The sequence below is a fragment of the Pongo abelii genome, chromosome X (genome assembly GCF_028885655.2).
Source record: "Pongo abelii isolate AG06213 chromosome X, NHGRI_mPonAbe1-v2.0_pri, whole genome shotgun sequence".
Lineage (NCBI taxonomy): Eukaryota > Metazoa > Chordata > Mammalia > Primates > Hominidae > Pongo > Pongo abelii.
This window is the reverse complement of record NC_072008.2, coordinates 150,997,962-151,070,050: the sequence shown is the minus strand read 5'-3', so window position 1 is coordinate 151,070,050 and position 72,089 is coordinate 150,997,962. Positions and strand designations below refer to the sequence as shown.

General features: G+C 35.0%; 1 pseudogene; it reads right to left on the bottom strand.

Moving 5' to 3' along the window:
- Positions 1–32,089: 32,089 nt before the first annotated feature.
- On the bottom strand, positions 32,090–32,976 carry LOC100936729 (heterogeneous nuclear ribonucleoproteins C1/C2-like; annotated as a pseudogene).
- Positions 32,977–72,089: the final 39,113 nt, after the last annotated feature.

Genomic DNA, 72,089 nt, shown 5'->3' with positions numbered 1-72,089 from the left:
TAAGGACTGAGTATTTTCCAAAATTAATTATGGTACAAAACTACAAATCCAGAAAACTCAGAGAACACCAACCAGGATAAATAGCCTAACAATTTACACTTAGGGTTATGATTTTTAAGCTATAAAAAAATAAGAAATTCTTAAAAGAAGGTAGAGAGAAAGGGATGGAAGAAGGCATGGAGGAAGGGAGAGAGAGAGAGCCAGAAAGACAACCAGAGAGAGAGAGAGAGAGAGAGAGAGAGAGAGAGAGAGAGAGAGACAAAAACACCTAGACAGAAAAATATATAAAAATTCTAACAAAATTATCATCAGAAAACATAAATAGCAGATGAAGTAAAATATTTAAAATGTTGAAAAAATACCAGTCTAGAATTCTATATCTAATGAAATTACTCTTTAAAAGTGAAGGAAAATAAAGACATTTTTCAGACAAACAAAAATTGAGAAAATTGCCAGCAGAACTACCCTGCAAGCAATCTTCAGAGATTTTCTACAGGCAACACAAGAATATTATAAGTCAGAAACTTGGATCTACATAAAGAAATAAAGAGTATCAGAGAAGACATATATAAATATAAAATATTTTATTATTTTAATTGATTATAAGACAATTGTTTGAAGTAATAACTGTGAGATGTATTGGGTGATTTTTGCATATGGATAAATAAGTTACAGCAGCTTCATAATGGATGTTATAAGGTTCCCAGCCTACATGAGTCAGTTTAATGTTATTTGAAAATCAAATTAGATTAGTTAAAAATGTATACTTTAAACTCTGGAACAACTATTAAAATTTTAAAGATGTATAATTGACTTGCTAAAGAAAGTGATATAATCTTAAAAAGAAAGAAAAGGAGAAAAACTCTCAGGCAATAAAAAAGGTGTTACAAACATGACTAATAAATTCAAATATATCAATAATGACTTCAATGTGATAGTCCTAATACACTAATTAAAAGGCAGAGATTCTGCCATTGCCACTACTGTGGTATTGCCCTTGCTTCTGCAAACTGGGAAAGGAGCAAAGACCCTGAGTGCTTTAACCACACTTCCAGCAAGCTGCAGATGCCCTAAGGAGAAGAGGCCAGTGTGTCTCCCCCACGACCCACCTGCTCCCTCGGATTATTACAAGGCAGAGTTTCTCTGGCTTAGAACTACATCACAGCTGCCCAATCCTCGATAATTGCACTGACTGATAGCAGTGCTGTATTTCCCTGAGGTAGAGCCTCAGGAGACAAGTGAAAGGCCCTCTGCCCAACCACTCCTAAGGTTTCTTCCACTGCTGCCTCCAAATGGGGGAGGCAACAAAAAGCCTCAGCTAGTTCCAGAGCTGGAGTGTGTAGCCTAGGAATTCCAAGCCAAGATTTGAAGCCAGCATTCAAGTGGGAGAGGAGCCTATACTTTCAGAGCACTGAGAGGAAGTGTGGCTACAACCGTGAGGAAATACAGAAGAGCCACATGACTGAGCAAGAAGCTACCTACTGGCCATTACACTTACTTACCATCTAGTAGATCATAGCCTAAACTTCAACTCCAAAAGTACTTTGCTAATATAACCCCCTGTGAAACCAAGAAACAAAAATTTAGCCAGTAATAAAGACCCTGCAGAAAGCCTCAGCCTTCTGAAAACATCAAGAAAAGAAGTCTACTGGCTGTACGCAAATTACGCCACAGTTAAAGTAACATCAGCCCACACAGATGAGAAAGAACCAGCACAAGAAGTCTAAAAATCAAAAAGCCAGAGTGTCTTCTTTCTGCCTAACAACCACACTAGTTTCTCAGCAGGGCTTCTTATCTAGTCTGAAATGGCTGAAATGACAGAAATATAATTCAGAATATGGATAGGAATAAAGATTATTGGCATTCAGGAGAAAGCCAAACCCCAATTCAAGAAATCTAAAGATTACAATAAAATGATACAGGAGCTGAGATATAAAATGGCCATTATCTGAAAGAACCAAGCTGATCTGAGAGAGCTGAAAAACACACTACAAGAGATTCATAATGCAATTGCAAATATTAATAGCAGAATAGGTGGAGAGGAAAGACTCTCAGAGCTCAGAGACTGGTTCTCTGAACTAACTCAGTCAGACCAAAAAAAAAGAAAAAAGAGTTTAACAAAACCTCTGAGAAATATGGGATTATGTAAAGAGATCAAATGTATGACTCATTTGTTTCCCTGAAAAAGGTGGGAAGAAAGCAAGCAACTTGAAAACATATTTTAGGATCTCACCCATGAAAAATTCCCCAACCTCCCTAGAGAGGTCAACATTCAATCTCTGGAAATGCAGAGAACCCCTGTGAGATACTCTGCAATATGACCATTCCCAAGACACATAGTCATTAGATTGTTCAAAGTAAAAATTAAAGAAAAATTATTAAAGGCAGCTGGAGAGAAAAGGCAGGTCACCTACAAAGGGAACCCCATTAGGCTAACAGCAGACTTTTCAGCAGAAAACCTGCAAGCCAGAAAGTATTTACTATTATTAAAGAAAATAATTTTCAGCCAAGAATTTTATGTCCAGTCAAGCTAACCTTCATAAGTGAGGAGGAAATAAGGCCTTTTTTTCAGACAAGCTGAGGGAATTCATTACCACCAGACCTGCCTTACGAGAGGTCTTGAAAGGAGTGCTAAATATAGAAAGGAAAGATCATTACCAGCCACTACAAAAATACACTTAAGTACATAGACCAGTGACACTTTGAAGCAACTACACAAATGAGACTGAATAATAACCAGCTAACAACACAATGACAGGGTCAAATCCACACATATCAATATTAGCTATGAATTTAAACAGGATAAATGTCCCAATTAAAAGGGAGTTTGGCAAATTTGATAAAGAAGCAAGACTTATTTGTTTGCTGTCTTCAAGATACCCAGCTCACATGCAATGACACCCATAGGTTCACAAAAAAAGGGATGAAGAAAAATCCGCCAAACACAAAACAGACAAAAACAAGAGTTTGTATTCTAATTTTAGGCAAAACAGACTTTAAACCAACAAATATCAAAAACACAAAGAAGGGAATTACATAATGGTAAAGGATTCAATTCAACGTGAAGACCTAACTAACTATACGAAATATATGCAAACTCAACATACAAGCACCTAGATTCATAAAGCAAGTTCTTAGGGACCTATGAAGAGACTTGAAATCCCACACAATAAAAGTGAAAGACTTCAACATCTCACTGACAGTATTATACAGATAATTAAGGAAGAAAATTAAAGATATTTAGGAACTGAATTCATCACTTGAGTAAATGGACCTAATATACATCTACAGAATTCTCCATCCCCCCAAAAATAACATACATTCCTCTCATTAACACATGGCACGTACTCTAAACTCAACTACACAGTCATACAGAACAATTCTAAGCAAAGTAAAAGAACAGCAACAACAACAACAACAACAAACCCAAAAAACAAAATCATACCAAGGACACTCTTAGACCACAGTGCAATAAAAGTGGAAAGCAATGGCTATGAAAATCTCTCAAAACCATACAATTATGTAAAAATCAAACAACCTCTTCCTGAATGACTTTTGTAATAACACAATTAAGGCAGAAGTCAAGAAATTATTAGAAACTAATGAGAAAGAAGCAAGAGACCAGAATCTTTGGGATGTGGCTAAAGCAGTGTTGAGGGGGAGATTTATATAACTAATCACCCACATCAAAATATTACAAAGGTCTCAAGTTATAAACCTAACATCACAACTACAGGAGCTAGAGGACCAAGACCAGACGAACCCCAAAGCTAGAAGAAAAAAAGAAATAACAAAAAAACAGAGCTGAGATGAAGAAAGTGGAGATGAGAAAAACCATGCCAAAGGTCAACAAATACAGGGTTTGGATTTTTGAAGAAAATTAATAGGATAGAGAAACTGCTAGCTAGACTAACAAAGAAAAAAGGAGAGAATATCCATGTAAAGACAACCAGAAGTGATAAAGGGGACATTACCACTGACCTCACAGAAATACAGAAAACTCTCAGAGACTAAACACCTCTATACACACAAACTAGAAAACCTAGAAGAAACAGATACATTCCTGGATGCATGGAATCTCCCAAGACTGAACCAGAAAGAAATTCAGTCATGAACATAACAATAACAAGTTCTGAAATTGAATCAGTAATAAAAAGAAATGAACAACAATAAAAAAGCCCAGGAGAAATTAATTCAAACTAAATTCTACCAGATGTATAAAGAAGAGCTGATACTGTTCTTACTGAAGATATTGCAAAGAATTAAGGAGACAAGACTCTTCATGAGCTCATTCTATGGGGCCAGTATTATTCTGATACTAAAACTCGGCAGAAACACAAGAAAAGAGAAAACTTCAGGCTAATCCCCTTGATGAAGATACATGCAAATATATTCAACAAAATGCTGGCAAACTGAATCCAGCAGCACGTCAAAAAGCTTATCCACCACGATCAAGCAGGCTTTATCACTGAGATGCACGTTTGGTTAAACATACATGAATCAATAAATCTGATTCAACAGGAAGAAAACTAAAAACAAAAACCACATGACCATCTTAATAGATGCATAAGGGCTTTTGATAAAATTCAACATTCTTTTATATTAAAAATCCTCAATAAAATAGGCATTGAAGGAACATACTTCAAAATAACAAGAGCCGTTTACGAAAACCCACAGTCAACATCATGCTGAATTGGCAAAAGCCTAAAGCGTTCCCCTTGAAAACTCGTACAAGAAAGGGCTGCTGTCTCACACCATTTCTATTCAACACAGTATTGGATGTCCGGTCCGGAGCAATCAGGCAAGCGAAAGAAATAAAAAGCATCCAAGCAGGAAGAGAGGAAGTCAAACTATCCCTGTTTTCAGAAGACATAACTGTATACTTAGGAAACCTCATAGTCTCAGCCTGAGAGCTCCTTCAGGTGATAAACAACTGCAGCAATATTTTATAATGCAAAATCAACATACAAAAACACCAACATCCCTATACACCAATAGCCAAGCCAGGAGCCAAATCAGGAATGCAATTCAATTTATACTAGCTACAGTAAAAATAAAATACACAGGAATACAGCTAACCAGGGAGGTGAAAGATCTCTACAAGAACTATAAAACACTGCCCAAAAAACCGAGATGATACAAACAAATGGAAGAATATTCCATGCTTATGAATACAAAGAATCAATATTGTTAAAATGACCATAATTCTCAAAACAATTTACAGGTTCAATGCTATTTCTATCGAACTACCAAAGCCATTCTTCACAGAATTAGAAAAAGTCTTTAAAAGTTCATATGGAATCAAATGAGAGGCTGAATCGCCAAGGCAATCCTAAGGAAAAAGAAGAAAGCTGGAGGAATCACATTATGTGACTTTAAAGTACACTACAGGGCTACAGTAACCAAAAGAGAATGCTACTGGTACAAAAACAGACACACAGATCAATGGAACAAAATAGAGAGCCCAGAAATAATGGAGCATGCCTGTGTCATGCCTATGACCATTGAACCATTGACAAAGCAACAAACAAGCAATGGGGAAAGGTCTCCCAATTCCATAAATAGTGCTAGGATAACTAGCTAGCCATATGCGAAAGATTGAATTTGGACCCCTTTCCTACACCACATACAAAAGTCAATTCAAGATGGATTAATTACTTAAATGCAAAACCTAAAACTATTAAAAACCCTGGAAGATAATCTAGGAAATAGCCTTCTGGACATAGGACCTGGCAAAGATTTCATGACAAAGATGCCAAAAAAGCAATTTTAACAAAAAAGAAAATTGCACAATGGGACGTAATCATCTAAAGAGCTTTTGCACTGCAAAATGAACTATGAATAGCTCAAACAGACTTTGTACAGAATGAGAGAAAATGTTTGCAAACTATGCATCTGACAAAGGTCCAACATCCAGAAACTATAAGAAACTTAAATTTACAAGCAAAAAACAAAAACAAATAACTGCATTAAACAGTGTGCAATGACATGAACAGACGCTTTTTGAAAGAAGACATACATGCAGCCAACAAGCATATGAAAAAATCCTTAATGTCATTAATCATTAGAGAAATATAAATCAAAACCACGATAAGACACCATCTCACACCAGTCAGAATGGCTATCATTAAAGAGCCTAGAGATAGAGATAACAGATGATGGCAAGGTGGTGAAGAAAAGGGAACGCTTATACATTCCTGGTGGAAATGTAAATGAGTTTAGCCATTGGGAATGCAGTGTGGTGATTCCTGAAAGAACTTAAAAGAGACTTAACATTTTACCCAGCAATCTTATTTTTGGGTATAATACCCAAAGGAATATAAATCATTCTGCTATTAAGACATAGACACACTTTTTATTGAAGCATTGTGCATAATAGCAAATACATGGAATCAGAATAAATGCCCATCCATGGTAGACTGGATAAAAAAGGTGACACATATACGTAATGGAATTCTATGCAACCATAAAAAAGAATGAAATCACATTCTTTGCAGCAACATGGATGAAACTGGAGGCCATTATCCTATGCAAGTTAACACAGGAACAGAAAACCGAATACTGCATGTTCTCCATTATAAGTGGGAGCTAAACAACAAGAACACGTGGACACCAACAGGGGAAAAACAGACATCGATGCCTACTTGAGGGTGGAGTTTGGGAGAAAGGAGATGATACAAAACTACCTGTCAGGTACTATACTTATTACCTGGATAATGAAATAATCTTTACTCCAAACCCCCGTGACATGCAATTTACTTATATAAAAAAACTGCATTTATTTCTGAACTTCAAAAAAGGCAGAGATTGTCAGAATGGATAAAAAATGATTAAATCATATGCTTCCTACAATAAACCAATGTTAAATACAAAGACGTGGATGGATAGGTGAAAAATAAAGGAATGAATTAAGCTACACCATTTTAACCCTAATCAAAATAAAACGTGAGTAGCTATATACATTTCATACAAATAATATTTAAAACAAAAATTGTCAAGATAAAGACAGGCATTACTTAGTAATATAGGCATTAATTTTCTAAGAGATAAACACATTTGCATTCTAACTACTATTATATTTGGAAACTTTAGAATCCCCTGTCAATAATTTATAGATCAATCAGGCAAAAATCTAAGTATATAGTTAGATGACCTATACAGCACTAGCGCTCAACTTGATCTGATTGACATTTATATGGAGTATAAAATACTCCATTCAGCATCAGTTGAATACACATTCTTCTGAAGTCACACAGAATGTCCACCAAGGTGGAGCACATTGTAGACCACTCTCTTAGTCAGCTCAGGCTGCTCTAACAAAATACCATAAACTCGGTGGCTTAAACAGAAACTTATTATTCACAGTTCTGAAGCTTGGGAAGTCCAAAATCAAAGTGTTGGCCAAATCTATCCCTGAAGATAGCCTTCTTCTTGGTTTAAAGATAGACCCCTTCTTGCTTATCATCATATGGTGAAGTCTCTTTCTTTTATTGTAAGGACGTTACCCTCATCATGAGAGCCTCATCCTAATGACTTAATGTAACTCTAATCCTAATTAATCACCAAAGTCTTCATCTCCAAATACCCTCATATTAGGGGATAGGCTTTAACATATGAATTTTGGGGCAACACAAAAATTTATTTCATAGCCATAAAACACCCCTTTACAGATTTAAAGTAATATAAATTATACAAAGTATGTACACAAAACACAATGAAATTAAAATAGAAACCAATACATATATCTAAAAATTTTTTGTAAATACTCAGATTAAATAACACACTTTTAAATAATATGTAGATGAAAGAGGAAATCTCAAGTTTTTAAAAAAAAATCAAACTAAATGAATATGAAAATACAACTTATACAAACTTGTGGGATTCAGCAAATACAGTGGATAAAGGGAAATTTATAGCACTGAAATGCATGTATTACAAAGGAAGATACATCTAAATAAGTAATCTCATCTTTCACCTTAGGAATCTAAAGAAAAGCAATTTAAGTCTGAAGCAAACAGAAGAAAAGAAATAAAAATTAGAGAGGAACTCAATAACATTGAAAGCAGGAACAATAGAAAAAATCAGTGCAACAAAAAAAAAGTTATTTGAAAAGATGAATGAAACTGATATACTAGCTAGCCTCACCAAGAAAGAAAATATATAATTATCAATATTAGAAATTAAAGAGAGGTCATCACTACTGATCTCATGGTCATTAAAATGATGTCAAGGGAAAATTATGACAACTCTGTGTGTTTGATCACTGTGGTAAAATATGCCTATTCATTGAAAGACACAAACTCCCTAAACTCATACCAGAAGAAATAGATCACATGACTAGCCCAATATTTATTAAATAAATTGAAATAAAAATTAATAGCCTCCCAAAGAGAAAGCACCAGGCCAAGATAGATTCACTAGTGAATTCTATTAGGTTGGTGAAAAAGTAATTTAATGGCAAAAATAGCAATTACTTTTGCACCAACCTAGTAACAAGCTTTTAAGGAATAATTAATATTATTTACAATCTCTTTCAGAAAACAGAGGCAGACGTACTACATCCTAACTAATTCTGTAAGACCAGCACAGGTTTTATATTCATGTTATACTAATATAATATAAAAATGAGATAAAGATGTTGAAAGGAAGGAAAACTATTGATCAATGTTTTTCATAAATAGACCCAAAAACCTCCAACAAAATATTAATAAATCCAGTAATGTATAAGAGGATGATATACTGCAACTAAGTGTGATTTATTCCATCATGCCAGGCTGATTATGCAAATCATTCAGTGTAGTCCATCATATCAACAAAGTAAAGATACAAAATTATGTAATCATATAAATTGAGGCAGAAAAAATAATCTGACAAAATTTAATATACATGCATGGTAAAAACTGTTATCAAATTTCCTCAACTTGATAAAGAAAATAGAAAAACAGCTACAGCTAATGGAGAGATTGGATGCTTTTCCCGTAAGATCTGGAACAAGGCAAGGCAAGGAACATTGTACTAGAAGATCTCAGTAGTGAGATAAGAGAAGAAAAAAATGAAATAAAGGTACACATATTAGAAACGCATAAATAAACCTATCTCTATTTGCTTATGACATAACTATATGTGTCTAAAATTCCAATCAACAAAAAACTTCTGGAATTTATATAACAAAGCGACAAGATATAAAATTAATGCACAAAAGTCAGTTTATTTTATATCAGCAGCAAACAATTGGAATTTGAAATAAAAATATCATTTGTAATGGCACCACAAAATGAAATATTTAGGTATAAATATGATGGCATATTTGTGGGAACTACATGTGAAAAATTACACTGAGGAGAAAAATCAAAGAAAATTTGAATAAATAGAGAGATATTCTGTGTTCATGGATCCATAAAGTGGATATACTTATGTGCCAGTTCTAACAAGCATGAGCTGTAGATTCAATACAATTCCAGTAAAAATCCAAACAAGATTTTCAAAAATTTTGACAGCCTATTATGAGAGTTTATGTGAAAAAATAACACACCTAGCATAGCCAAAACAATAGTGAACAGGAAGAAGAAAGATCAAAGTTAGAGGACCCACATTATCCAATGTAAAGACTATAAAACAGCATAGTATTAATGAAAGAATAGGTCAATGGAATAGATTAGAGAGCCTAGGAATACACTCACACAAATATAGTCAACTGATATTTTATAAAGCTGAAAAGGCAATTCAGTAGAGAAAAAGTAGCCTTTTGAACAAATTATCCTGAAACAACTGGACCCAGAGCCTAATGGGGAAGACAGCTGAGGAAACAGTTATAGTACAATGCAGTTAAGTGTTGTGATAGAACGATAGACAATGCATTGGGAGGGAAGAGGAAGAGATGTTGATGCAGACTCACGGAAAAACAGGACACACTTTGTAGAAGAGGTGATACTTCAGTTGAGACTTAACTAACGAGTGTAACTTATTCAGGTGAAAAATGAAAGAATAGGATACGAAACAGTAGAGATAGCATGTGTGAAGGCACAGAGGTGTGGTATGTTATATAGATCAAATGACAACTGAAACGTGCCAGCAAGAGTGTAGAGAATAAATCTAGAGACATTCAGAAAAGAAGTTAATCACAGTAAACTCCAAAATGGTAGTTTTTTTTTTAATAGTTATGACTTCTGAGCACAAAAGCTAGAAATTAAGATGATCTAGTTTGAGAAAGACTGAGGTAAGTATACCTATGAGCATGATACATCTAGAAAATCTTGGCTATGCATCTCAGTAACTATGTAAATAGAATCAATGTGCTACCAAGTGTAGAGTTATAATCGAGATGTTAATTTTACCTCTGTGCCTTGTGGATGGACTTCAGAATGTTCACTGAGTATGAATTGGATAAAGAAAAGAACAGAGGCACAAGGGAAATTTGTTAGTAAGAGAAATGGAAGTGTGTTGAATGGCAAAAAAGCAAGGGCAATTTGTGCTAGTTACCAGTACTTTGGAAAGGAAAAGCAGAAAAAATATGACAAAGTGAAATTTAAATAGAAAAACATTATGACAGTGAAAGCTAAGGCAGAATGATTGCAATAGAAATTAAGAGAGACTGATTTTAAAATACTCTCAAGCAAGGTTGGAAGATGAGACAATCGGGACTCTAAGAGCTGAAAAAAACACACCAATATTATGTAAGGATGCACACCGTGGATGGATACATTATTTGTGCAGAAATATGTAATTCATAGAGAAAGAGAACTGCTAGATACCATAAAATGATAAATTTGATAAACTGAGAATAAATAGACAAAGAAATCAATATTATACCAGAATAGTTAACCAGAGGGGTAAAACAAACACGTTTTAAAAATTGTTTTGTGAATAGCCAAGATATGAAAGCAATTTCAATGTCCATCAATGTACGGGTGGATAAAGAAAATGTGGTATATATACACAATGTAACGCTATTCAGCCATAAAAAGAATGAAATTCTTCCTTTTGCAACAACGTCGACGAAACCAGTGGACATTACCCTAAGTAAAATAAGTCAGGCACAGAAATACAAGTAAGTCATCATCTCACTTAATTAGCCTGGTTTAATCATGCCAGGTTGTATACTTGTATCAAAATAACACATTGTACTCCATAAATGTATGTAATCACAATTGGTCAATCAAAAATATTAATAATAAGTTTTTAAAAGTTGTTTTTTGATGTTTAAATGCAAAATTACTTTTTTCATTAACATGTGAGTTAGAATAGTGTTAGAATAACCAAATATACCTTATTATAATAATTGTTTGGCATTTGATCAATACCATCTGTCATGGGGGAAATATATGTCAATGTGTTTGAGTTAAGAGAACACATCAACAGATTGAGGGGAACATCATTAATCAAGATTTTCAGTTTGAAGATTAAAGAAAAACTCTCCCTTAGCAAAAAAGATTTCCAATTGTTCAGTGTTAGAAAGTATGTACAAAATATGATCGTTAAAATTTGCTTTTTTATCTTGAGTAACTGGGATGAAAATATTCCCAGACTTCAGCTGTGGGAAATGATGTCAGTAGACAAAATGTCATTGTGCTTTTTCTTTGGCTGTCTTTCTAGGTATACATAAACATTGATCTGTTTTCTTTTATTATGAGTGTGCTTGATGTTTCTTTCTAGCATTCTAATGATATTGGAAAATATTTTGTTGAAATGTAAAACCCCATGACCTAAAATATAGTTCAGAGATGTACCAAGCCAGAAAAAAGCAAATCATTTTTCTGAATAGGACAAAATGAACAAAGTGCATTTTAAAAAAGTTTTCTTATTAAACCACTATTAATTTCTGTGTCTCATGAGAATAAAAATAATGCAATTTTCATTAGATCTAAGAGGCCTAATATTCTTTTTATCACAATTGTTTAAACAGCTATTAAGAAAAGATTTTTTTTAAATACTCAAATACCTTATGATAAAAATAACCATTTTAGAGGAGAACATGCCAGTTGAGTGAAATGTAAATTTATTTCTTCGGAATCATGGTTCACACCACAAACTTCAGATTTTGTCTAAGTAATCAGCTTTCAACAGAAATAATGAAATTAAAAGTAACATTCACTGTGAACCTACAGATGAAGATAGTGGATTAATTACATTAAACTTACAGTAAAGGAAGCAGGGCGCAGTGGGCCCCCTTTGGGGAGTACAGTTATGAATGGCAAAACCTTGGAAACGTGACTCTTGTTCTTTAGTCATTGAATGCTTTTTTGTAATACTTGATTTTTTTAACCCTTGCATGCATTATTTTGATGAATATAAGCATATTTATTTTTATTATGCCTTCTGATTACAAATATATAAATGCATCCGTTGATTTTTAACTGAAATATACAGAAAAACACAAATAAAAAAGGAAAGTCATTAACACATGGATATATGTTATGGGTTGAATTGTTTCCTCCCAAAATTCCCGTGTTGAATCCTAACACCTGGTAACTCAGAATGTGATCTTATTTGGAGACAAAATCTTTACAAAGGTAATCAAGATAAAGTGAGTTTATTAGTGTGGGCCCTAATCTAATATGGCATGTCCTTATAAGAAGTGGGAAATTTGGACACAGAAACAGACATGCGTAAGAAGGAAGATGATGTGGAGACACACAGGGAAAAGATGGCCATCTACAAGCCGAGGAGAGAGGCCTGGATACAGATCCATCCTTCACAGTTTTCAGAGAAAATCAGCCCTGCCAATACCTGAGTGTTGGATTTGTAGGCTCCAGAACTGTGAAACAATATACAGTTGTTGCTTAAGCCATTAAGTTTGTGATACTTTGTTAAGGCAGCCCTAGCAAACTAATACAATGTATTTTTCTCTTGTATTCATTTAACAAATATTTATTAAACACATATATTATCTCAGGCACTGTTCTAGGCACTGGAGATGCAGAATGAACAAAACAGACAAAAGTCTCTCCCCTGACTTGTAGAGTTTGTATTCTTATGAGATGGAGACAGATTAAACAGACAAGTAAAATAAGTAAAATCTACAGTTTTTAGATGGTCATAAGCACTCTGGTTAAAAAATAAAATCATCAGGGAGGAGGATTAAGAATATGGGAGCTTGCCCAGAAACAGTTTCAGTTTTACATAGTTCTCAAAAAGGAGTTTACTGAGAAGTCAAAGTTAATGACTCAAAGGCAGTAAAGGAGGAAGCTATGAGGCTTTCTAAGGAAGAGTCCTTCCAGTCTTTATATAGAGTCTATATGTATATTTAGACATTCATTTTTAGTGGAAAGTATGCTTGCCTGTGATAAAAATTTAAAACAGCACAAGAAATCTTTGAAAATAGTTTCCCTTGCAGTGCAACCCTCTGATCCCAATCCTCAACCTATCTTGAACATTTTATATGCACTTCCAGAAATATGCATATACATACATGTATGTACATAAAATCTTTAAAATATTTAAACAGAGAATATTAAAATATTAAAATAAATATTTAATAAATATTTAAATAAAATATTAAAATACAATACAATAAAAATAAAATAATTTAAAATATACATGTAAGTATTACATAAAATATACATACATGTATGTACATAAAATATTTTACATGCATTGAGACATACTATAGCATATGGTCTGTATCTTGTACCTTTATTCCTAACTGACACACACGCACCAATATTTCACAAAAATTAGATTATACCTGCTTTATTTCATGATATATAACTGACAGAGGAAATCTTGGGAAAATATCTTAGGAAATATTTTAAAACAGAATAAAACATACATATAAACTGATTCCTACCATATAAACTATATTTATGTAAACCTAATATGCAAAAGTGAACATATTTATTTTATGAAAAAAGCTAATATATTGTAAACATGTTTCCTTGTCAATAGTAACTTATTCTAAAATAGAATATGAATTTACTAAATATTTGAACATTTAGTAGATCAAAGTTTTTATTATGAGTTTATAAATCTATAATGGAAATATTGAAGTTTTTAAATATACTGGATTATTTTCTTAGTATAATTTCTTGGGAGTGCAACTAATATGTGTATTAATGTTTTTAGGGATTTTAAACAAAGTAGCCAATTTACCCTCCAAAAAAGCACCTATTTATATTCCCACCAGAAGCATATGCCTTCCAGCTTCCATTGTTGATTTAGATTTTTCATTCTGTTTAGATTTGCGACGGAGTTGGTGAATTAAATGCCTTTGAGTTTCCATCTTGACTGAAATATTTAAGAAATAAGCGGATATTAACATTTTATTAGAATCATGTATTACTGTCTATAATCAATACAATCCCCCCCCAAACGTGTTTATTTAAAACATCAACACACATTTGTAGAAAAATCTGAACTAATGATGAAGACACTCCTCCACAAGTTGATGCCGAAGTCATATTAGATGATGACAGAAGTTCACTTTTAGGCCACATCAGTTAGAATTGAGACTGTTGTTCGTTAGATGCTATAGTCTTATTCTAGGAAAATTAGATCAAATTGTGTGTCTAGAATAAATATTGCCAAATTTGCCTGGCTTTTAAAATTGATGCCTCATTAAAATTAAATATTTTGTAATTATCAACTGTCTTACTAATGGGGGATGGTGTACTAGGCAAGAAGTGGATGTAATAAAGTACAACTGATGTAAGAGTACAGAAGCAAGAGTCAATCACTGTCGATTAGAGAACAAGTCATTGAGAGCCTCGATGTGTGACTTTTGGTAAGTCATTTCACTGGACTCAAGTTATTCATCATTCATTAGTTCATTGTTTTCAAGCTCCTTCTAAAGTTTTATAAGAAGACCTAGTCAATGGTAAAATAATTGACAATTTTAGCTTTTTATTTTATGAAAACAGGAAGTTGAAAATTTTTTTTAAATCATAGTAGAAGGCACTACTGATAGATCAAAAGTAAAGTACAGGTTTAAAAGGAGCTGGAATTTGGCTACTAATAGTATAAATATTACTATTACCTGTTTTCCTATAAAAATTTATTCTAGTTATTGAATTATAGTAGGTTTTAATGGAAATACAGGTCCACTGCAAGCTAGAGACAGCTTCCTTAAATCGTATTATCCAATGCACTTTTGATAAATATACATTTCATCTCTTTGCAGGTTAAACCAGTTTTAAACTTCTATCCTTGAGTTGTAAAACTTAGATCTTATTTATTTAGAAATTTGAGATCTGACTTCCTAGGATATGTATGTAGCTGAATACATTTTTATATATCTCATATATGCACAGTGTAAGTAGTTCAGAGAATGGGGTTTGAAATCAGAGATGTGGGTTAAAAACCCACCTCTGTCATTTACCGGCTGTATGACCTTGGGTAAGTTTCATAAAATCTATTTGGCTCAGTTTCTCATCTGTAAAATGAGGATGATAATGACAGTAACTACTTTCTAAAGTTGAGAATATATAAATATATAGAGAGATAGATTAGATAGAAGATAGATAGATAGATAGATAGATAGATAGATAGATAGATAGATAGATAGATTCGATCTGGTTTGATTCAATATATAGCCAGGCAAATTTGGCAATAAATATATAGTTCTTATAGTAGTGCATGACACATTACATATGGTTAGCTATTATTATTCTTATTATTATTACCGGTATCTAATTTTTAAAAAGCAAGAAGCAAGAATTCAATCCCTTTAACCTTGCAAACCACATTTGAAAGTGAATAATTCTTTATTGTAAACATAATTGTACAACTTGCAAAAGTACTCGCATTGTGAAAGCAAGCATCTGGGGTTTCATTATGCTCTCTTTTCTGTAGCGATCCCAGTTTAAAGATTTGAAATATCTTGGGAAAACAGTATGCTCTTTGGAATGGAGGAAAGATTCTGTGCTCAGGTAATTTTTAGATTGCTGATGAAATGCAATTAAGAGGTTATTTTTATTGCAGTATTTCTCAAAGGTTTTAATATGTTATTGTGCATTGTAAAGATTAAAAGAGGGATAGCATATGTAGTGTTTCCAAATGTTTTTGAAACCAGACTATTTAGGAAATACTACCATGAGCAGCAAATTGGTCCCAACTATTTAGAGTCTCAGAATATCTTTTTAGTGTCAATATTAATAGCCCTCAATAATTTTAATTCTATTTGTAGTATTAGTTGATTAAGAAAATACTTGACACAAAGATATCATGACACAAAGATATCATGACTCAAATAACGTGGTTAAAGTTATATGCTTCCTCAAAACTATGTTCATTTTCAATATAGCAGTATCATGTTTTGATGTGTAATTCACTCATTTTTACAAATCCAATTCTTAGATGTCTCAAGGATTTCTGTATTTATTCCAATAACTTTATGGTTCAAGGCCTGAGAACCAGTGATTCCGAACCCTCACTGTACATTTGAAAATGATTGTAGAGCTTTAAAAAATGCAATTTAATGCCCAGATATGTTCCATAGAAAAGTGTATCTATATGGTCTGGGGTAGGGCCTTAGCATTGAAATAGTTATCAGCTCTGCCTATCATTTCAATCTACAGGCACATATACAAAAAAGACTGCTGGTCCTGGGTGTTAGTGAAAGGAGCCCTGAGATGATATCTAGGCTGAACAGAAACCATAACCAGAAGATAGCCAAGGGGCTTGGAGAAGTGAAAGTGGTAAATGTATTACATGTACCAGTAAAGAAATAGCGCTTATTTGGAGTTATGGTTGAGTGGCATATTTGGTGTCATAAGACATCAAGATTGAAGTGAATAACAGTAAATTTAGGGTTTTTTTATTTTTACATATTTAGATATTACATATTTTACATATTTAGAGGGTACAAGTGCAGATTTCATACATTGTGCATGAATACATTGTGTAGTGGTGAAGTCTGGTCTTTTAGTGTACTCATCACCTGAATAGTGAACATTGTATCCAATAGGTAATTATTCAACCCTCAAACCCCTCCCACCCTATCACCTTTTGGAGTCTCCAATGTCTGTTTCTCCACTCTCTATATCCATGTATAACCATTGTATAGCTCCAGTTTATGAGTGAGAATATGCAGTACTTTACTTTCTTTTTCTGAGTTATTTTAGTTAGGATAATGACCTCCAGTCCCATCTATGTTGCTGCAAATGACACGATTTCATTCTTTTTTATGACTCAGTAGCATTCCATGGTATATGTTTAATATATACCACATTTTCTTTATACAATTGTTCATTTATGAATTCTTAGGTTGATGCCTGACTTCATTATTGTGAGGAGCTGTGATAAACATTTAAGTGCAGGTATCTTTTATATATAATAATTTATTTCTCTTTGAGTGTATAGCCAGTAGCGAGATTGCTAGATAAAATAGTAGTTCTATTTTTGGTTCTTTGAGAAATTTCCGTACTGTTTTCCATAATTCTTATACTCATTTACATTCTCACCACCAGTGTATGTGTTCCTTTTTCTCCGCATCTTCGCCAACATCTATTGTTTTTTCTGTATTTATTTATTTATTTATTTATTTACAGAGTTTCGCTCTTGTTGCCCAAGCTGGAGTGTAATGGGGCAATCTCGTCTCACGGCAACCTCCGCCTTCCGGGTTTAAGAGATTCTCCTGCCTCAGCCTCCCGAGTAGCTGGGATTACAGGCACGCACCACCATGCCCAGCTAATTTTTTTTTTTTTTTTGTATTTTTAGAAGAAACAGGGTTTTACCATGTTAGCCAGGCTGGTCTCGAACTCCTGACAGGTGATCTGCCCACCTCAGCCTCCCAAAGTGTTGGGAATACAGGTGTAAGCCACTGCGCCTGGCTGTTTTTTCACTTCTTAATATGGCCATTGTATCTGGTGTAATATGGTATGTCATTGCGGTTTTCTCCAGCATCTGTTGTTTCCTGACTTTTTAATGATCGCCATTCTAACTGGTGTGAGATGGCATCTCATTGTGGTTTTGACTTGCCTTTCTCTGATGAGCAGTGATGATGAGCATTTTTTCATGTGTCTGTTGGCTGCGTAAATGTCTTCTTTTGAGAAGTGTCTGTTCATATCCTTTGCCCACTTTTTGATGGGGTTGTTTGATTTTTTCTTGTAAATTTGTTCAAGTTCTTTGTAGATTCTGGATATTAGCCCTTTGTCAGATGGGTAGATTGCAAAAATATTCTTCCATTCTGTAGGTTGCCTGTTCACTCTGATGGTAGTTTCTTTTGCTGTGCAGAAGCTCTTTAGTTTAATTAGATCCCATTTGTCTCTTTTGGCTTTTGTCACCATTGCTTTTGGTGTTTTAGTCATGTAGTCCTTGTCCATGCCTATGTCCTGAATGGTATTGCCTAGGTTTTCTTCTAGGGTTTTTATGGTGTTAGGTCCAACATTTAAGTCTTTAATCCATCTTGAATTAATTTTTGTATAAGGTGTAAAGAAGGGATCCAGTTTCAGCTTTCTACATATGACTAGCCGGTTTTCGCAGCACCATTTATTAAATAGGGAATCCTTTCTCCGTTTCTTGTTTTTGTCAGGTTTGTCAAAGATCAGATGGTTGTAGATGTGTGGTGTTATTTCTGAGGCCTCTGTTCTGTTCCATTGGTCTATATCTCTGTTTTGGTACCAGTACCATGCTGTTTTGGTTACTGTAGCTTTGTAGTATAGTTTGAAGTCAGTTAGCGTGACGCCTCCAGCTTTGTTCTTTTTGCTTAGGACTGTCTTGGCAATGCGGGTTCTTTTTTGGTTCCAAATGAACTTTAAAGTAGTTTTTTTCCAATTCTGTGAAGAAATTCATTGGCAGTTTGATAGAATTGGCTATTGAAGCTTGTGTATGCATCACGTAGTTCTCGTGCCATGGTTTTCAGCTCCATCAGGTCATTTAAGGTCTTCTCTACACTCTTTATTCTAGTTAGCCATTCATCTACTCTTTTTTCAAGGTTTTTAGCTTCCTTATGATGGGTTCGAACATTCTCCTTTAGCTCGGAGAAGTTTATTACCAACCTTCTGAAGCCTACTTCTGTCAGCTCATCAAAGTCGTTCTCCATCCAGCTTTGTTCCATTGCTAGCGAGGAGCTGTGATCCTTTGGAGCAGAAGAGGCACTCTGGTTTTTAGAATTTTCAGCTTTTCTGCTCTGGTTTCTCCCCAACTTTGTGGTTTTATCTACCTTTGGTCTTTGATGTTGGTGACCTACAGATGGGGTTTTGGTGTGGATGTCCTTTTTGTTGATGTTGATGCTATTCCTTTCTATTTGTTAGTTTTCCTTCTAACAGTCAGGTCCCTCAGCTGCAGGTCTGTTGGAGTTTGCTGGAGGTCCTCTCCAGACCCTGTTTGCCAGGGTATCACCAGCGGAGGCTGCAGAACAGCAAATATTGCAGAATAGCAAATATTGCTGCCTGATCCTTCCTCTGGAAGCTTTGTCCCAGAGGGGCACCCGCCTGTATGAGGTGTCAGTCAGCCCCTACTGGGAGGTGTCTCCCAGTTAGGCTACACGGGGGTCAGGGACCCACTTGAGGAGGCAGTCTGTCCATTCTCCAAACTCAAACACCATGCTGGGAGAACCACTGCTGTCTTCAGAGCTGTCAGACAGGGAAGTTTAAGTCTGCAGAAGTTTCTGCTGCCTTTTGTTCAGCTATGCCCTGCCCCCAGAGGTGGAGACTACAGAGGCAGCCGGCCTTGCTGAGCTGCAGTGGGCTCTGCCCAGTTCAAGCTTCCCCAGCCACTTTGTTTACCTACTCAAGCCTCAGCAATGGCAGATGCCCCTCCCCTTGCCAGGCTGCTGCCTCACAATTTGATCTCAGACTGGTGCACTAGCAGTGAGCAAGGCTCCGTGGACATGGGATCGGCTGAGCCAGGTGCAGGATATAATCCCCTGGTGTGCCGTTTACTAAGACCATTGGAAAAGCTCAGTATTTGTGCGGGAGTGTCCCGTTTTTCCAGGTACCATCTGTCACGGCTTCCCTCTAGGAAAGGGAAATCCCTCGACCCCTTGTGCTTCCCCAGTGAGGTGATGCCCCGCCCTGCTTAAGCTCACCCTCCGTGGGCTGCACCCACTTTCCAACCAGTCCCAATGAGATGAACCAGGTACCTCAGTTAGAAATGCAGAAATCCCCTGTCTTCTGCATCGGTCACGCTGGGAGCTGGAGACTGGAACTGTTCCTATTGGGCCATCAATCCTATTGCACCATTTTAGGATTTTTTTTTAAGAATTTTTTAAAATTCTGTGAAAAAATAATTGACAATTTGATGACACTTGCATTGAATTTGTAGATTGCTTTGGGCAGTATGGTTATTTTAACAATATTATTTCTTCTAGTCTATGACCATGGAATGTTTTTTCCATTTACTTATGTCTCCTATAATCTCTTTCAGCAGTGTTTTATAGTTCTACTTATAGAGATCTTTCACTTCCTTGGTTAAATATTTCCCTGAGTATTTTATTTTAGTTTTTGTAGCTATTGTGAATGGAATTACCTTCTTGATTTGGTCCTTGGCTGAACTAGTGTTGTTGTATAGAAATGCTATCGACTTCTGTACATTAATTTTGTATCCTGAAACTTTACTGAATACATCAATCAAATCTAAGTGATTTTTTTGGTGGAGTCTTTAAAAATTTTTAAAATATAAAATCATATCTTCAGCAAACAAAGATTAGTTTTACTTCCTCTTTTCCAATGTGAATGCCATTTTTTTCTTTGGCTTGATTTCTCTGGAGAGGACTTCCAGTACTATGTATAACAAGAGTTATGAAAGTGGGCATCCTAGTCTTTTTCTGGTTTTCATTGGGAATGTTTTCAACTTTTCCCACTAAATTGATATTGTCTGTGAGTTTGCCATATATTGCTTTTATTATGTTAAGATATTTTACTCCTATGCCTAGTTTTTGAGAATTTTTATCATAAAGGGATGTTGAATTTATTGAATGCTTTTTTCTGTATATATTGTGGTGATCGTTTGGTGTTTGTTTCTAATTCTGTTTATTGGATATGTCACACTTACTGACACATTGTGTATGTTGAACCATCCTTACATCCCCAGCATATATCCCACATGTTCATGGTGTATTTTTTTAAATGTGCTGTTGAATTTGATTTACTAGTTTTTTTTATTATTTCTTTTTTTTTTAGTTTTAGATTTTTGCATCTATGTTCATCAGGTATATTGGGCTGTGGTACTCTTTTTTTGCTGTGACCTTGTCTGATTTTGGTACCAGGGTGATACTGGCCTAATCCAATCAGTTGGGGACAATTCCCGACTCCTCAATTTTTTGGAATAGTTTCAGAAATATTGGTATTAGGTCATCTTTGTATGTTTGATAGAATTCAGCTATGAATTCATCTGGTCTAGGTTCTTTTCTGTGATATTTTTTGTTACTAAATAAATCCCACTACTCATTATTGGTTTGTTAAGGGTTTCATTTCTTCCTGGTTCAATCTTGGGAGGTTGTATATTTCCAGGAATTTATTCATTTTTCTCTAGGTTTTCTAGTTTGTGAGCATATAGTTGTTTTTGTATCTTTTGTATTTCTGTGGTATCAGTTGTAATCTCTCTTTTTTCATTTTAGGCTGTGTTTATTTGGGTCTTCTCTCTTCTTTTCTTAATTAATCTAGATAGATTTTTATCAGTTTTATTTATATTTTCAAAGAACCAACTTTTCACTTCATTGATCCTTTGTATCTTTTATTTTGATGTTTATTTCATTTATTTCTGCTCTGATCTTTGTTATTTATTTTCTTCTGCTGATTTCAGATTTGGTTTATTCTTGATTTTCCAGTTCTTTGAGGTATGACACTAGGTTGTAAATTTGTGATTTTTCAACTATTTTATGTCAGCATTTAATGCTATAAATTTTCATCTTAGCACTGCCTTCACTGCATTCCACAAGTTTTTGGATGCTGTGTTTTCATTTTTCATTCACTGTTTGAAAAATTTTATAACTTAATGTTTTTGATATTCCAGTGATTGTTCAATTTCCAGTGATTATTTCAATTTATTGTTCAATTTAAATGGATTTATATACTTTCCAAATCTATTTTTAGTATTGATGTCTTGCTTTATTCAACTGTAGTCTCAGAAGATACATTGATATAATTTTGATTTTTAAAAATTCGTTGGCCAGGCTAAGTGGCTCATGCCTGTAACCCCAGCAATTTGGGAGTCCGAGGCAGGTGTATCACTTCAGCCCAGGAATTTGAGACCAGCACGGACAACATGACAAAACCTCATTTCTACAAAATGTACAGAAAATTATCCAGGCGTGATGCTGTGCCTGTAATCCCAGCTACGTGGAAGGCTAACGTGGGAGACTTACCTGAGCCTAGGAAGTTGAGGCTGCTGTGAGCCATGATCATAGTACTGCACTCTAGCCTGGGTGACAGACTGAGGCCCTGTCTTAAAAAAAATCTATCTCTTTCTTTAGATCTACTAATATTTATGTTGTAAACTTGGGTGATCTGATATTACATGCAAATATATTTAGGGTTATTATATCTTCCTGCTAAATTGATCCTCCTATCATTATACCTTAACCTGTTATTTATTTATTTATTTATTTATTTATTTATTTATTTATTTTTGAGACACAATCTTGCTCTTTCATCCAGGCTGGAGTGAAGTGGCATGATCTTGGCTCACTGCAACCTCTGCCTGCCGGGTTCAAGCAATTCTCCTGCCTCAGCCTCCCGAGTAGCTGGGATGACAGGCGTCCACCACCACACCCAGCTAATTTTTGTATTTTAAGTAGAGACAAGGTTTCCATGTTGGCCAGGCTACTCTTGAACTCCTGACCTTAGGTGATCCGCCCACCTTGGTCTCCCAGAATGTTAGGATTACAGGCGTGAGCCACCATACCTGGCCACCTCAACATTTTATTACCATGTTTTATGTAAAGTCTGTTTTATCTAATATAAATATAGCTACTTCTGCTTACTTTTGGTTTCTGCTCATGTGGAATATATTTTTCCACCTCTTTACTTTGAGTCTATATGTGTCTTTATGGATAAAGGCACATGTCTTGTAGGCAGCATGTAGTCGGATTATATATTTTTATCAATTCTGCCAATCTGTACCTTTTAAGTGGAGTATTTATTCTATTTACATTCAAGGTTCCTATTGATATGTTGGGCTTTGTTCCAGTCATGTTGTTAATTGTTTTCAAATTATTTTTTACATTATTTCTTTCTTTTTCTTTGTCTTTTAGTCTTTGTATTTTGATGAGATTATGTTGTGTTACCATTTGATTACTTTTTCTTCCATATTTTTGTGATTGCTGTATATTTTTATATATTTTTCATGATCATTAATGTTGACCTTTTGTTTCCATGTTTTACACCCCTTTGAGCATGTAAGACCAGTCTTGTGTTTACAAATTCCCTTAGCATTTTCTTCTCTAGGAAACACTTTATTTCTTCTTCACTTATGAAGCTTATTGTGGCGGAATATAAAATTCTTGGCTGTTATTTTTCTTTTCTTTTAGCACTTTGAAAATGCCATCCCATTTTTTTCTAGTCTGTAAAGTTCCTGCTGAAAAGTCTACTGTTAGTCTGGTGGGGTTTCCTTTATAGGTGACTAGGCACATTTTTCTTGCTAATTGTAAAACTCTTTCACTTTGACCTTAGACATTCTGAATATAATTTGTCATGGTGAAGTCTTTTTTTCTGATGTATTTGTACTGGGGATATCTGGGACCCCTGTGTCTGGATATGTGGCTCTCTTGCTAGATTGAGTAATATTTCACCAATTCTTTCTTTAAATAGGTTTCCTAAACTTTTTGTTCTCTTTCCCCTCAGGAATACCAATAAGTTCAGTTGCTATATTTAGTCCCAGATGCCTCAAAGGCTTTGTTCACTTATTTTTTTTTTTAACTTTTCTCTGACTAGATTATTTTAAAAGTCTTATCTTCAAGTTCTAAGATACTTTCTTCTTCTTGATATAGTCTATTATTGAAGCTTTCAAGGGTAATTTGTGTTTCCTTCAATATTTTTTTTGATTTCCAGATTTTCTGCTTTTTGTTAAGATATCTGTCTCCTTGGTAAATTTCTATTTCATATCCTAAATTGATTTTCTGATTACTTTGTATAGGTTCTCTGACTTATTTTGCATCTAATTTAGCTTATTTAAAATTAATATTTTAAATTCTTTATCTGGCATTTTGAAGAATTTTGATTGGGACCTGTAGCTGAACAATTGTTGTGGTCTTTTGGTAGTGTCATCTTGCCTTACTTTGTATGTTTTATTTATCCTTCCATTGATATCTGCACCTCTGGCGTAACAATCATATGTTCCTTTTTTTTTTTTTTGAAATTGCTTTTGTAGGTAAGAAATTTTCCTGAAGATGTACGTATGTTGTTGATTGAGTAAGATACTTGGGCTTTGAATTTGAATGCCTGCCATAGTATGATCTTTGTATGACTTATTTGGCAGTACATAGAGTCTGTGGTATCTGTGACTTCTTCTGTGGCTTAGGGTACAGTTATTAGTTGACGTCGTGGTAAAGTTTTTCTCAGGACTTGGATACCAAGTGAGTCAGTCTTCAGGTCCCAGTGGGGGCAGAACTGGGATGAGTGTGCCTGTTTTTATGCCTCAGAGCAGCTTACACTGTCTCCAGTATTAGTGGGCTCTGGAGGGCTTATTCTTGGGCCTCCAAGTATCTTCCTTAGAAGCAAGTATTGGGAGCAATGCACCAGGTGTGTGGGTGTGTTCTCAGGACCTTGTGCAGCTGGTGTGGTGTGGGTGATGGCAGTGGCAGTGGTGGAGCATCCCACTGGGATGCAAGCAGTCAGTGTTGCTGTTCCTGGTAGCTACAATGGGTTGGATCAGCTAGTTCCCAGTCCCACAGCCACTCACAGCAGTGCAGCGGGTATTGTCCTAACTGTGCTAGAAGAGTTTGGTCTCTCCTGTCCCTCCCCTGGCTTGGTGGTGCTGCAGCCATGTTACCTCAAACTCAGATCAAGGGTGGTATGCAACCCTCCTTAAATGTTCAAAATGGTACCAGCTGTTGGGCTTATGACCAGAGAGGGAAGGACCCCTCTCCAGTGAGAAACATGGACAAGAAGCTGTGGGGAGTGTGAACCACTCCAGCCTCACAGCAACCCATTACACAGTAGTGGATATTTTTTCTAGATTTTCATACAAGGGACTGGTTTCCCTTACCCTCCTTGGCTGGGCAGGGGCTGCAGCTATGTCAGCCCAAACTCAGACTGCAGGTGGGGGCACAGCCCAGTGTATACTCTCAGAATTGTTCCTTGATTCTAAGACCACAGAGGGCAAGATTTCTCCCAGGCAAGCCACATAGACAAGAAGCCGTGGAGAGTACAGTCTCATTCTCAACAGCAGCCCACAGAAGGGTAGCAGGGATCCATTCCCCTAGTGGTGTGCGAGAGTGCCCTGTCTGCCCTCTCCCTTTTGGAGCAGAACAGCAGCAGTAGCCGTGTCGGTATTCCTTCAGTATTGGTGTCTGGGCTCTCAAAAGCCTCTGGCTGAGGCTTCTGTAAGCATGAATGCCTGTGGGATTTCATGTGGGTTCCCTTTCTGAAGCAGTGTCTCTGTGCAATCGTTACACAGCTCTGTATGTCAGGCCCAAGGCTGTGGTGGGTCCAAGATTTCTCCTGTAGCCAATATCATATAACCTGAGCCATGGGAGTTTCTCTTTTACTGTTATTCCATGTCCAGGAGAGACTCTTTTGGGTCTCAGTCAGTTCCTGGCAAGGCAAGCTGCCTGAACCCTCTCCTTGATTACTTTTAGTGTTTCCTTTCTCTTTTTTGGTGAATCCTAGTGTTCTGATGTGGTTTGGCTCTGTGCCCCCACCCAAATCGCATCTTGAACTGTGCTCCCATAAGCCCCACATGTTGTGGGAGGGACCCAGCGGAAGATAATTTGAATCATGCGGGCGGTTCCCCCCCATATTTTTCTTGTGGTGGTGAATACGTCTCACAAGATCTGATGGGTTTATCAGGGGTTTCTGCTTTTGTATTTTCCTCATTTTCTCTTGCTGCCACCATATAAGAACTGCCTTTTGCCTCCCGCCATTATTTTGAGGCCTCCTTAGCCATGTGGAACTGTAAGTTCAATTAAACCTCTTTTTCTTCCCAGTCTCAGTTATGTCTTTATGAGCAGCATGAAGACGGGCTAATACACTCTCCTAGTCAATCTCTTCCTGCAATAATAATGCTATTCTGCTTCTTCTACAATGAGGAGACATTTATTATCTGTGTCTAGACATCCATATCCTTAGGATTTTAAAAATAAAGCAGTTTGGTGGAAGGGTTTGCATTCATAATTTAGCAAGATAAGTGAATTTAAGGAGGAAAAAGTCCTGGGTGTACAGGGTATACTGTTAGATGTCAATATTGATATCTTTGTTATGATGAGAATTTTTAGGACCTAAGAAAAAATTAGGATGCTTAAAGATTAAGAAAGAATCAGAGTCTAACAAATTTTGGCGAAGAATTGACAGTCTTATAATAGTTCTTTATGAAGACTGCAGCCACTGATAGGATTAACTCTGGCTTCAGCATTCTTTTAGATTCCTTGTGAATCAACCAGGTCCTATAAATGTAACTGGAAAATTTAAGTAGAAAGAAAGCAAACTTTGAAATGAGATAATCATGACTTTGACATTTTCAGCTCTAAAGTGTAGCTTTACTTGTACTACAGTGGTAGTCTGCTTGGGCTGCCATTACAAAATAGCATGGACTTAGTGGCTTAAACAACAGAAATGTGTTTTTTTGTTTGTTTTGTTTTTTCTCACAGTTCTGGAGGCTGGAAGTCCTAAATCAGGGTGCCGGGACAGTGGGGCTGTAGTATGGACTCTCTTCCTGGCTTAGGGTTGGATGTACCTTTTTCTTTTGGTTTGTGGACAGCAGAGAGAGAGAGAGAGAGAGAGAGAGAAAGAAAGAAAGAAAGAGAGAAAAAGACTCTTCCTCTTCTTACAGGAGCACTGATCCTACCATGGGGGCCCTACCCTTATGACCTCACCTAAACCTACTTATCTCCCAAAGGCCCCATCTCCAAATACTATCACATTAGGGATTAGGGCTTCAACAATTCCGTCTATAGCAAGATGTTTCTAATGTGACCTTGGGTAAGTTACTTAATTTCTATGAGTTTTGTTTTTCTCCTTAATGGACCTGTCATAAGGTTCAATGTGTTTAACTAAATAGTTGGCAGATTGTGGGACCTCAGTAAGCATAACTTCCTTCCCACTTTCCTCTTCCTCTTCTCTTCCTGTTCTTACTACTGAGTTTGTCAGTGAAAGATGTCACATCACTGATTTCATCTTTCTGTTACTTGCATATAAGCTCAAACATGGAGCTTTAAACATTTTATTTCCTTGCTTAACTACCTCAATCCCTACTCTGGCCTTCACCTAGGACTCTCTGGCCTCTAGTATTCAACTATCCTGGCCAGTTAGGTAAGGAAATTTCTTTGTAATGAGACTGATTTCTAATCAGTTCACCAAAAAAGTGTCTATACGAGTGTTCCCAGTTTGGCACCTTTGATGGAAAAGGTGATTAATGTTATTGTAGAAGTAGTGGAAACTGCTCCAGCTGTTCCTGTTAACTTTAATTAAACTCCACACTACACAACTACAAGTTACACAACCTGTAGTTGTTGAGGTACTGAGAGCCCAGAGGCAAAAGCAAAGTTGGAGTGTTTTCTATTAAAGCAAATAGTGTTGGGCCTTGAATTGGCAATGACGGCACTAAGTACCTGTGTATTACCCACCAAAGTTGAAGGGGGCATTTCTTTGTATAGCAGTTGTTCCACTGGATGTCCGAAAGGTAGGAATGAAAGTATGCAAGTACTGTTGTTTGAACTACATTCTCAACCGAGCCAATATTGAAACTGTTAGTCCCAGTGTGATATGTATGTATGCTAGTGAATCAAAGTATTAGCAAATTCAAAAACAAAACCAGAGGTGGCTGTCACCTGGCCTCATGGGATGCTGCTTCATGCGGTATCAGTAAGGGTGACGGGTAAGCTGCCTGTATTCTCTAGAGGTAGTGTAGTAGCAGTGTCACTCAAGTTTAACTTTGGTGTGCTCTGTAAATATTTGTTGACTAAATGAATTACAATATAAGACATATTTGCCTGATGTATTTATATTATCCACTGGTGTCCATTGCTCTGGAGTACAGAGATGATATCTTATTTACCTTTATTCTCCCACTGGCAAATAAAATTTTTAAATGGTATGTATCTTAGACTGTTGTGCATTGGATATAAGTATGTATAGTAAACTGGACCTTCTCTTTGCAGAATTTTAGTAGAGTCATTTAAAATAAATAATTTAATAATCTATATTTCAGAATTCCTTCAATTAGTAACATATAATTTCCTGGAGTAAATAGACCCTGCCTTTCTTTTCAGTTAAGATTCTGATAGCCAGGGAATGGTAACCAGAATACTAGCTCTCCTTGCAGAATGTGTTATTGAAAGAAGCTGATTTGGGTTTGAGAAAAATCTACCAAGCAAACGAAAACAGAAAAAAAGTAGGGGTTGCAGTCCTAATTTTAGACAAAACAGATGCTAAACCAAAAAAAAAGCTAAAAAAGACAAAGAGTGTCATTACTTAGTAGTAAAAGTTTAATTCGAGAAGAAGACCTAACCATCCTAAATATATATGCACCCAACACGTATTCTTAAAGCAAGTTCTTACAGACCTTGCTTTATGGATACGTGTTGGGTGCATATATATTTATGGAACACAAGATTCATAAAGCAAGTTCTGAGAGACTTTCAAAGAGATTTAAACTCCCACACAGTAATAGTGGGAGACATATTTCATGTTATGACCAATATACACGAAATTTCAGACCTAAGTTTTTTATCATTATTACTATCTTTTTTTTTTTTTTTTTTGAGATGGAGTCTCGCCCTGTCTCCCAGGCTGGAGTGCAATGGCACGATCTCAACTCACTGCAACCCCCACCTCCCAGGTTCAAGTGATTCTCCTGACTCAGCCTCCTGAGTATCTGGGATTACAGGCATGCACCACCATGTCTGGTTAATTTTTGTATTTTTAGAAGAGATGTGGTTTTGCCATGTTGTCAGGCTGGTCTTGAACTCCTGGCCTTGAGCAATCCACCCACCTCAGCCTTCCAAAGTGCTGGGATTACAGGTGTGAGCCACCGTGCCTGGTGCAAAGGTAAAATTATATCATTGATACAAAAATATATACCTTGTAAATCCAAAGATCTGCTATAGCATAGAGCTACAACAGTTTGCCTATTATCCACAAGAAGAACCTCTAAGTACACCACAACACTCATAAGCCTATGGGCATCAATTTTGTGTCAGGTTGTCTTATAGATTTATTACAAAAGCATTTTTTTTCTCTGCCTCATGTTGCCTGGCTCTACTCTTTGCCCAGTCATATTTGAACATGTCCCAATTGCCTCTATAAAATATACATTTTAAAATTTCTATTTTGACATTTTTGTGCTATTTGGTTTTGTTAGTCAACTCCTATTTTTTACCAGCTTTGTTGAAGTCTAATTGATATACAAATAACTGCACATATTCAATGAGTACAATTTGAGGAGTTTGTGTACATGCAAATACCTTTAATACTATCATCAAAATCAAAATAATAGACATATCTAACACCTGCCAAATTTCCTTTGTGTCCCTTTCTGTTACTTTTTGTTTGTTTTGGCAGTACTAACACTTAACACAAAATCTATCCTCTTAAATTTTGAAGTGCACAGTACTATTTTGTTAACTATAGGTGCTACATTGTACAGCAGATCTCTAGAATTTATTCATCTGGCATAATAGAATCTTTCTACCAATGGAAAAACAACTTTCCATTTCCCCTATACCACCTCCCACCCCTGGAAACCACAATTGTATTCTCTGTTTCCATGATTTTGACTGTTTTAGACACATTCTGTAAGTGGAATCATGCAGTATTTGTCCTTCTGTGATCAGATTATTTCACTTAACATAATGTCCTTTAGGTTCATATATGTTATTGCATATGATGGAATTTCTTTCTTTTTCAAGGCTGAATAGTATCCCATTGTATGTATATACCACACTTTAAAATCTTCATCTGTCAACGGAAACTTCGCTTGTTTCCATACCTTGTCTATTGTGAGTAAGGCTATAATGAATATGGGAGTTCAGCTATCTCTTCAAAGTTCTGATTTCAGTTCTTTCAGTATATGTGTTAAAGTGCTGTATTAGTTTACTAGAGCTGCCATTACAAGAGTATCACGGACTGAGTAGATTAAACTGAAATTTATTTTCTCACAGTTCTGGAAGCTAGAAATCCAAGATCAAGGTGTCAGCAGGTTTGGTTTCTCCTGAGACTTCTTTTCTTGGCTTGTTGATGGCCAGCTTATCTTCTTCCTTTGTCTCCACATGGTCTTTCCTCTGTGTGTGTCTATGAGTCACAGACTCCTCATAAGAATACAAGTCATACTGGATTAGGGCCCACCGTAGTGACTTCATCTAATGTCAATTGTTTCTTTAAATTTCTATATCCAAATACAGTCACATTCTGAGGGACTAGGGATTAAGACTTCAACATACAAATTTGAAGGAAGGAGACATAATTCAGTCCATAACAACTACTGTGATACAAATGTACATAGAGCATTCCAGGTTAGTTGAAATTAAATGGAGTTTACAGGTTAGGTTTTTGGGTTAGTCGATATTAAATGGAATCCTAGAAAATGAAAAGGAGTTAGCTAAAAGATAACAATAGGGAGTAGCTGGGAAAGTAGAAAGGGCATATTAGGTAGAAGTAATAGCATATACACTGATTCTTTCAGAATGCTATCAGTAATGCATTATAAAGATAAAAAGTACGTGTGGCTATTTAGTGAACAGTTGGATAAACAGGTCTGGATATATTTTCTTTTCTTGTTTCTCTTCCTACCCTTTACACCCTTTAATTTTCTGAATAAAACTGCAATCTTAAAATTACAATTCTAGATTCATCTCACTCACACTAGTAGTTCCAGTTATTTCAACTGTACTAGTAATGTCTATTTTTCTAGAGCTATCTCAAACGTCTCCATTGACTTCCCAGCCATTTAGTAAGCTGCCATCTAGCTGTCAGTTTTTGAATGTCCCAAGGATACCCCAAAGTGAAAACTAAAAATTTCAATTTCAAAAGTCTCTCTCTCTCTGTTTCTCTCTCTCTCTGTCTCCCCAAACCTGCTTCTTCTTGAGAATTCATTTTCTTATCAATGGTACCCCCATTTACTGAATAACTTAAACCATACTCAGGTATGGTTCTGGACTATTTATTTTTCCACACTCATCTCAAGTCAATCATTAAATCTTATGGGTTCTACTTATGGTTTAAAATCTATCTCTACCACACCATCCCGACATTTTGCTGAATAGTTGACTACTGGTTCCAGCAGTGATCTGATTTGGATTGATTGAGATCATGTATTCCACCAAGGCACATGGATAAAGAGTTCTGGACTCTGAATGAGTATATGATTATGATATTAATTTTTTCTCCAAATTCCTGATTTAATAAGGACCTGTTTATTTTGAGGAAAAAAGGTCCCAAATATCGGGCTGTTCACAAAAATATCCCACAGTATCAACTTTAGAGAACAAATCTTAAAACAGTAATGCTGATTACTTTTCTAAAAAATTACATTTGACATGCCAACTCTCATTCACAAAAACACATTGTTACATTTGTGTTGAACTGCCTCACACAGCAAACTTATGTGAGAATATAACATATATACTTTTAACTCAAGGATGGTTTCCGGTGCTACTCAAATAAAGGAGATTGACTCTGCAGTTAGGGAAGCAACTACTGAATTTATGTATGAATGAAAAGAACGGTACTCAATGCATAACAGAGATTATTTTGGAGACAGTTGATGATAACCATACATTCTTTTTATTGTTAAGTCATAAATAGGATTAAAATTTAAAATCCTATTTTTAAAATTTAAAAATAGGATTAAAAATTAAAAGCATAAATTACAAGGTAAGACTACAAAACTACAAAGAGCATCAAAGGAAGTGAAATGGGACTAGGCACAGGGCAATATTAATTAGTGGGAAGGGCAAGGATGTTGAGAACAGTGGGCATGCTCTGAAGGTACTAGGGGAGAGAATCCGGTGAAAGAGCTGATCTTACAAGCACCTAGGTAAAGAAATAACTGGATAATATTTCTAAACCCCACAATATGCTTCAGAGTCATCCTGGCCATTGGCGTTGTCTTTGTCATCTTCTCCGTCATCTTCTTCCTCAGCCTCTTGTTCATCATCCTTGATTAACTCTAGCTGGTCATCCCCCATCTTCATTATCATCATCATCCAACAGGTCCCCCTCAACAGAGTCATCTGCATCCCCCTGAGACTCCATCTTCACATTAGTCTTATCTTGCTTCAATGATCTGCTGCTCTGCTCCTCTTCTGACTTATCATTCTTCATCTCTACTGCTGGTTTGCTCTGTTCCTTTTCAATTTTTTTTTTCATGTTTTTCAATAGACAATACACATTTTGTTTTATCTGGGTCAATTCCTTCTTCACAGCCTAAACGTCACCTCTGTTCAACTTTCCAGACTTGGGAGATCCCCTTGTCCACACAGAATTAAAGCCACTTTTGCCCCTTTGTGAGGTGTTTTCTAATGCACTCTGGCCTTTTGAGGACAAACAGCCCGAGCAATGGGAAGAGGAGGAGGAACACGTGCTAGGTAACTGTACATCCTATCATCATAATCCCGTTGAAAGTCATAGTCCATGTCAAAAGAGGAGCCATACATCTCTGCTGCAGTTTATTTTACACCCGCTTTTCCTCACTTTGCTTTTGGCTCTGCAGCCAGATTAATATTAAAGCCTGCCATTCTCCCCTGCCACAGCAGCCCGGGTGTCTCTCATTAACATACTGAACAAAGGCAAAGCCCTTATGAACAGAGCAACCCACAATTTTGTCATACTACAAAAAGATTGCCTCCACTTCAGACTTCTTGACCTCAAGAGTTCTGAGATTCTCAATAAACACACAGGAATTTATGGAATGAGGATCTCTCTTGTTGGTAACATTGCTAGCCATTGTGTTTGTAAGGTTTCTCCCAAAGCCAAAACTAGGATGGGGGAAGGAGAAGAGATTTGATTCTGAGTCTCCTACTCCCAGGTTCTATGTGGAGAAGGCTACTACGGCTCGTGGTTGGCAGTGCAGCCACAACCTCTCAGTCTTTGTTGCATCACAAAATGGCCAAAACTTAATTATTATTTATGATTACAATTTACGAAATGCACATGATGTGAATATTATCTCATAGTTGAATATCACCTCTATTTTGAAGAAGGTACTGAAGCCTAGATATGTTAAATAATTTGCCCAAAGTCACATAGCTAGAAAAGCAAAGCTGGAACTTAAAGTCAAATCATCCTGGTTTTGAAGCTCATGCTCTATTCACTAATCAAGACATCTACCATAATTAATTATCACTACATATGAAATATTCCCAATGGGGAAACAATTTTATGCCAATGGAAAAACTAAGTTTCTTCGAATTTTAATAGTAGAGTATATTATTGTAATTCTAGAAAAGCAGTATTTTTTTTTCTAAACTAAGCCATGTTTATTATATCTATGCTACAGAAATTTGCCATCTTAAATTTAGCCAGTGAGGCACCATGAAGAATATAATTTACAATATTGATAATTTCTTGATAAATGTATGTGTTCAAATGCCTTAAAATTGGAAATTAGTTTTTCCATGGTGGAGGAATAAAATGGTCTATAATGTACATAGATGAGGAATAGCAGTTCACAGCCAAGGATCCCCAATTTTATTAAGAATAATCTCCCCTTAAATTAATCTTTCAAAAATTAATAATCGAAGCTATTTATTGCAGAAATATATTTAGGACAACTTCCATTTATTGTAATTAAAGTGATGTATTATCTTTCTAGTTTATTTGGCTGAGGATTTACTTGAAATTGAGGACAAATTGAAAATATGATTTACCAATATGTATGCTATTACAACATACTTTGTATTCTGAGGCTTAGAAAAAGTATATAAACTTTTTCAAATATCAGTGTTAAAAGAACCCTTGTTATACTACATATTTAACATTTGGGTTATTTAAAGCAGTGCAAGGTGTGGGAATTCATTCTAAAGCCAGTTATAAGTAGTATAGGGATGGTCTGAGCAAGTTAATCATCATCATTTATGAGAGAATCAGTGAAGGACTAGATTCCATGAAGCACATTTTTCTATGTGAGTCACTTATCAACTTGTAGAAGCAAAGTCAGAGATGTTTATCGCTCTGTGTATACTTCATGATTATAGAAATCAAGTTTTGTTGTTGTTTTGATAAAAAGGTGAAGTTTCTGTGAACACCGAGCTTGAAATTGGATGATGCTACTTGTTAGCTAAAGGAGCTTAGGGAAAGCCTTACCTTTCTCAAATTGAGGCTCAGTCTTCTCACCCGTAAAGTGCGGACAATAATAAACTTTCTTGAAGGCTTACTTGACAGTAAAATGATATAATGTACATAAACTGCTGAGCAGAGTATTTGACACATTTGAATTGCTCAAAAAGAGTAGGTCCTGCCTGTTGTAGTCACCGATATTTATCTACTCGCTAGCCATCCCTCTTCTTCCTTCCTAACAGAATCACAAGTTTGGTCAAGTGCCACGTGCCCAGCCATGGAGGATGAATTGTGATTGGTCTAAGCCAGTGTTACTCCATAGGAACTGTATTGGGATTTAGGGGTGGAGTTATTCTTCCTTGTGTGGGTCTACTTCTAGTATTATAGAATGTTGCACATCCCTGGCACATAGTTGGCACCTGGGCAATATGTGCAGAGTCAATTAATATTTCTTTTGATACTTTGCAGTAAAAAGATCAGATTAGAAGTAACCTGTCTTGCAATCCTGAAGGAAAAGCCAAAGCTGAGAGATTTGAGATGCTGACACAACATCCTAATATAACCACTAAACTCAACCTGGAACTATGGAGCTCCAGACTTATGAAGTGAGATACTTTAGTGTCTTTATTATTTAAGACGTTATGTTAAGTTTTCTCTTATGGATAACCAAAAGGATTTATAATTGATATGTACATATCCACCCTCGTTCATCTGTTCCCTTTGTTCAAATGAATAGCAAAATGTATACTGTATCTTTGGCTACCATAAACACTTTCTGCTATAAAACATGGGTGAGCAAAATGCAAGAATGAAGGGAAAAAGAAAGGAAGGAGGGAAGGAAAAAAAAGGAAGGAAGGAAGGAAGGGAAAGAAAGAGAGAGAGAAGGGGAAGGGAAAGAGAGAGAGAAGGGGATGGGGCAGGGTGGGGCGGCCAGGGCAGGGCAGGGCAGGGCAGGGCAGCCTGGCCTCTTCTCTCAAACCAAAATATTTCCTTTTCTCCAAGTCTCCCTATCTTAAACTTTGTGGTCAGTTCACAGGTGGTTTGTAAAACTGTGTGTGTGTGTATGTGTATATATATATATATATATATATATATATATGATGGTTTGTAAAATTATATATGATGATTTGTAAAACTATATATATACATTATATATAGAAGCTATTTATTGCAAAATATATTTAGGGAAATGTATTTAGGGAGATATATATATATATATATATATATCTCCTTGGTGAAAGTTAAGGAGACAGCTGAAAGGGGTTGCTTAAAAAAATCTGACTCAAAAGCGTCTGCCTTATTCAGTGGTGAAAAAATATCAGCTCTCTTTACCTTCTCACTACAATGTTCCCTGCTCCCTTTATTAGCATATATTTTATATATAATATATCACACATAGGTTAATGTACCTTTTATTGCATTTGAAGGAATAGTTTAACATGAATGTTTAATTTTTAGGCACTTCATTTACCCATCTCTTATCACATCCCCCTTCCCTTTCGTAATGTTTGTGTTAATAACCATCTGCTTTAAATTACACCTAGATAGGAAAAGGAAAAATGAATTCTAGTTTCCATAGCACCGTAGGGTGACTATAAATTAACAATTTGTTGTATATTTTCAAATATCTAGAACAGTGGATTTTGAATGTTTCTATCGTAGAGAAATAATAAGTATTTGAGGTGATGTATATGCTAATTGCCCAGATTTGATCATTACACATTGTGTGCATGTATCAAAATATCACACTGTGTCCCATAAATATGTACAGTTATTACCTGTCAAATAAAAACAAAGGGGAAATATATTTCATGTAGATATGTAGATATTTTCCTATATTTTGCTGTAAAAGTATCGAACTTTTACCTTTTCAAATTTACACTCTTCATCCATTTTGAATTTAGTTTTGTGTAAGATACAAATAGAGATCCAATTTCACTTTTTGTAATATGAATAGTCAGTTATCCCATATCCATAAATGGAATATCTCCTTCTTTCCCCACCAATCTACAATATTTTCTCTTTCATATCAGAATTCTGCATATGCCTTGTTCTCTTTCTGGGGCTTTTTATTTAATTCCATCAGTCAATATGTCTCTTTCTTCACGAACACCACACTATCTTAATTACTGTACTTTTAAACTAAATATGAATAGAGCAAATCCTTCCACATTTTTTTTCACAAATGCCATGGCTATACTTTTTTCCTTTTTAAATTCAATATAAAATTTAGATTAGTAAAATTCCATTAAAATTTTAGTTAGAATTCTGATTAGAGTTAATTAAAATTAAGGACTATTTTAGAAAGGAGCAACATTTTTAAAATACTGAGCCTTCCAATATATGAAGTTGGTATCACTTTTCATTAAATTTGGCATTCTTTACTATCTTCTAATGAAGTTTTATATTCTGCTCACAGGAGCTGTATATATTTAGAGGTAAGCTTGTATGTTTATATGTTTTTTTCCCCATTTCTTTAAAAAAAAATTGTTATGAAACATCTCAAACATATAAAGGTAGATATAATAGTATGATATGATTTACTGTCTCCCAGCTTCGGTAAAAATCAACTCAAGGCCTTTTATAAAATCTGTGCCTCCGTCTTTCCCTCCTCCATCTGTGTTATTTTGAAACAAGTCATAGGTTAGAAAATTGAGCATCAAGAGGGAGAATTTCAAGAGAGAAATATTCTAATTAATTTTTTAAAATAAATTATTTATATAATTTTTATTTTTAAAAAAATTGCAGTTTTTAGGCTGGGCATGGTGGCTCATATCTGTAATCCCAGCACTTTGGAAGGCTGAGGTGGGCGGATCACCTGAGGTCAGGAGTTTGAGACCAGCCTGGCCAACATGGTGAAACCCTGTCTCTCCTAAAAATACAAAAATTAGCCGGGCATGGTGGTGTGTACCTGTAATCCCAGCTACTTGGGAGGCTGAGGCAGGAGAATCACTTGAACCCAGGAGGTGGAGGTTGCAGTGAGCCGAGTGTTCTTGCCACTGCACTCCAGGCTGGGCGACAGAGTGGGACTCCATCTCAAAAATAAAAATTACAATTTTTAATTTTTGTGGGTACATAGGTGTATACATTTATGGGGTACATGAGGTGTTTTGATACAGGCATAAAATGCATAATAATGACATCATGGAGAATGTGGTGTCCATCCCCTCAGGCATTTAAACTTTGTGTTACATACAATCTAATTACATATTTTTAGTTATTTTTAAATGTACAGTTATTATTTACTATAGTAAACCTATTTTGCTATTGAATAGTAGGTCTTATTCATTACTTTTTTTTTTTTTGTGACGGAGTTTCACTCTTGTCACCCAGGCTGGAGTGCGATGGCACTATCTCGGCTCACTGCAACCTCTGCCTCCCAGGTTCAAGTGATTCTCCTGCCTCAGCCTCCCAAGTGGCTGGGATTACAGGCACATGCCACCATCCCTGGCTAATTTTTTTTTTTTTTTTTTTTGTATTTTTAATAGAGACGAGGTTTCGTCATGTTGGCCAGGCTGGTCTAGAACTCCTGACCTCAGGTGATCCACCCGCCTTGGCCTCCCAAAGTGCTAGGATTACAGGCATGAGCCACTGCACCCGGCCTACTTCTAACTATTTTTTGTACCCGTTAACCATCCCCAACTCCCCACTAGCCCACCACGACCCTTTCCAGTCTCTGGTAACATCCTTCCACTCCCTATCTCCATGAATTCAATTATTTTGATTTTTAGATACCACAAATAAGTAAGAACATGCAATGTTTGTCTTTCTGTGCCTGGCTTATTTCACTTAACATGGTCTCTAGTTCCATCCATGTTGTTGCAAATGACTAGATCTCATTCTTTTTTATGGCTGAGTAGTACAACATTGTGTACAAGTGGCTGGCAAGATGACGGAATAAGTATCACATTTTTAAAAAATCTATTCATCTGTTGATGGACACTTAGGTTGCCTCCAAATCTTAGACATTGTGAACAGTGGAGCAACAAAACTAAGAGTGCAGATATCTCTTAAATATACTGATTTCCTTTCCTTTGGGTATATACCTAGCAATGCGATTGCTGGATGGTACGGTACCACTATTTTTAGTTGTTTAAGGAACCTCAAAACTGTTCCCCATAGTGGTTTACTAATTTACATTCCCAGCAAAGGTGTATCGAGGATTTCTTTTTCTCCAGGTCCATGTCAGCATTTGTTATTACCTGTTTTTTGGACATAAGCCATTTTAACTGGAGTGAGATGGTATCTCATTGTAGTTTTGATTTGCATTTCGCTTATGACCAGTGATGTCGAGCACCTTTTCAGATGCCTGCTTGCTATTTGTATGTCTTCTGTTGAGAAATGTATATTCAAATCATTTACCTATTTTTTGACTGGATTATTAGACTTTTTCCTATAGAGTTGTTTGAGCTCCTTATATATTCTGGTTACTAATCTCTTCTTAGATGGGTAGTTTGCAAATATTTTCTCATATCATTGGGTCATCTCTTTGTTTATTGTTTTCTTTGCTGTTCAGAAGTTTATTTTCTTAATTTTTGTGGGTACATAGGAGGTATATATGTTTGTGGGATGCATGAGATGTTTTGATACAGGCATGCAGTGTGAAATAAGCATATCTTGGGTAATGGGGTACCCATTCCCTCAAGCATTTATCATTTGAGGTACAAACCATCCAATTATACTCTTAAAGTTATTTTTAAATGTACAGTTAAGTTATTATTGACTCTAGTCATCCTCTTGTGCTGTTGAATAGTAGGTCTTATCCATTCTTTCCTTTTTTTTTTTTTTTTTTTTTTTTTTGAGACTGAGTCTCACTCTATCGCCCAGGCTGGAGTGCGGTGGCATGATCTCAGCTCACTGCAACCTCTGCCTCCCAGGTTCAAGTGATTCTTGTGCCTTAGCCTCCCGAGTAGCTGGGATTACAGGTGCCCGCCACCACACCTGGCTAAATGTTTGTATTTTTAGTAGAGACGGGGTTTCACCATGTTGGCCAGGCTGGTCTGGAACTCTTGACCTCAGGTGATCCACCCCCAAAGTGCTGGGATTACAGGCATGAGCCACTGCACCCAGCCCATTCGTTTTATTTCTCTGAACCCAATAACCATCCCCAACTCCCTACCAGCCCCCACAACCCTTTCCAGCCTCTGGTAACCATCTTTCTACTCCCTATCTCCATGAGTTCAATTGTTTTGATTTTTAGATCCCAAACATAAATAAGAACATGCAATGTTTGTCTTTCTGTGCCTGGCTTATTTCACTTAACATAATCACCTCCAGTTCCATCCATACTGTTGCAAATGACTAAATCTCATTCTTTTTTATGGCTGAATAATACTCCATTGTGTATATGCACCAGATTTTCCTTATCCATTTATCTGTTGATGGACACTTAGTTTGCTTAAAAATCATGCCTGTTGTAAACAGTGCTGCAACAAACATAGGAGTGCAGATATCTCTTAGATATACGGGTTTTCTTTCTTATGAGTATATACCCAGAAGTAGGATTGCTGGATGGTATAGTACCTCTATTTATAGTTTTTTTTTGAGGAACTTTCTAACTGTTCTCCACAGTGGTTGTACTAATTTACATTCCCACCAACAATGTAGAAGTTTCCCCTTTTCTCCACATCCTGTCCAACATTTGGTTTTTTTTTTATTTTTATTTTTATTTTTTTTCCTGTGGTTTGGATATAAGACATTTTAACTGGGGTGATATGATATGTCTTTGTAGTTTTGGTCTGCATTTCTCTCATGATCAGTGATGTTGGGCACCTTTCCGTATGCCTGGTTGCCATTTGTATGTCTTCTTTTGAGAAGTATTTATTAAAATACTTTGACCATTTTTTGATTGGAGTTTCAGACTTTTTTCGATACAGTTTTTGAGCTTTTTATATATTCTAGTTATTAACTCATTTTCAGAGGGGTAGTTTGCTGATATTTTCCCACATTTTATGGATTGTCTCTAAACTTTTTTGATTGTATCCTTTGTTGTACAGAAGCTTTTTAACTTGATGTGATCTCATTTTTTTCCATGTTTTATTTGGGTACCTGAGGTTGTGGGGTATTACTCAAAAACGTTTTGTCCCGAGTGATGTCCTAGAGAGTTTCCTCAAAGTATTCTTGTAGCAGCTTTATAGTTTGATGTATTAGATTTAAGTCTTTAGTCCATTTTGATTTTATTTTTGTGGGAACTTAAGTTTAGCCTGCTAGGGTAGGTGTTCCTCCTCTTCTGGCTAGGGCTGGTTTAAATGCTCCTTCTGTGGATGGTTTCAGCTGAATTTGGTTTGTTTTTTCTTTGTGCTCTAACAGGACAGCATTGAGTTCGATGCTCACAATTGCTGTGTTCTTCATCCTCCAGTGCCTAGAGATGCTATGTGCACCAAATTGCCACTTCCAGGGAAATGAGGAAGTGATTCAAGACTTCCTTGAATCAGTGATTCAAGACTTCCTTGAATCAGTGATTCAAGACTTCCTTGAATCAGTGATTCAAGACTTCCTTGAATCAGTGATTCAAGACTTCCTTGAATCAGTGATTCAAGACTTCCTTGAATCAGTGATTCAAGACTTCCTTGAATCAGTGATTCAAGACTTCCTTGAATCAGTGATTCAAGACTTCCTTGAATCAGTGATTCAAGACTTCCTTGAATCAGTGATTCAAGACTTCCTTGAATCAGTGATTCAAGACTTCCTTGAATCACTGATTCAAGACTTCCTTGAATCACTGATTCAAGACTTCCTTGAATCACTGATTCAAGACTTCCTTGAATCACTGATTCAAGACTTCCTTGAATCACTGATTCAAGACTTCCTTGAATCACTGATTCAAGACTTCCTTGAATCAGTGATTCAAGACTTCCTTGAATCAGTGATTCAAGACTTCCTTGAATCAGTGATTCAAGACTTCCTTGAATCAGTGATTCAAGACTTCCTTGAATCAGTGATTCAAGACTTCCTTGAATCAGTGATTCAAGACTTCCTTGAATCAGTGATTCAAGACTTCCTTGAATCAGTGATTCAAGACTTCCTTGAATCAGTGATTCAAGACTTCCTTGAATCAGTGATTCAAGACTTCCTTGAATCAGTGATTCAAGACTTCCTTGAATCAGTGATTCAAGACTTCCTTGAATCAGTGATTCAAGACTTCCTTGAATCAGTGATTCAAGACTTCCTTGAATCAGTGATTCAAGACTTCCTTGAATCAGTGATTCAAGACTTCCTTGAATCAGTGATTCAAGACTTCCTTGAATCAGTGATTCAAGACTTCCTTGAATCAGTGATTCAAGACTTCCTTGAATCAGTGATTCAAGACTTCCTTGAATCAGTGATTCAAGACTTCCTTGAATCAGTGATTCAAGACTTCCTTGAATCAGTGATTCAAGACTTCCTTGAATCAGTGATTCAAGACTTCCTTGAATCAGTGATTCAAGACTTCCTTGAATCAGTGATTCAAGACTTCCTTGAATCAGTGATTCAAGACTTCCTTGAATCAGTGATTCAAGACTTCCTTGAATCAGTGATTCAAGACTTCCTTGAATCAGTGATTCAAGACTGTGTTTTGTTTTGTTTTTTTAACTTCACTGCCTCTTTCAGTGATACAAAGATAAAACCAGGTAATATGAGAGCTCACTTAATTTTTAGTTCTTATTGTTTTTTGTGGGTAGATAGATGGTTGTTAAATTGCTCTTGCAGGGGAGACGATCCGTGGAGCCTTCTATCCCAACATCTTGCTCAGCCTTTCCTCCCATTCTAATTACTTTTTTGGCAAGATTATTTTACAGGTAGTGTATTAATCTGCTTTCATACTGCTAGAAAGAACTGCCTGAGACTGGGTAATTGATAAAGGAAAGAGGTTTAATTGACTCACAGTTCTGCATGGCTGGGAAGGCCTCAGGAAACTTAAAATCGTATCTGTCTCTTATGATTATTTGTATTTCTGTGGTATCAACTGAAATGCCTCCTCTCTCATTTCTGATTACATATTTGAGCGTTCTCTCTTTTTATCTTAATCTATGTAAATATTTGCCAATTTCATGTATCTTTTCAAGGAACCACTCATAGTTTCATTGATTTTTCTGTTGTTTTTTGAGACTCTATTTTGTTTATTTCTGCTCTAATATGTATTTTTTTCTTTCCTTCTGCTGACATTAGGCTTAGTTTATTCTTTTTTCCCAGTTCCTTGAGCTGTACATTTAAGTTGTTTGGAAGTATGTATTTTGTAATTTTTTGACAGAATTTTGCAATGAAAATATTTGTGCCTGGAATATTTGCATGAAAAATTATTTTTTGTATATTTGATTTTCTTCAGTTAAGTAAGACTATTCAGATTTCTGCACATATACTCGAAGTTTGCATTTATCACAGATAACTTTATAGTTTTAACATTTCATTTAAGGAAAAGATATTTAAAGGTTTGGCTATATTGTGAGATATAATTTCTAATTTCCTATGTAACAAAAGACAAGTTCTTGTAAATTTTTCATCTGTAGATGTTAAGCTAAATGTCCTTAATCCCTATGACCTGTATTTGAGTTAGACCACCCCACTTACCCTATGGAGTATCTATAGTGTCAGCTTATATACTTATCTCTCTGGCTTTGAGTTCTTATTATATTTATCGCATCGTGTGTTTCCACTTTTCTTCTCCATTGTGACATATGCTCTCATTTATTTTTTATGTTTTATCCAGTGTGATTTTTTAATAGAAGGGTACTCAAGCAGTTTAAATTAATTCACCATGATATTGAAATTGAAAGTCGTAGATCAAAGAATAACAAAAGCCTTTTCAGAATCTATGAGAGAATTGTATGGGTTTCCTCGTTTTATCTGACTATGTAGTATCTTATACCTAAAATGTGCTAATGTTAAGACATCTTTGAACTACTCATACAAACCCTATTTAGTTACAATTTATCACTTTTTAACACAATGATTGACTCTCTTTTCAAATATATTATTAATAATGTATTCCTATACTGACATAAGATTGAGCTATATTTTAATTTTCATATTCAATTTTTCCAATACTCTCTACAGTGTTAGAGTGAAGTCAGAATATTTACCCGACTTTTTAAAATAGGAGCTTTATTGAGATATAATTCACATATTATATAATTCACTTATTTAAAGTTATAACTTGTTTTTAGTATATTCACAGAATTATTAAGCCATTGTCACAAACAATTTTAGAACATTTTTGTTACTCCAAAGAAAAGCCATATACCCATTTGCAGTCATTCCTAAGATGTCTGATCCTGCCTTGCCACCCTCAGACCCTAACAAGAGCCAATCTGCTTTCTTTGTCTACAGATTTGCATATTCTAGACATGTAATATGAATAGAATCATAAATTTGTCATATTTTGTTTTTTACCTCATTCACTTAGTATGTTTTCCAGATGCATCTGTGTTGTACCATTATCAGTTGTACCATTATTCCATCGTAGTGCCGAAATATTCCATTCATTATACAGATATACCATACTTTATTATCTGTTCATTACTCGAGCACTCCTGGTGATTTTACTCTTTGGTCATTATAAAAAGTGCTACTAAAAACAGTCACATACACATATTTGTGTGAAAATATGTTTTGTTTCTCTTGGGCTCTAAATTCGCCAAAGTATTGCCAACACTTGCTATTATATTTCTGACTCTTTTATTATAGCCATAGTAATGGGTGTGAAGTGGTGTCTCATTGTACTTTTGATTTGCAGTTCCCTCATGGCTAATGATGCTTATTGGCCATTGGTATATGATGACTCTTTAAATCTTTCGACTGTATTTTAATGAGGTAATTTGTCTTCTTATTATTGAATCTTAGAAGTATTAATTATACATGTATGTATATTTATATACATACATACACAAATATATATCCCTTTAAGAATTTATAAATGGTAAATATTTTCTCCCATTTCCGGGTTTTATTTTCTTAATGATATTCTTTGAGGAATAAAAGTTTTTATTTTTGATATAAATTTATCTATTTTTTTCTATCACTTGTACTTTTGATATCATGTCTAATAAACCATTATCTAAATCAAGGTCACAAATGTTTAAACTATTTTTTCTCTAAAAGTTTTTCCTTATGAATTTTCCTTTATGCATTTTAGCTCTTGTATTTAGGTTTTTGATCTGTTTTAATTTAATTTTTGTGACTTCTATGAGATAGAGGTTTAACATAATTAACTTACATGTGGATATTTAGATATTCCAAACTCTTTATTTAAAATATCTATTATTTCTTGATTGAATTGTCTTGGCAAACTAACTGGCCATGAATGTGATGGTTTATTTCTAGACTTCTAATCATGTTAAATTGATTTATATGTCTACTCTCATTGCTGTAGCTTTGTAATAGGTTTTATAATTAGGAATTCTTGAGTCCTCCACCTTGTTCTTTTTCAACATTGTTTTGGGTACTCTTGGTTTCTAGCATTTCTATATGAACTTTAAAAAACATTATTATTCATAATTGTTTTGTTCTTTCGATCTTATAAATAAAATTGCTTTTTAAATTTTATTTTCATAGTGTTCACTTGAAGTGTATACAAATAGAATTGATTTTTGCATATTAATCTTGTATCCTACAACTGTGATGAACTCGCTTGCTAGCTCTCATATCTTTTGTTTTAATAGACTCTATCTTTAGAGCAATATTAGGGATACAGAACAATTTCACAGAAAGTACAGTTTCCATAATCCCCTTCTCTCCTGCATGCACAGAGTTTCTCCTGTTACTGACATTTTGTATTAGTGTAGTATATTTTTTGAACCACACTATCAGTGTACTAGTTTTGATACATAACTGTTAATGAAAGTCACTAGTTTACATTACAATTTAAACTTTGTATCTCATAGCATTTTTTGTGTGTGAATTTCTTAAGGTATTTATGTACAAGATTATGCCATCTGCAAATAGAGAGTTTTATTTATTTCCAATCTACATGTGTATTAGTCTTTTTTCACGCCGCTATAAAGGACTGCCTGAGACTGGGTAATTTATAAATGCAAGAGGTTTAATTGACTCACAATTCAGCATGGCTGGGGAGTCCTCAGGAAACTTACAATCATGGCGGAAGGCAAAGGGGAATCAAGGCAGCTTCCTCAGAAGGCGGCAAGAAGGAAAAATACGGAGTGAAGGGGGAAGAGCCCCTTATAAAACTATCAGATCTTGTGAGAACTCACTCACTGTCATGAGAACAGCACAGGAGAAACTGCCCCCATGATTCAGTTACCTCCACCTGGTCTCTCCCTTGACAAGTGAGGATTATGGGGATTATGGGAACTATAATTCCAGATGAGATTTGGGTGGGGACACAAAGTATAACCATATCAGGTGGAGCTTTGTAATTCTATCAAATAATTTATAATCTTTGGTCCCCTCTTTTAATGAGATGAGCAGTCATTCATGATACTGCCTAAATTCATTATTTTATCAAGGGTTTTATATTGTTGATATTCTATTATTTTTATTCTTCATACATTTATAAACTGGCATGATATTTAGAAAAACAAACTTCCTCTCATCATTTACTTGGTGACCCTCATCAAACAGGCTGATAGATTTGGCTGCTAAAGAAACAATGATCCCTTTGTAGATTCAGACACTCTATTACATACACAGCAAAGCAGGATCGGCAATGTCATCCCCTTCTCATATCCTACGTGCCGTGAAACAGACGGGGCCAGGTGATAACACAAGTGATGCAACATTCTGCTGCTAGGAAGTCAATTTCATGCTGCAGTGAATGAGCTTTATAACCTACAAGTCTACCCTAATTAGGGGAATACTGTAGCAGAACATGGAATGTGATGTGAAACTAGCTGTGTCATGACAGTTTCTTTGAATTGGATGGGGGAGGGGTCAGAAATGGCCTGTTAAAGCGCCTTAGAAGATTATCTATCTTCCGTTGTTCCAGGAGTATCACAGGATATGCCATCGAGACTTAGACCTGAAGTAGTTTAGACCTGCCTACATGACCTATGTAGATGGATGCACTGTCTTCAGGGTGCTAGAATAGAGCAATTCTCCTAAGACACTGAAGTGTGATTAATACAGGAAAAGTAGGGCACATTCTTAAATATTTCCTTTTATTTTTCAATTTTTATAATAATGTGTTACTTCCCTACTCTCTTCCCAATGTCATAAATTATGAAATTCCATGATATTGATTTAAACATATTTGTTACATTTGAATCCACTATAGTTATTATCCTTGCTGATGCTCAAATTCTCTCATCTTTGGCCAGTGGAATCCCATTCAAGTTGGGTGCTGAGTCCTTTGGTATTATTCTACTAGTCTTTACTAGCTTTTATTTATTTCTGATATAAGATGTATTAGGTTCATGTAGTACATTTCCTGCCTCTAACTTCAAATAAGTGATTTATTCAAGGATCTCTGGTTTCTTTCAGTTTAACTATTATTTAGAGACTACTATTTGGATGCTAGGTATGCTCATTTCTACTGTAAATCATCATTTTGTTTCTAGATCTCTTCAGTAGAAAGTTCCAGTAAATAGGTATTTTTTAAGACACAATATTTCAAGACTTCAGAGTGATATTTCCAAATCAAAGACAACAGCTTTTATACTTAAATCCCAACAATATTACCTTTGTACCTTCTTTCTTCCATGCCTTAAACACTGGCTTTCAAAAATGTCAACAAATAACTCATTTTCTTCATCCTCTAATATACACAAAACCAGAACTAAGATGAAAAATATAATTTTATTGCAGTAGTAGGTACACTGAGGCACTCAGAATACAGAAGTTGCTGACATTTGGCCTCTGAGTGGAAAGATTGTCCATGGGGCTGGGATGGGAAGACAAGCCTATAGGTGACTAAATATTCTGCTGTCACCCTGAGACTATGTTACTAAAATTTGTTCCCCTCACACCAGAAAACCTGGTGGACTTTTCTGCAAATATTTGGACTGCACTGCACCCCTGAGACCTGGTCTCTTCACTGTAGTACAAGCTCCAACCTGTTTGAATTTCTGATGTATTGACTGTACGTCTCCCACAGATAAAGTGAGGTGAACAATGTGTGATGGTAAGAACCAAGCTTCGAGTTGGAAGCAACAGCCAGCATTTTCATTGGTTCAAAAATTATACATAATTTTAAATAATTTTAAAATTTTTAGTTATTTTTGTTATTTGGTTACATCATGTTTTTAAGAGATAACATTAAAAACTTTTCCAAGTCCAGTGTTGCTCTGGGCAAAAGCAAGAGCAAAACCTCAGAGGAAGGATGTGCAGTTATACTAGGATCTACAGGATTTCTCTGAGTAAAAGTCAGCAGTCACCACACAAAGGGAATTAAACTCACAAAAACCTCAATATATTTATCAGATAGAAGTGCTGAAATAAGAATGTTTAAAATTACATGAAGTAGTCTATCAGTACATTTAAAATTAATATTATGAGAGAGAAAAAAATATAGAGGAATATACAGAGGGAAAGACTCTGGCAGATTATGAAAAGATAGAAGTAGTACTTTAGAAAATAATATTTAAAATAAGATTCTAGATATAGGAATTTTAAAAACAATACTTTTTTCTGTTCTATTTTTATTTTTTAAATTTTTAAAAAGATTTTGTTTTTAAGTTCTGGGGTACATGTGCAGGATGTGCATGTTAGTTACATAGGTAAATGTGTACCATGGTGGTTTGCTGCACCTATCAAACCATCACCTAGATATTGATACCAACATGCGTTAACTACTTTTCCTAATGCTCTCTCTCCCCTGGCCTCATCCCCTGACAGGCCCCAGTGTGTGTTGCCACCCTCTCTGTGTCCACACGATCTCACTGTTCAGCTTCCCTTTATAAGTGAGAACATGTGGTGTTTGGTTTTCTGTTCCTGCATTAGTTTGCTGAGGATAATGGCTTCCAGCTCCATCCATGTCCCTGCAAAGGATATGATCTCATTCCTTTTTATGGCTGCATAGTATTCCATGGTGTGTATATATCACATTTTCTTTATTCAGTCTATCATTGATGGGCACTTGTGTGGATTCCGTGTGTTTGCTATTATGAGTAGTGCTGCAATGAACATTTTTCTTAAAACAGGAAGTTAACAGAAGATGAAGTGATAAATAATAAAAATTAAAAGTATTCTGAAGTAAGTATCCAGAATAAAGTACAGAAGTTTAAAGAGATTGCAGTTTTGGGGCAGATATTTTAAAATTAAAAAAAACAACGAAGAAGAATGTCCTGCATATGTTCATTAGTGCCTCAAATATTGTTAATATTTGAGAATATCGTACTTGAGGACTTCCCATAATTAAAAAATATGAACTCTTGGATTCATAATGTACAAGAATTTTCATACAGGATTAAATAAAAATAAACTCACATCTACATATACTAAAGTGAAACTAGAAAATATCAAAGTCTAGAAAATAATCTGAAAATACAAATTCATACCAAGGTATGATAATTAGACTAACAGTCAATTCTCATCAACAACATTTCCAGCCACATGACAATAGAGTATTATCTTCAAATTGCAGAATAAAAAAACTGTTGATATAGAATTCTATACATATATAAAGTATAATCCATTAGTGGTGGAAAAATAAATACTTTTTCAGCTAAGGTGTTAGAGAATTTGCAATTAACAAATTATCACTGAAATAAATTTTAAAGGATGAACATTATGAATTGGAAAATTGAAGCCTGAAAACAATGAGATTCAAAGAATGGTCAACAAAAAGTTATCATATTTGTTAATCTAAATAAGCATTGACTCTATAAAGCATTAATATGGCAAGTAACTAAAATATTGTATAAAAATAATATGTAGAACATAAGGGTGACTTAAAGATTCAAATAATTTATGTTGTTTTCAGTTAGAAATATTTTATTAACAGCATCTTAAACAATTAGAAACAATAATTATTTTGCATATTACGATGTCCATTAGTGACTACACCTAATAATAATGTATTCTATACTTGAAAATCTCTGAGAGAAGATTTTAAGTGCTCTCAACACGCACATACACTAAGCATGTGAGACAATATATATGTTAATTAGCTCAATTTAACTATTTTACAATATAAACATATTTCAAAACATCATCTCATCCATCATAAATACATACAATTTTTTTCAGTTAACAGAAAGAAGTCCAGAAGTCAACAGTATATAGATTGGTGCAGCAGCTCAATTATGTCATTGAGGACACAAGCTCTCATCCTTATTCTGCTGTGTTTTCTATCATGAGTTTCTGATAGCTCCCCTCATGGTTAGAAGATAACCTCAGCCATTCAAGTACCATGTTCTCACACAAACACACTGAAAATCAGAAGATGGTGAAAAATGTCTTCTGTTAAATGTCTATTTCCTTTCCTTTTTTCTTTTGTCTTTTTTTTTTTTTTTTTTTTCTTGAGACAGAGTCTCACTCTGTCGCCCAGGCTGGAGTGCAGTGGTGTAATCTTGACTCACTGCAACCTCTGCCTCCTGAGTTCAAGGGATTCTCCTGCCTCAGTATCCCGAGTAGCTGGGATTACAGGCGAGCACCACCACACCTGGCTAATTTTTGTATTTTTGTATTTTTGTTTTAGTAGAGATGGGGTTTCACTATGTTGGCCAGGCTGGTCTCGAATTCCTGACCTCAAGTGATCCACCTGCCTCGGCCTCCCAAAGTGCTGGGATTACAGGCATGAGCCACCACGCATGGCCTAAATGTCTATTTTTTAAATCAGCTTGGGACATCTTTTCAATTAGCTTGAGAGCAGGCCTCTATTTGTATTCCATTGGCCACAAATGGCACACATATGTCATTAGCCATAACCAATTACTGGCAGAAGGGACTATGATTTTCTTGTTTGACTAAGGCCAATTATGATTTACCATCTAATAATAGATTCACCTTCTTTGAAGGTATTGTTCCTCAATATTTAAAACTGTGGTCTGTTAGCACGGAAAAAGAGAAGGGGATACCTGTTGTCTAGACAACCAACATTTCTTGCCTCAGCATTCTATTGTTCCAGAGGAGAGGGATATTGGTTAACTTTGGACTTTATTAAGTCAATCAGGCATGCTGAAAAGTTAAAGATACATGCTATGAATAGAAATAGAGCAAGTAACTTCCAAACCATGGTAGTATAAATAGGATAAAGAAAGAAAAAAATCCAATAGAAGGCAGTTTACAAAGTAAAGATAGAGCACTCGGCATAGTTTGATGGACAGGAAAGTTTTGAACTCTGCTCTGTCACTGACTTACTGGAAAGTTGTTGATCTCTAGTGTTTAGTTTTCCTAAGTGTAAAGTTAGTGTTTGGTCTGAATGGCTTTTATGGTTTCTTTTAGTTCCAATAGTCTGTGAAATAAATACTTTGTTTTTTTGTAAGTATTCACTAGACTGTATCCACTAAACAACATATTCACCACTTTCCTCACCTATGCATATGATTGTGTCAAATCTTCATGAGCAAATGTGCACATGAAAATTTCAGGAGCATCTAGGAACAGAAAGCATTGTTTTAAAGTGGCTTAATGTAAATCCCAATGATGTCTTGGCTTAATAAATAAAGTTGTCGCCTTTTTGCCCATTCTCCTCTTTCTAATTATTTCCTATTGTAAAACATATTTGTCAGATTATTAATTCTTCCATTACTACATGATTTGGAATTTACATTCATTAAAGGAATGACTCTGCAGAATGAAGACGTGGTTTAGGAAATCTTGAAAGGTCATCTACTTTCCTAAAGTTGATCTGTATGTATTTCTCTTTACTACATGTTGGTAAAGCTCTTTCTGTTAGCTTCGGCCGAAGCTCACCTGCACCTGATTAAAGCTTTCCTTGAGTGAAGCCATGTTTGCATGTTTCCCTTTTCAAGCACTTCCACATTGCATGTGATCAAAAAATAGTATGAGTGGTCAATAAAGCAGTCGTATAAAACAAAGTCTGTTAACTATAAAAAGAAGATTTTGCTAAGCAAGAAATAAAGCAGAAAGTGCAGGTGTTAGCTCTCAAAATAAAATGATTTACTAGCCTTTACTTGAGAATTGACTACACCTAAATATGTACAGTGAAGGTGACACATATAGCTACAAAAGCATCAGGATTCTATTAAAAAAAAAAACAAAAAACAAGAAAAACTTGTTTATGCAATGCTGGAGGTTTACAAAGTTAGAAAGAGAGAAACTTAGGGATTCTAAATTGTCTAATCTACATTCTTCTTGAGAAAAGTGTGACTTTAGCCTATGGTCTCCTGACATGTGCCCAAATATTTGCAAAAGTTAAAATTAGCAGAGCCCTAGGAGTAGATCATAGAAAAGGGGTCAAGAGGGTAATTCTAAAGTCAGTATTTTTTTCTTTTACTCCTGCTAGCTGGTAAAGTCAGTATTTTTAATTTCATATATTTTCACTTTACCAAAGAGATAATCTGAAAAAAAAGTACAGATTAATTTGAAGAGTTTAGGTTCATTTTTTGACAGTTCTCTTTATTCCTGGATGAGTTATTGAGTTCCTAATAAATGCAAGGTACTGTGAAAGATAAAAGATTAATTGGACAAAGAATCTAATTTTAGAGCATTTACAAGCTGTTTGAGAATATTGTATATGCACACAAGTAGCCATTAATGTGCAGTAGAAAATTATGTATATGCCATAATAACTTTATAGATGATGTGCCATGAGAGTTCAGAAGGAACAGTAACCTCCAGCAGGGTTTTGAGGAAGCAGAGAAGAAAATTTGAACTTGACCTTGAATACTAGGCTTATTTCTGGCAGAATGAGCTGTGGAGAAAGCAAGGAGTTCACAAAGCATGAAGTATATATAGAAAAAATGAGAGCTCAGATTTACGGAGCTCTTATGTACGTGGCACTCAGCCCGGTCTTTTATATACATTAACATTTAATCCTTACACAGCTTGGTGAGGAAGAGGTATTATTATTCCCATATTAAGGACTAAAATATTGAAACTCAATATCAAAGTTGAAATAACATGCGAATGATCACCAAGCTTATTTATTATGGAGTCAGATTTTCAACACAGGCCTGTTTAGCTGCAGAGTCTAACCTCATTTCAATATATTACACTAATTCTCAATTTCATCGCATGAAAGGGAGAATGGGAAATAAGGTTGAAAATATAGCAAGCACTTGTGAAATGGCTTGAATAAATAATAATAATAATGTTGTAAGAGGAATTGGAATCTCTCTTCTAATAATGAAAAACTGAACAGAAAATATAAAAATTGTGGTTAGTGCTTATAGCAGCTAGATAACAAATAGGCTCTCAGTGACACCTGCCTCTCGGTATTCATGCCCTTCTGTGCTCTTAGGTACTGTCCCAGGGTTGGTCTGTAACTTCTGAGACTGTGTTATAGACACTGTTGCTTCCATCGTGGTTGCACTTTCCAATTCTCTCTCTCTCTTTCTCTCCCCACGCTGCCCCCGTGTGTGTGTATTTGTGTGTGTCTTTCTGTCTCTCTCACATCTCTTCCTGAAGGAACTCAGATACCATGTAGTGAACAATTGCATGAAAATATCTGTCTTGAGGAACCAAATAATTTTTTAAATATCCATGTCACAGGCTTCGAAGTGGATTCTCCAGCCACAGCTAAGCCTTCAGATGGCCTATATAGACCTGGTAGACTACTTGACTGCAATATCATGAAAGATCATGAGCCAGAATCTCTTAGCTAAGCTTCTTCTACATTATTGATCCCCAGAAATTGTGTGGTGTGAGAAATGTTTATTGTCTTCAGCTGCTAATTTTGAGATAATTTGTTACACAGCAACAGATAACTAATACAGATTTTGGTAACTTGGAACAGGGTGCTTCTGTAACACACAATTGAAATATATGAGTGGTTTTGGAGAAATAAACTATCTGGCACTGGAAGAATTTTAAGAAAAGCATTAGTGAAAGCCTAAATTGCTTCAATCAGACTGTAGGTAGAATTTTAGAAAGCGAGGAAGCTGCTCGTGAGGATTTAAATGAAAGCATGGAAAATCTTGTTGGAAACTGGAGGAAAGGTGATTGTTGTTCATAGTGGAAATGGCTTAGCAAAACTGTGTCCTTGTTTCTATTTGTAAAGTAGAAAATATAGCTAATAAGCTGGATGATCTAGCTAAGGTTTTCAGACTAGAGCTTTGTTTCTTCTTGCTGCTAAGAGTAAAATCTTAGAGGAGAAAGATAAACTCAAGGACGTACTATTGAACATGAAGAATCTGGGACTCAGTAGTTTTGAATATCCTCAACGTTAACAAGCTGTGAAAAATAAGAAATGGCTTCCAAGCAAAGACCAAATTCAGGGCACTAGCAAGGAAACATATTCTAAATATCTATAATTAATCAGTCAGACAAAATATCCTTTAAATACTTAAAGACTATGGTTTCTGGAATTCTAGAATAAACCCAAAGTAGAAAAGGGCTTTCATATAAGAGATTTTGTAGGTGTTGCTTTTTGTCTAATGAAGTGTAACCCAATAGCATTAGCAGGAGACTCACAAAGTTATTAAGATAATTATATTGACATAAACACCTCTAACCTGCCCTGAAAGAGACAAAGACTGTAAAAAAATGCAAGAAATACTTATCACATCACAAATTCTACTTGAAGGAAGCAGTCTGAGAAAATAACTAAACTGCAAACATGTGCTAACTTTTTATGAAAAAGAAAACATGACTCTCACAGAGTCAGAGTCCAGAGGGTTTAGATATGAGTTATGGAGTTAATTTCCAGACATACAAATCTGTCCACAGCTATATTTTAGAAGTTAAACAGTCCAGAAACACCTGTGTGCCTCTTACTTCCTCACCTCCCCATTTTGAACAGAAGCGTTAGTAATGGTTATACTATGCTTTTCTCACTACTGTAGGTTGATTATGAGGGGGTTAGATAATGTATCTACTTCAGAGCTTGATAGGCTTAGAGGATAAGCGCTTAAAGGAGATGTATTCAATGGGCTATGAGATGCCTCATCCTCATTTGGATCTGATTAGATGAGATTCTTGATTTTGAGCTGATGCTGTGAAAAGGAATGGAGTGTTATGAAGAAAAAAGGTACAAAGGTTTTCAGCAGACAGAATTTTAAAAACTAATGTATGAATAGATGCAGATAGATCTAAGGGTGGAAAAGCCACATTAGAAGTTTGGGTATTGTCCTTGGGAATCTCATTCTTATGTTTGGCCTAAATCAAGTTAGAGTCTACATCTGTTATAACTTTAATCCTTGCCACTCCTACGTTATAATTCCATTTGAGGTGTCCTAACTATTAAGTAAATAAATTCCCACAACACCCCTTAGTCTGTTGTGTTAATTTCATGGAAAGCGAAAGTTCACAAGGGGAAAGAAAAAGTTCCATCCCACATTCACCCGGCCTTGAGCTATTGTGAAGTGGTAGCATCAGTTTATCAAGTGAATGACATCTTAAGTTTTTGAGTGATAAACCTGGCACTGGAGAGCCACTCAAAGCTAAGCTAGCAGTTCAAGTAAGATATATGGTAGGAAAACAGCGGGTTAGGGTCCAAGAAGATTGTATGCATGAGAGACACTAAGATGCTTCTTTCTTACTGTTTTCACAAGATCTTTTTAAACAGATCTACTGAGCAGAGTGTGTGTTCAACCCAAGGAGTACAAAAGATTGTCCAGTAAAAGGCAGAAGTACTAGAACTTTTATTTCGTTTTTTAAATTTATATATCTACGTAACCGCCGCCATAATCAAGAGCATAGGCAGACAGCTAGATATTTGAGTATGTAACTATAGATGAGTATATTAAAATCAACAGTATATATGTACACACACTTATAATTACCATAGTCATTCTAGTGAGTAAAAAGTAGTATCTCCTTGTGGTTCTTCTTTTTATTTCCTAATGACTAATGACGTTGAACAACTTGTATGTGCTTACAGGCCATTTATGTATCATTTTGAGGAAAATGTCCATTTGAATTCTGTGACCATTTAAATTTTTTATCTTTTTAACAGTGCCTTGTATAAGTTCCATATATTGGAACTGTATATTGTTCTGTATATTAGATACAAGTTCCGTATATTGGATACCAGAATGTTATCTGTAGGATGTATCTTTACTTTTTAAATAATATCCTTTGATACACACATTTTTTAATTTTGAGGAAGTCAAATTTATCTGTTTTTGTTTTGTAGTCTTTGTTCGTGGCATCATATCTTTAAAAACTTGCCTAATCCAAGGTCACAAGGTCATGTGTATTTATACTTATGTTTTCTTCTAATAGTTTTATACTTTTAGCTTTTTCATGTGGGTCTTTCATCCATTATGAGTTAATTTTTGTACATGGTACAAAGTTGGGTTTAAATTCATTTTTGCATGTGGATATATAGTTTTTCCAGCACCAGTTTGTAAAACACTATTCTTTTCCCCATTCAGTGGTCTTGGCACTCTTGTAGAAATTCATTTGACTATACATATGTAGTTTATTTTGGAACCATTATTCTATTCTACATATGTGTCAGTAGCAGCCTCATCTCAGCTGTGACATAGAAAAATGTCCAGATACAATGTGAAATGTCTCCCTGGAGGCAAAATTATGCAAGAGAACCACTGTATTGCTTAATATTGTTCCTCTGAGAAAGAGTTGATGGGACAATAACAAATATCATGTTTCTAATACAAATAAAGTCTGAATTAATACTTAATTTTGTACATCTGCATTTTCCAAGTCAGTGTCAAACAAATTTAAATATATTTCTCCACATTCATTCTTTTTTGGGGCTTTTAGTATGGTAATATGCATATAGATTTATTATCTGTAATACTTCTCTTAAAAGAAATTTCAAGCTATTAACTACTTGATTACTATTTTCCTGGCTCTCCTATAGCTCACTGTCCTTTTTTACCTGCCTTCTTCCTGGGCTCCACTTCTTAGTCCAATCTCTTAAACATTGGTGTTTTCCAGGATTCTGTCTTCTGTTCAGATCATTTTACCTTGCATACTCTTCCCTGTGTTATCTCATTTACCCTCATAGATTTGATAGCCACCTACATATAGATGACTTGAAAACCTGTATTTCTCATGTAGATATTTCTTCTGAGTACCATACTTATATAGCCAACTTTCTATCTAGCATTTCTATTCAAAATTTCCAATAAGCACTCATACTTAAATATGTTATTTATGGAACTTATATGCTATACTCAACAAACAAGCTCCTTACTCTACATACCTTATCTCATATTGTGATATATCATTCTCCTTGGTTACTCATTCTAGAAACCTAGGAGTTACACTCATATTCTATATTCAAACTGTAATTTTTACCTGATAATTTAACCTCTTCGGTGTTTCTTAAGTTTGCACAACTTCTACATCTTTTTAAACTATTCCTCAGATTTCTTTCTCATTTGGATTATTTTTCCCCAACTGTTTGTAAGTATAGTTGATAGTTAAAAATTATATATATGTTGTAAAACTTGATGATTTGTTATATGTATGCACTGTGAAATATCCACCATAATCAAGCTAATTAACATGTTCATCATCTCACATACTTACCACTTATTTTTGTGTAGTGAGAACATTAAATATCTACCCTCTTAGCAAATTTCAAGTATAAAATAAAATATAGTTAATTATAGACACATGTTGTGCATTAGGTTTCAATGCTTATTAATCTTGCGTAACTGAAACTTTATTTTCCTTGAACAATATATTTTCATATCCCCCTACCCCAACCACTGATAACCACCATTATACAATCTATTTCTGTGAATTTGACATTTTCAGATTCCACATATAAGTGAATCAGGTATATGTATAAGTATACGTCTTTCTGCATCTGGCTTATTCCATTTAGCATAATGCCCTCCAGGTTCATTCATGTCATCACAGATGGCAGGATTTTCTAATTTTTAAGACTGAATAATATTCTTCTGTGTATATACACCAGATTTTCTTTATCCATTTTTAATGGACTCAAGTTGTTTTCATATCTTGGCTATTGTAAATAATTTTACAATGAACATGAGAGTTCAAATATGTCTTCAAAATACTAACTTTATTTCTTTCTTTGGCATATATACCTAAAAAGATTGCTGAATAATGTGGCAGTTTTATTTTTATTTTTCTGAGACTCCACGATATTGTTTTCTATAATGTCAGTGCCAATTTACATTTGCACCAGGAGTGTACAAGGGCTCTGTTTTTTCCACATCCTCACCCAAATGTGTTCTTTTTATTTTTCGTTTTTTAGTAATGGTCATCCTACCAGACTTAAAGAGATATTTTATTGTGATTTTGACTTCATGCTTCACGAATAATTAGGGAAGTTGAGCGCCTTTTCATATACCTGTGGACCGTTTGTGTATCTTATTTAAAAATGTCTATGCAAGTACTTTTCCCACTTTAAAATCAGATTAGTTGTGTGTGTTTTTTGCCATTTTGAGTTGCATGTTTTTTAAAATATATTTTTGATATTAACCCCTAATTAACTGTATAGATTGCAAATATTCTCTCCTACTCTGTAGGTGCCTTTTTACTCTGTTGATTGTTTACTTGAATGTACAGAAGCTTTTTATTTTGATGCAATCCTATTTGTTTATTTTTGCTTTTGTTGCCTGTGCATTTGGTGTCATATCTAAAAAACTATTACCTAGACCAATGTGAAGAAGTTTTATTCCTATGTTTTCTTCTGGTAGTTTTATAGTTTGATGTTTTTCATTGAAGTCTTTAATCCATTTTGAGTTGATTTTCGTATATTGGGGGTCCAATGAAATAAGGGTCCAATTTCATTCTTCTGCATGTGGATATTCAGTTTTCCCAACACCATTTATTGAAGAGACTATCTTTTACTCTTTGTTTCCCTATTGTGTGTTCTTGGCATCACTGTCAAAGATCAGTAGACCATAGATGCATGGATTTATTCCAGATGTCTCTACACTATTCCATTGGTCTATATTTTATTGGAATTATTGTAACATCTCCTAACTGGACTTGCTAGTTCTGAGCTTGCTCCCATCAAATTCATTCTCCACAAGGTACCTAGAATAATATTTCTATCTTGTAAATCTGATTGTCTTTCTCCTTTGCTTAAAATCTTTCAGTGAATATTTATGTCCCTCAGGATAAAGGCCAAATATTTTACTCTGTATAAACAATTTCTATGACCTTGTCCTTAACTATGCTTCAAGAAATGCTTCTTGATTACCAATATCTCACTGAATATCTGAACAAAGGTTATCCTTATATATCCCCAATCACAACCCCATTTTGCCAATATTCTTTTGCTTATAATATTTCTTCCTCTTTGAATGCCATTGCCCTAAGTTTTAGCCTAGTTTATTCATTCTTTCTTTAGGATAAAGTGTGATAATCTCCTCTGGCTAACTACCATGCATTTATTCCCTAGAATGGGTTAGGCAACACTACTTGACCCTTCTGTAGGCTGCAGGGCACATTCTATCACATAAAAAGCTTTATTTTATTAAAGTTGTCTGTTCTCATGAATACCTCTATGACAAGGCAACACTTCTTATGAACAAGATTTATGAGTTAATTTTATGTTATTCGTAATTCCTAACAATGTGGCTGGCTCAATATAATTTGGTTCCTCGAATAATATCATCAGGAATTGACAACACATTAGGGGTTAATGCTGGAGGAAGGACTAGGCAAGGACTACCAGATTTTTCTTGTCTGTTCATCTGTTGATGGACACTTAGTTTACTTACGTATTTTAGCTATTGTAAACAGTGCTGCAAAAAACATGGGAGTGCGGTTATCTTTTTGATATACTAATTTCCTTTATTGTGACTATATGCTCAGCAGTGGGATTGCTAGATCATATGGTAGCTATATTTTTTGGTTTCCTGAGGAACCAAAGAATAATTTTCCATAGTGGTTTTGCTTATTTACTTTCCCACCAACAGTGTACAAAGGTTCCCCTTTCTTCACATCCTCGACAGCATTTGTTATTGCCTGTCTTTGGTATAGAAGCCATTTTAACTGAGATGAAATGATGCGCCATTGTAGTTTTGATTTGCATTTCTCTGATGATTGGTGATGTTGAGCACATTTTCATATGCCTGTTTACTATTTGTATGTCTTCTTTTGAGAAATGTTCATTCAAATCTTTTGTCCATTTTTTAATTATTAGGTTTGTTCCCATAGCGTTGTTTGAGCTCTTTAAATATTCTGGTTATTAATCCCTCATAAATTGGCTAATTTGCAAACACATTCTCCATTATGTGAATTCTCTCTTCAATTTGTTGATTGTTTCCCCATCGTGCAGAAGATTTTTAACTTGATGTGAGTCCATTTGTTCATTTTTGCTTTGGTCGTCTGTACTTGTAGGGTATTGCTCAAGAAATTTTTGGCCAGACGAAAATCCTGGAGATTTTCGCCAATGTTTTATTGTATTAGTTTCATGTCTTATATTTAAGTCTTCAATCCATATTTTTTTGATTTTTGTATATGTCGAGAGATAGGGGTCTAGTTTCATTCTTCTGCATATGGATATCCAGTTTTCCCAACACCATTGATTGAAGAGACTGTGTTGTTCCCAGTATATATTCTTGGCACCTTTGTCAAAAATGATTTCACTGTAGGTTTGTGAATGTGTTTCTGGTTTCTCCATTTGGTTCCATTGGTCTATGTGTCGGTTTTTATGCCAGCACCATAAGGTTTGGATACTATAGCTCTGTAGTATAATTTGAGGTCAGGTAATGTGATTTCTCCAGGTTTGTTTGTTTTTTCTTGGAATAGCCTTGGGTATTCTGGGTCTTTTGTGGTTCCATATAAATTTTAGGATTGTTTCTTCTACTTTGATGAAGAATGTCATTGGTATTTTGATAGGGATTGCATTTAATCTGTAGATTGCCTTGGGTAGTATGGAAACCTTAACAATATTGATTATTACATTCAATGAACGTGGAATATCTTTCCATTTCTTGCTGTCCTTTTCAATTATTTTCATCAGTGTTTTAGAGATTCATTATAGAGATCTTTTATTTCTTTGGTTAGGTTAATTCCTAGGTATTTACTTTTATTTGTGGCTATTGTAAGTAAGATTACTTTTAAAATTTCTTTTTCAGATTTTGTGCTTTGGGCATATAGAAATGCCACTGATTTTTATATGTTGATTTTGTATCTTTCAAATTTACTGAACTTGTTTATTATTTCTAATAGATTTTTTGTGGATTCTTTAGGTGTGTCCAAATATAAGGTGATATCATCTGCAAACAAGGATATTTTGACTTCTTCCATTCCAATTACAAAGCTTTAGCTGGGACTTCCAGTACTACGTCAAGTAACAGTGGTGACAGTGGGCATCCTTATCTTGTTCCAGATCTTACAGGAAAGGGCTTCAGTTGTTTTGCATTCAGTGTGATACTAACAGTGGATCTGATGTGTGTAGCTTTTATTATGTTGAGGTATGCTCCCTCAATACCCAGTTTTTGGAGTGTTTTTATCTTGAAAGCATGTTGCATTTTATCAAACGCTTTGCCAGCATCAATTATCATATGGACTTTGTCCTTCATTCTGTTGATATGATGTATCACATTGATTGATTTTCATATGTTGAACCATCCTTGCATCCCTAGGGTAAATCCCACTGTGTCATGATGAATGATCTTTTAAATGTATTGTTGAATTCAGTTGACTAGTATTTAACTGAGGATTTTCGCAACAATATTCATCAAAAATATTGGCCTTTAGTGTTCTTAGTGCTTTTTTATGTATTTTTCTCTACTTTTGATATTGGGATAGTCTGGCCTCATAGAATGAGTTTTGAAGTAGACTCTCCTCCTCTATTTTTCTGAATAATGTGGGTAGAATTGGTACTAGTTATCCTTATTTGGTGGAATATAGCAGTGAAGGCTTCAGGTCCCAGGCTTTTATTTTCTGGAGATTTTTTAAATAAAGATTTTGATTTCATTATCTGTTATTGGTCTTTTCGAGTTTTGGATTTCTTCATTGTTCAATAGTAGTAGGTTGTGTGCATCTAATCATTAGCTAATTTCTTCTTAATTTTTCCATGTATTGGCATATGGTTGCTCATAGTAGCCACTAATGATCATATGAATGTCTGTGGTATCAATTTTAATGTCTCCTTTTTCACCTCTGATTTTGTTTATTTAGATCTTCTCTCTTTTTTTCTTAGTTAGCCTGGCTAATGTTTTGTCGATTTTGTTTAACTTTTCAAAAAACTATCTTTTTCATTTTACTGATTTTTTTCATCATTTTCTTTATTCCAATTTCATTTATTTCTGCTATTATATTTATTATTTCTTTTCTTCTACAAATTTTGCATTTTGTTTGCTCTTACTTTTTCCAGTTCTTTAAAATGCACTGTCAGGTTATTTATTTGAAGTTTTTATTATTATTCAATGTAGTCACTTAGAGCTATAAACTTCCCACTTTCTACTGCTTTTGCTGTATCCCATAGTCTTTATTATGTTGTATTTTCTTTATCCTTTGTTTACATAAATTTTTCAATTTCCCTGTTAATTTGTTTATGGAACCACTGGTTATTCAGGAGCATATCGTTAAATTTCCATGTGGTTGTATGTTTTCCAAAATTTCTCTTGTTATTGATTTCTGGTTTTATTCCATTGTGGTCAGTAAACATTCTTTTTATTATTTTAAATTTTTAAAATGCTCTAAGACCTTTGTGAACTAACATACCGTCTATATTTGAGAATAATCTATGTGCTAAGGAAAAGAATATATTTTCTATAGCCATTGGACAAAATGTTCTGTAAATACCTTTAGACCCTTTGGTCTGTAGTGCGTATTAAGTTTGATGTTTCTTTGTTGATTTTCTGTCTGGAATATTTTTCCAATGCTGAAAGTGGAGTGTTGAAGTCTTCAGTTATTATTGTATTGGAGTCTGTCTCTCTCTTTAGCTCTAATAATAATTGCTTTATATATATGGGTGCTCCAGTGTTAGGTGTATACATATTTAAAATTGTTATATCCTCTAGCTGAATTGACCTCTTTATCATTATATGGTGACTATCTTTTTCTCTCTCTCTCTTTTTTTTTTTTGTCTTGAAATCTATTTTGTCTGATATAAGTATAGCTACTCCTGCTCTTTTTTGGTTTCCATTGCCATGGAATATCTTTTTCCATCCGTTAATTTTCAGTCTATGTGTGTCTTTATAGGTAAAGTGTGCTTCTTGTAGGCAACAGATCATTTGGTCTTGCTTTTTTTAAAATCTATTCAGCCACTCTATGTCTTTTGTTTGGAAAGTTTAGTTCATTTACGTTCAATGTTATTGTTGATTAACAACTTACTTTTGCCATTTTGTTGTTTGTTTTCTGGTTGTTTTGTCGTCACTTCTTTCTTCTTTCTTTCCTCTCTGTCTTATTTTAATAAAGGTGATTTTCTCTGGTGGTATGCTTTTTTCCCCCTTTTTATTTGTTGTGTAACCATAGTATGTTTTTTGGTTTTAGTTTACCGTGAGACTAGAAAATATTATTTTATAACCCATTATTTTAAGGTGATAAAAATGCTGTTAGCATAAATAAATAAATGAACAAACAAGTCCAAAAAAATTAATACAAACTCCATTCCTTAACTTTGTCCTCCTGCTTTTTAACTTTTTGTTGTTTCTATTTATATCTCATTGTACTTTATTTGTGTCATTATTTCTCCTTTATGTTTGAGTGATTTTTCACCAGATACACTATTCCAGGGTTAAAAAAAAATTTTTCTTCAACACGTTAAATATGTCGTGCCACTCTCTCCTGTCCTGTAAAATTTCCACTGAAAAGTCAGCTGGCAGCTGTATTGGAGGCCCATTGTATGTTATTTGTTTCTTTTCTGTTGCTGCTTTTAGGATTTTTTCTTTTTTCTTGACTCTTAGGTGTTTGAACAGCAAGGGTCTTGAGGTAGTCTTCTTTGTGTTTAATCTGCTTGGTGTTCTATAACCGTCTTGTACTTGGATATTGATGTCTTTTTCTAGGTTTGAGGAGTACTCATCATCTTTTTAAATATACTTACTAATTTTATCTCTTTCTCTACCTCAGCTTGACGGCCAATAACGCCTAAATCTTCCCTTTGGGAGATATTTTCTAGATACTGAAGATGTGCTTCCTTGTGTTTTATTTTTTTCCTTTTGTCTCCTCTGACTGTGCATTTTCTAATAGCCTGTCTGTAAGCACACTAATTCTTTCTTCTGCTTGATCCATTCTGCTGTTAAAATACTCTGATGCATGCTTCAGTCTGCCAATTGCACTTTTCAGCTCCAGAATTTGTTTTCTTTTTTTTTTTTTTTGAGACGCAGTCTCGCCCTGTTGCCCAGGCTGGAGTGCAATGCTGCAATCTCGGCTCACTGCAACCTCTGCCTCCCAGGTTCAAGCAATTCTCCTGCCTCAGCCTCCCGAGCAGCTGGGATTACAGGCACACGCCTCCATGCTCAGCTAATTTTTGTATTTTTAGTAGAGACAGGGTTTCACCATGTTGGCCAGGCTGGTCTCGATCTCCTGATCTTGTGATCCACCTGCCTCGGCCTCCCAAAGTGCTGGGATTACAGGCGTGAGCCACCGTGCCCGGCTGTTTCTTTTTAATTATTTCAATTTCTTTGTTAAATTTATCTGATAGAATTCTGAATTCCTTCTCTATGTTATTTTGAATGTTCTGAGTTTCCCTAACACAGATATTTTGAATTCTCTGTCTAAAGGGTGATATATCTCTTTTTCACTAGGATTTTTACCTGCTGCTTTATTTAGTTCCTTTGGTTTCGTGATGTTTTCCCAGGTAGTCTTGATACTTGTAGAGAGTCTTCTGTGTCTGGACATTAAATAGATAGGTGTCCATTGTATTCTTCACAGTCTGGGCATCTTTGTACTTGTTCTTCCTTAAAAGGCATTCCAGATATTCAAAGTACTTTGGTGTTGTGCTCTAAGCTGTATCTGCTTTAGGGGGCACCCCAAGCCGAGTTGCACTGTGGTTCTTGCAGATTCATAGAGAAGTACTGCCTTGATTGTCTTAGACGCGGTCTGGAAGAATTCTCTGGATAACCAGGTAGAGACTCTTGTTGTCTTCCCTTACTTTCTCCAAAACAAATGGAATATTTCTCCCTCTCTGTTCTGAGCCACCTGGAGATTGAGACAGAGTGACACAAGCACTCTTGTGGTCACCACCACTAGGACTGTACTGGATCAACTCTGAATCCAGTCCAGCGACAGGTCTTGTCCAAGGCCTGCTGTAACTACTCCCTGCCTACTGCCTATGTTTGCTTAAGGCCCTGGGGCTATACAATCAGTAGGTGGCAAAGCCAGCCAAGTCTGTATCCTTCCATTAAAGGCAGTGAGTGGCCCCAGACCCTGGGTGTGACCAGGCATGCCAGAGCCAGTTACCTGAGTCAAAATCCTTAGAAGTCTACCTGGTGTTCTAATGTACTACAGCTCACCTTGCACTGAAACCACAAGATGTATTCTTTTGCACTGTCTTTCTCCTTTCCAAAAGCAGAGAAGCATCATCCTGTGGCCACTGCCATCACAGGCTCACAGGGAGTATTGTCAGACTACTGCTGATATTCTCTTAAGGCCCGGAGGCACTTCTGTTAGTTGTGGTGATTGCTGCCTGGCCTGAGACTCACTTTTCAGGGAAGGCAGGTCCCTTTTGACCCAGGACAGGTCCAAAAATGCCATCTAAGAGCCAAGCCCTGGAATTGAGGACCACAGGAGCCCTTTTGCTCCTCTACATTCTTGCACCCAAGGTGGTCTCTAAGGTGAAGACAAATTTCTCTTTACTTTCTCTTCACCTCTCTCAAGCAGAAGGAGTCTTGCCTCATAGCCACCACAGCTGGAAATGTGCTGATTCTCACCCAAAGCCAGTAAACCTCAGAGGCTCAACCAAGGCCCTTGATATGGTACTTAAATATCATTGTTGGTTTTTCAGGTGTCAAGGGCTCTTCAGATAGCAGGTGATAAATACTTCCAAGATTGCATGCGCCCCTTAAAGACAGTATGTTCCCTCCTGGTCTAAGATATGTAGAAATGTCATTCCAGATTTAGGGCCTAGAAAGCAGACCTCAAGACTCTTACCAGTAGTCTATTCTGCAGTAGCTGAGCTGGTATGCAAGATGCAATAGAAACTGGGAATATTCTTCTCATTCTTTCCTCTCCTCTCTTTAAGCAGAAGAAAGATGTACTTTTTGGAGCTTGGAGCTGTGCAACCTGGAATTAGCGAAGGGGTAATTCCAGAACTCTTAGCTACCCAGGCTGACATCCCAGTAGTTTGCGTGGCCCCTCAAGTCTCTGGGTCCATTTCAGCACTAGGACATGCCTAGGAGTTGCAGTCTTTGTGGTCTAGACTGCCTTTCCAGCTTAATTTAGGCCCCAGAGCACTTTAGCCCTCCGTGGCAAGGCTAGCATGAACTGAAGTTCCCACCACTGGGATCAGACATTTTCCTCTTGCTAGGACTGATTTAAATGCTCCCTTCATGGACAGGCATCAGCTGAGTTTAGTCCAGTTATGCTTCCTGTTATAATGGCGCAGCACCGAGTTGAATGGCATACACTTGACGTGGTCTCTTCGCTCGTGCACACAGAAACACCGTCAGCACCGCAGTACCACACTAGGGCATGGAGAAGGGGTAGCATCAGTGATTTAAGACTGTTTCTCCATCTCTTCAATGCCTTTTTCAGCAATAGAAAGTTAAAACTGAGACTGTGAGTTCTCACCTATTTTTAGGTCTTATGAAGGTGGTTTTTCCTTACATGTAGATAGTTGTTAAATTGGTGTCCTTTTTGGGGGGATAATTGGTGGAGCAATCTATTCCACCATCTTGCTCCATTTATTCCTGGGGATTACAGTGTATTAGAAGATTTGGGCAGGGACAAATACCCAAACTATATCATTGCCCAAGTATGAGATAGGTCCCAGGATTCTGCAATTTTAGCAAGCTCTTAAGTCATTCTGATATAGGTTATTTTGTTTGTTTCTTTGTTTTTACAACAGTTTAGGAAACATTGGTTTTGACAAAAAAGTTGCAAAATAATTTGTTATCTCAGTAATTTGTCTTTTATGTCCATTTTTAAATTACGTGTTGCTTCAGATTTTTGTCACAATTGACAAATTTATTAAACTTAAACATAACTCTATCATTTTTAATATTTCATATAAAATTCAACCCCATGATCAGCCCCGGAAATCAGCCTCCCTCATGATTTTTAAAACGAAGTAAGGCTCAACTCTTTGGAATAACTAATATGGGTCTGCACTCCACAAGAAATAAATTACAATAGCCATATATTAGGAAAATAAAACCCAGATGGTCTGTAGTAATTCACATATTTGAATGTTAACCTTTTTGCTGTGCTGCCAGCACTGGTTAAAATAACAAAATTAAATCCCCTTCAAATCACACATGAAATTTTTTTTCAAGGTTTAGTAATCTGCTTTTTGCTGAGACTACAGGAAATCTAAAAATTCAAGCACATGCTGGCAAGTTCTGCAGCAACAGCTATTATTAGAGTAATAATTTAGTTGAGAAGGCAAGATTTATCTACTCAAGTGCCTACCCAGTTGACATCATGTCAGTTTTATTTGTATATGATTGAAGTTAATTGCTAAGGGGTATGCTTGCTTTATTCCCTCTCTACTTTTTGAAAAACAAGTGAAACTGACATTATGGAATGAAAATGGATATATACAGATAAATAGACAAATGAATCTAGATATATATTTCTATCTATCTGTCTATCTGCTTTATTATGCCCAATAGATATTTAAAAGAAACTCCCTTTTCTGATTAGATATAAATATTCACATGTAATAAAATTAGTAAGTTTAATTATATGCATCTTCAGTCAAAATACAAAAAGATCTTTTAAAAATATTGATGTTTAAAGAAAAATAGCTAGTTACTTTCAATATAGAAAAACAACAATGTTGATAATGAATCTTATTTTAGTCTTCAGAATTTGATGCTGAGAAATAAAAAATCCTTGTAATTTGCTATTGGATACTTTGAAATTAGAGTTCATTATAATCAGACACTTTGTGCTTTGGTTATGACTTGAAGTACTGAACAATCAAGTACATTTCCTATTGACCTGATTAGTAAAGACAAATTAGATTATTATCCCTCTACAAATTTATAATCTTACATAAAATCCAAATTTCTTTTATTTCAGTAAAGATATAAATTATAAAAATTGACAAATGAATTGAAGACCATAAAATAGAGATGAATAAATCCAGTACAGATAAATCTAATAGAAAATAAAACAAACCAAAAACGAAGAAAAAATTAGATGTCTGAAGAATAAAAATTGTAAGTAAACGACAAACTTAGAAAATATTCATGAAACTGATAATTTACTAAGAAAATATAAAATTTCAAAATGATGTCAGAAGAAAATAGAAAATCTGGAATGATTTAAAAAAAAGGAAATAAAAATTTCAAGTGTAAAAGTATATTTCCTCCTAAAGAATCCTGGTCTAATAAAAATTTATCTCTGAGTAATTTTATTTCTTCTAATAATATGTGCTTTTTATGCTATTAATCTGTTTTAGAACATAAAGAAAAAAGAAAATTGTTTCAGTACATCCTATGGAGATAGTATGACCTTGATACAGTTTGTATGAAACAGAAAAATGCAAACAACAGCTGAATTTTATTTATAAAATAGAGATACATAAATTCAATATAATATACTGGCAGTTGAATTCAGCATTATATTGAAAATAATATATATTGACCATGAAGTGTTAATCCAAAGATTGTAGTAATCATTTAATATTTTAAAAATCATTAACATAATTCATAATATCAATAACTGATAAAAAATATTATCAATATAATAGATACTGAAAAGATATAAGGCTAAGAAAGTTCCCTGATATTCCTAGTTTGCTGAGTGTTTTTGTCATGAAACATAGAGCTAATATCATACTTAATGGTAAAAAACTAAAAGCTTTCCACCTAACTTTAGGAAGAGGACAAAGATATTCATTCACATCTCTTTGAGTCAACATCTTGCTAAATGCTTTAGCCAGAAAAATTAGGCAATAAAATGAAATCAGGTAAAATGTATCCAGATTGGAAAGAAAGAAGTAAATCTTTATTTACAGATAACATGATCTTCTATATAGAAAACTGTAAGAAATATACAAACACAAACTATTCAAGCTAATACGTCAGCTCAACAAGGTTGAAAGATACAAGATCAAATTTCAAAAGTGAGTTTTACTTCAATACACAAGCTAATCCAAAAGGAAATTAAGAAATAATTACATTTAAGAAGGCATTAAAAAGAATCAAATGTTTGGAAATAAATTTAACCAAAAATTGCAACATTTATACACTGAAAACTGTAAAATATTATTGAAATAATTTTAATGAGACTTAAATAAATGGAAATATATCCATGTTCATGGATGGAAACACTATTGACAAAATGACTGATATGATTTGACTGTGTTCCCAACCAAATCTCATCTTGAATCATAGCTCCCATAATTCCTAGGAGGAATTATGTCATAGGAGGGACCCAGTAGAAGGTAATCAAATCATGGGGGTGGGTTTTTCCCATGCTGTCCTTGTGACAGTGAATAAGCCTCATGAGATCCGATTGTCTCATAAACGGCAATTCCCCTGCACACACTCTCTATCCTGCTGCCATGTAAGACATGCCTTTGCTCCTCTGCCTTCCGCCATGATTGTGAGGCCTCCCCAGCAAAGTGGAGCTGTGAGCCCAATAAACCTCTTTTTCTTTATAAATTACCCAGTCCTGAGTATTTCTTCATAGCAATATGAAAATGGACTAATACAATGGCAATATTTCTGAAATTGATCCACAGATTCAGTGTAATCATTATCAAAATTCCAACTCCTTTTCTTTTTGCAGAGATTGGAAAACCAATGATAAAACTAATGTGGAAATTCAAGAGACTCAGAATATCCAAAATAATCTTGAAAAAGAAAAACATATTTGGAAGTCTCACACTTTTTGTTTCCCAAATCTAGCAGAAAACTACAGTCATCCAAACAGTGTGGTACTGGAATAACAATAGACGTATAGACCGATGGAATAGAATTTAGAGTCCAGAAATAAATTCTCATGTTTTAGAGTAAACAGAATTTCAACAAGCATGCCAAAATAAAATAACGAAGAAATAATTGTTTTCTTCCGCAAATAAATGCTGTAATAGCTAGATATTCATATGCATAAAAAAATAGATTTGGACACTTATGTACACCATAGGCAAAAATAAACACAAAATGGATTGAAGAACTACCTGTAAAAGCTAAAACTATAAAACTATCATAAGAAAACATAGGTGTGAATCTTTGTGTCCTTGAGCTAGGCAAAGATTTCTTAGATATCCCACCCAAAGTACAAAAGCAAAATAAAATAATGAATTAGACTTCATCCAAATTAAAATAAAGTTTGCTTTAGAGAACCCCATCCACAAAAAATAGAAAAAATAAATAAGACCTAGTATTTGCTATCACAGCATGGTGACTATAGTACAAAATAATTTAATTGTTCATCTTATAATAACTAAAAGTATAATTAGATTGTTTGAAATATAAATGATACGTGCTTGAGGTAATAGATACCCTATTTGCCTTGGTGTAATTATCTTGTATTGCATTTCTGTATCAAAGTATCTCATGTAACCCATAAATATATGTAACTACTATCTATTTGCAAAAATTAAAAATTAAAAAAATACTATTGTAAAAGTTAAAATGAAACCCACAGAATTGTAGAAAATATTTGCAAATGATATATCTGATAAGGAATTGTTATTCAGAATATATGACTGTTATACCTCAGTCATAAAAAGAAAAATAACTTACTTGGAAAATTGGCAAATAATCTGAACAAATATTTCTCTAAAGCAGACATGCAGGTATCTAACAAGCATGTGAAAAAATATGCAATGCTGATCATTAAGGAAATGCAAATCAAGGTCACAATAACACTTCACTTCACCTAAGATGGTGATAATCAAAAAGACAGATAATAAGTGTTGGCCAGGGTATGGAGAAATGGAAACTTTCTTACATAGGTCATGTGGATGTAATATGATGCAGCTGCTGAGGAAAACATTTTGATGGTTCCTCAATAAATGAAATATAGAATCATCATATGACCCAACAATTTTACTCCCAGGTATTATACCCCCAAAATTAAAAACACATGCTTATACAAAAACTTGTGCAAGAATGTTCATAAAAACCTTATTCATAGTATCCAAAAATGTGGAAACAACCCAAATGTCCATCAACTCATTAATGGTAAAGAAAAAGTGATATATCCATACAATGGAATATTATTTGGAAATAAAAAAGGAATAAAGGGAAAGGAATGCTATAACACAGATGATCTTTCGAAACATTATTCTAAATGAAAGAACTCAGACACAAAAGTCCTCATTATAAAAGTCTATAGATTATCTATTTATATATAATTTCCAGAATATATACATAGATAGTGACAGAAACTAAATTAGTAATTGCTAACGACTGGAGGAAGGTAAGAATAAGGAATAACTGCTAATGGGTATGGAGTTTCTCTTATAAGTGATAAAATATTCTAAAACTGATTGTGGTAAATGCTGCACAACTGTAAATATCCAAAAAATAATTGAATTGTACTCATTGGGTAAATTGGATTGTATGTAAATTATATCTCAATAATGCTCCTAAAATAATATATGAAGATATATTTTTATATCATTTGATTTTTTTGAAACATAATTTAATGTCTGATTAGCATCCCTATTGCATTAATATATAGCATTTATTTAACTAATTTTCAGTATTATAATCAGTGCTTTGAGGAGCATTGCTATAAAGCTTTGCATATATCTTTTCTTATATACTTAGCATAAATTCCTACAAAGAGAATTGCTGGACTAAATTTTTGACTTTGAGTAGACACGGACGAATTACTTTTCATAGTAATGATCTCATTCATAATGACCATAAGTAGTATGTGAAATTGTCATATTCTGTGTCCCTTGTCCAATGCCAAGTATTTTCTGCTGCTAGTCCTTTTGATTTTCTTCTCCTTGTCCTCTTCCTCATCTCCCTTATTCTTAATATTTGTAGAAACTTATGTGTACATATATATAGATTCTTAATATTTGTATATACATACGTGTATAATATATACCCAGTTGAACTAATGTCAGGCTTATTTGTGTATGATTACAGTTAATTTCTAAGATATGTGTGTTTCATTACTTCTGTACTTTTTGAAAACCACATAGATCTAATGTTATTGAAAGAAAATGATATATGTATCTATATTCATAATATTCTATATTATGCTTAGTTGATATTCAGAAGAAACTCCCTTTGCTGATTATGCACAATTATATATAAAATTTATATGTATATGCATTTTACATATACACCTATACATATATATGTATATATTATAAAGTTGACTCTTAAGCAATGCAGAGGTTAGGGACACTGACTTCCTGCACATTCAAAAATCTGTGTATAGGAACAAAAAACCAAATACCACACGTTGTCACTCATATGTGGGAGGAGAACACTGGGAACACATGGGCACAGAGAAGGGAACAATACACATCAGGGACTGTTGTGGGATGGGGGTTAAGGGGAGGCAACTTAGAGGATGGGTCCAGTAGGTGCAGCAAACCACCACAGCACATGTATACCTACGCAACAAACCTGCACGTTCTGCACATCTAAAATAAATACATATATTATAACAAGAAAAAAAATCTGTGTATAAATTTTGACTCCCTGAAAAATTAGCTACGAATAGTATACTGTTGACCAGAAACTTTATCGATAACATACAGTTAACATGTATTTTGTAAGTTGTATGTATTAT